The sequence below is a fragment of the Ammodytes marinus genome, assembly GCF_949987685.1.
Source record: "Ammodytes marinus genome assembly, chromosome: 12".
NCBI lineage: Eukaryota > Metazoa > Chordata > Actinopteri > Uranoscopiformes > Ammodytidae > Ammodytes > Ammodytes marinus.
The window spans coordinates 6,936,066-6,997,013 of NC_137216.1; the positions used below are offsets into that span (position 1 = coordinate 6,936,066).

Sequence of the window (60,948 nt, forward strand, 5' to 3'; positions counted from 1 at the left end):
AGCTTTGTTATCGACAATTCTCTCATTATTAATAGCTTCCTGCCATTGTGCTGCTCCATCATTTGTCAATCAAGCCCGCTGTCTGTGTGCACTGCAGCTGTCTCTCTCTTTTTTTTTTTTTGCTAAAGTTAAACCCATTGGCCATGTATTGTGTCAGATTTTGAATGTGCCAAATAAAGCCCCATGCAGTCCGAACGGGATTACTATGCATGGTCCAGCATCCTGAGTGCAAGCTGTACTGCTTTCCCTCTCTCTCTGTCTCGTCCACAATACCCCCAAATGAATTTTAGTGCGTGTCCCCGGCAGTCAAACACGCGCTCCTAGTCTCTCTGGAATAAAGCTGCCTCAATCTTCTTCAATGTTATGTTTTGTTTTACATCTTGACACAGATGATAAATGAAGTGCGAGGACATTTACCTCCCACTACTTACTGTTTGTCATCAGTTTCAGTTACGGAGACAGTGGCACATTTTGTCTTTTATGTTGGACCATGTGTCCTTATAAAATTGACCACTCCAAAATCTTTTTTCTCTATGCAGGTGTGTGTGCAACATCGACTGTTCCCACATCAGCTTCAACCTGGTGTGTGCGTCAGACGGCCGCTCCTATGACAACCCCTGCCAGGTGAAGGAGGCCTCCTGCCAGAAGCAGGAACGCATCGAGGTCAAGTACCTGGGCCACTGCCAAGGTCAGACTCTCTCTCTCACACACACACACACACACACACACACACACACACACACACACACACACACACACACACACACACACAGAGGCACACACACACACACATACATTTACACTAAATACGCGACAACACCTCCGCGCACAGCGGCAGCCGTCAACCTGTCTGGCAGGCGCTTACTTTTTTCTTGAAGTGTGACCACGGAGACGTGTGTGTGTGTGTGTGTGTGTGTGTGTGTGTGTGTGTGAGGCAGCTTGCCCGAGCTAAATGTAGACAGCAGGATTTTTTTTTATATATATATCTCCCTCCAGCTGCAGCTCCAGCCATGCACCATTTCATAATTACAGAAACATTGACTCAATCATATTTTGGAACAGTGTGCAAAATTAATCCTCGTAACCCCACACAGCCTCGGTTGCTATGTATAGTGATCATTTAACACAGTGGTTTTCCATTGTAGCATATCTTATTTGTGTTGCAGTATTTGTTTGTAAGGGGGTTCCGGGGATAAAGTTATACCCTTAAATCCCCGTGGTTAAATCTCATAATTGAGTCATGTTTTGCTAATCCATGTGGGAGAAGACAACGGCACATGAGAATTATTCATTTTTTTGAATGGCATGTTTACGCCATTGTTATTTGAGGCATGATCCACAAACATCTCAATTTGGGCTCATTTTGCCTCAAGTACAAAAACATGTGGCTGTATAGCTGACATCAGGTGACATGACAGCCAGGGGGTTTATCCACTGTTGCACAGTGGGGGGCGGGGGGGTGTGTGGTTGTGTTCAAAAATCTCAATTGTTAGCGGCTTTAGCAGTCCATTTGAGAGCATTTGATCGCCTCTCTGCATCCACTCCCGGGGACAAACGGGGACAATTGATCGAGACATGAGAGCGGCGATGAAGAAGGCTTTGAGAAAAGTAATGGAGGGGTTAAAGCAATCAGGGGGCTAACCAGCTCTGGAACACAAAGAAAACTAATCTGTATTCCCCCATGTTAGGCCAGTTTGGGTCGGAGCAACCCCCCCCCACCCCCCTGATCGATTTGCTTTCCGTGCGTCCCTCTCTGTTTCAATCAAGGGAAAGTGGAGAGCCAAACAATTGTCATAAAAAGTGTGATATCTATATTGTTGGTTTATATTACATCCCTCCAAGTGTCACTTGTCATACTATTGAGGTTTATTCAATTTAATTACTGGAAGTCTATGCTCTTCACTTGAGGAACTAGCCTACTTTTAAAAGAGGTGTCGCTTTAGAAAGACCTCAAGTGGTCATGGATGTGTGGAACTAGGAAACAGTCAGTGCGTTTACATGCAGACTCATAATCGGATAACTAAACGAATAAGACCTCAACAGGACTTTTAAACTGCATGTAAACACCTTTATCCGATCTACTTCGGACACAAATCGGCACAATAACGGACAAGATAAGTTGGATAAGAACACCTAGATAATTCGTTCATTGTCGGCTTTCTCTCTGCATGTATACAGGGATCGGACATCACATATCGGACTTCTCGTTCTGTGCTTGTGTGCCTGCGCGTGATAGGCTACACCATGGGTTATTGACGGAAGAGAACCGGACGTGGCTCTAAAACCACTTGTTGAAAGCATGGTTGAAAGGGCTACAGCGCCACCTAGCATAGTGGAGACAGCCATGCATCGGACATTTATCCGATTTCTGAAAGGCCATGTATACTCAGACAAGTGACACGGTCCGTTCCAGTGTCTTGTTCGATATATGTGATAATCCAATCTAGTTGTGCCATGTAACCGCACTGACTGAAGAAAGAAAGAAAGAAAGAAAGAAAGAAAGAAAGAAAGAAAGAAAGAAAGAAAGAAAGAAAGAAAGAAAGAAAGAAAGAAAGAAAGAAAGAAAGAAAGAAAGAAAGAAAGAAAGAAAGAGAAGACCATTGTGTAGCTGTTGGCTTTAGTGTGATATTTGATCATTTCAAGACTCGAGCTTTAGACCTCAGTGAAACACTGCTGCTTTGTGTTGTTTAGTAATGATGTATTTTGCATTTTAAAGGTGCAATGCGTAAAGGGAATTGCCATGTTTGCTGAACACAGTTGGTAGAAATGGAATACAACATTCATAAGTTTGAATGACGGTATAGTCACTTGAAAATAAAAGTGTATTTTATAATCTCAGAAAGAGCGTTTTACATACAGTGTATATACATAGCCGCCATGTTTCTACAGTAGCACAGAACGGACAAACTATATAGTGGGTTTCTGCCGGAAGTGCTATGGAATAAATAACTGAATACATCTTCACTTCATCACTTGATATCGTGGAAAGACTTGAGGCAGTGGTGGATAATGCAACCTTGAGTAACTAACTTCTTGTTCTTGAAGGCCACCGTAGCTTCTGTAAATTCTCCCAATGGGAGGGGTTAGCAAGGGAGCTCGAGCAATCTAGAACTTTCACAACCAGTTGATGCCCAAAAACACATTATTACACCCTGTACCTTTAGGAAAATAAATAAGAAATAGTCCATTTAAAGTCCCGGGTCCATTCCTTGCCACCATTCTTGCATCATAAACTCCGGAGCAAATGCTTTCACAGATTCAGTTAGAGGGAATAATTTCACCGACTACTGAAACGCAACTGATTGCCATAAAATGATAATGGTCGGAAGGAGATTTGGTCTGGCCTTTGTTAAAAGAGGAAATTCAATTTTGGCATCGTAAAGGTGAGGGGGGGGGGGGGATGCATTATTCCATGTGATCTCTCCTGCCCCCTGTCTTTCTCTCTGTTCAGAGTAAAGGCATTAGGGAGAGACGCCCTCTGACTTTTCACACAGAATAGTTCACATTCATACGCATTAACTAGACAGGTGCACACACCGATTGAAGCCCACTTTGTCGAGACGATCATTCCCATTCAACCCAACTCTTGTGTGAAGGAACGTGTGAGCCATAATGGAGGAGGTGAGAGCTACAGCACTGCATAAGAGATCACTCTACAATGTGCTTTTGGCCTTTTTTTTCCAGGCGACATCGTCAACAACAAAGATGACGGACACTTTGCACGCACCGACCTCACAGGTGAGTGCATGTGTGACGCATGGCAGACTGCCAAATAACATAAGACCCGCCCCTTTCTGTACAATTCATTTTTAGGTCTGTATTGTTCCTTTCCCATTGATTTTTTGTGTTACTTTTTTGAAAATGCATGACGTGCTCTCTTGTTGAAATGTGTGTGTGTGTGCGTGCGTGTGTGTGTGTGTGTGTGTGTGTGTGCGTGCGTGCGTGCGTGCGTGCGTGCGTGTGTGTGTGCGTTAACACAGTAGAGGAGAAAGTGGATCCGAGGGACGGTCTGGTGCGCGGCCTGTACATCCCCTGTCCAGATCACTACAAGAACTACTGCGTCCACGGCGACTGTCAGTTCCCAAGTGACCAGCCCTCCTGCAGGTACACACACACACACACACACACACAAACACATTCACACAACTACGTATATGGGTACGGGTCGTTTATGAGGACTTTTCCCGTCAATGGACATCAATGGTTTATCTGGACATTATACACACACTCAAACAGAAATGTAATAAAACCCATAGTCACACACACACACTCTCTCACACACACACACACACACACACACACACACACACACACACACAAACAGTGCTACTATATGTGTGAGGACGATTGGACCGGCAGAGATAGATCAGAGAGAAAATGATACTGTGTGTGACTTCCAAAGTATTTTCTGTGAATGGTTGGTTAAGAGGTGATAGGAGATAAGGGAAGAGTGAGGAGAATGACAAAGGTCCCTAATCAACCAAGGGCATTTCAATCATAGTATATGTTTGACTCATTGACCCCACAGACCACCAGGACCCTCATGTGTGATAGTATTGAACAGTTAATGACACAATATTTAAAGAAATGTTGATATTAAAACTTAAACTATCCAAACACTCTTTTTCTAAATATGTTAAAAGCATAATGTATTGAGGCTGGGACTATTGATGGGACTTGATTATTTATTCATAATGAGTTAAATGGATATTTCGTAGCTATTCATGTAAAAGGCTATATTTGTAAAAGCTGATTGTGCACTACATTGTTACATAAGTAGCAATCAATACATTTATATTTATCTTAGCTATTATTAGCTACAGTGTTTTTTTACAGTTTTAACTCGGACTGTATAACGGCTACAAACCAATCCTACATTTAGTAATAGCTCTCCTCTTTCTAACACAAACGTGATGCCACTCTCCCCCTCTCCCTCCCTATAATCTGTGCACCCCCCCCCCCAAAAAAAGAGGGAGCGTGTAATGTAAGATGGCTAATCGGTTGTGAAATTTAGCAATTTGCCCGTTTAGCTTCTAATCAGACGTGTTTATCTTGTATAAATACAAGCCTGCGAGCGTGCCAAGGAGAAAAGATGGTGTTTGAGATGCATGCTGCATGTTGACCAGTCTGATATGACGCAGTGCTATCTCCTTTCACAAGTTTTTTTCTGTTGATTCCACCAGCGTCTGTTTGCCCACTCACTAGGGGGGTCTACAGTGTGTGTGTGTGTGTGTGTGTGTGTGTGTGTGTGTGTGTGTGTGTGTGTGTGTGTGTGTGTGTGTGTGTGTGTGTGTGTGTGTGTGTGTGTGTGTGTGTGTGTGTGTGTGTGTGTGTGTGTGTGTGTGTGTGTATGTGTGTGTCTGCCTACTCACTATATAAGACCTGACCTTAAATGCACCACCATTCTGCTGTCAGCCTCAATGATGACTGACTGACTCCTCCAGTGTGTCACCAGCCAGTAGTCACAAGATATGAAGTATTTTTGGTGTTGTTTACAGCAGCCAGAAAACTATTCTAAAACACTGTCATTTGCATGTGATTGGCATCAGTGCTGCTAACAATCTGAAGATGAAGTGCAGTCGTCAACGTCCGTCCTTAGTAAGAGGACAAACACCTTCAAGCTGCCCCTCACTGATACTGTATATTACAGTTTTTTTCGATCGCTAACCCACAGTGGGCACAACAACTGTAGCTCAATGTGCAAAATTCGAACTACAGTCTGCACTACCAACAGTCACTGGAGCTGAACAGTTCACTTCACCTGCAAAATAGGCTCAGTGCAGCAAACACTATGAACAATCCTCGTTGAGATAACACACACTGTCACTCAGAACACACTGAGTGACAATTACAAACTTTTACTGTAACCTTTACAGTTTTGAATAATTTGAGTTACTTCGCAAACGAGATAGAGTTCGGTCCACATGAACTGCTGCTGTGCATAGTGTTGTTAGAGTTTTGCACATGTCACTCCAGTTGTGCCCACTGTGGTTTAGCGGGAAACACTGTAACACCTCAAGCCCTATCGTACTCATTTAGACCAGTCCTTACCATCCTGTTAAAGATGTGTCATGGTTTTATTTATTAAAATAAAAAAAGAAAGATACAGTAGGATGTATCCTATAAAGAAGATAGGGGTGGCAAAAATGTCCTTGTCCATGATTTGGTCATGTGAGGGCCTCGTAAGTACAAGAAGAAGCAACAAACACAGGCACACTTCACACACACTCAACAGAACAGCAGCCACACAGGTGCAAATGACAGCAATGACACGGTCACCTAAGCACACGAAAAACACACTCAAACACATATATTTAAGCCCACCCACACACACACACACACACACACACACACACACTCACACACACACACACACACACTCACACTCTAACACACACACACACACACACACACAGAGTTAAAATGACATGTACGCCACTCAGGTTCTGCCATCTTTGTGCAGCCTGATAGTGTAGCAGCCAGTGGGTCTTTGTATCTCTCTCTCTCTCCCTTTATCTCCCTCCTTTCACTCTAACCTCGCTCGCCCAATCTCGCACAGCCACAGTCTGCTGGCATACAGAGCAGGGCCTGGCACAGAGGGAGAGTGAAGGTCTCTGCTGCCCCCTGCTGATCTTTGATATGAGAGGCTGTGTTCTAATGAGAAGAGTAGCACAGGGGGTCTACAGTGTGTGTGTGTGTGTGTGTGTGTGTGTGTGTGTGTGTGTGTGTGTGTGTGTGTGTGTGTGTGTGTGTGTGTGTGTGGAAAACACAGCACAAAGCCCCAAACAGAACAAGGCTGCGGCGTTCATCTTACACACTGTCAGGTCGAGGGGTGTGTGTGTGTGTGTGTGTGTGTGTGTGTGTGTGTGTGTGTGTGTGTGTGTGTGTGTGTGTGTGTGTGTGTGTGTGTTGGTACCATAAAAAGCATATGCAGGTGTTGGTGGTAACAACCTCCCCAGAGACAGGAGGAGAAGAGCAAGAGAGATATTTGAAGGGGGAACGTTTTTAGCTCCTGTCATAGGATAAAGATCATCTCTATTAGTCTCTCTCTCTCTCCCTCTCCGTTCGTGTGTGTGTGTGTGTGTGTGTGTGTGTGTGTGTGTGTGCACGCATGTGTGTGTGAGTGAGTGAGTGAGTGAGTGAGTGAGTGGAGTGAGTGAGTGAGTGAGTGAGTGAGTGAGTGAGTGAGTGAGTGAGTGAGTGAGTGAGTGAGTGAGTGAGTGAGTGAGTGAGTGAGTGTGTGTGTGTGTGTGTGTGTGTGTGTGTGTGTGTGTGTGTGTGTGTGTGTGTGTGTGTGTGTGTGTGTGTGTGTGTGGAGTTGACATAGCTTAGTTGAGTAGGCAAACTGCTTCCCTGTGATGTCTATCAGATCCCTGTACTTGGTTGCTGTAAGCTCATCTGATGAATTCAACTTTCAAGATGACAACCCCTGATTATCTGCTCTGTGTATTTCAAATGACTGACATTATTTCCTGCCAAACCTTCCCATCCTGGCAGCGCTGTTCTAAAGGCTCATTTATTCTATTCCTATCTAGAGTAGGACGTGAGGCAGCCATTTTTGGAAATGTAACACTGAGAGTGGGCACTGTCACAGCATTTCGCTCCATTCTGCATATTTCAACAGCGCTCTTGTTACAGTTTTGTGGAAGGCATAGACAAAAAGAGTTCTACCTGTGTTTGAAAAGGGCATGGACAGAAAATACATTTCCTGTCGTTTCATATGGAGAATCGGTTGGATACGGAGTGACAAGCGTAAACATGCATCGCTGTGAAATCTATTTGTATTGCTCCTTGATTTCGGAGACTCCCGCTGTGCACTGCCTGTGACAGACAAGCTTTGATTGTAGGAGAGCAGAGGGGGTTTTGCAGCGGGAAAAAAAAATAAGCTAAAACAGCTAATAATTTTTTTTCTAGTCCCCATGTTGGCATCTCCATAGCTTCTGTAGCCCAGGTGTTACATTTTTGAGGAGGGTGCTACAACCTTAACGCCACGGCAACAGCAAAGTCCAAGTTTAAGTGTGTGAACAGAGGCGAAAATGATGCTTCCCTAGTGTGAGAACACACACTCTCTCTACCCCTCCTTCTCCCTTTGCCCATGCACCACACAGGCCTTATCAGTCATGTCCATCTAAACGCTCACGGCAAATTCAAAAAAGCACAGCCGCTACACTGTCACACAGACGCATTGTTCCAACCCTGATGTCTTTAGCGCACAGGTGCTGACATTTCAATTAGAAAAATACCATAACAATGAACCTGTCTTTCAAAGTGCAAAGAAAGGACGTTTTATCTCTGTCTCTTTGTCCTCACTTCTGTGTGTGTGTCTGTGTTTCTGTGTGTGTCTGTGTGTGTGTCTGTGTGTGTGTGTGTGTGTGTGTGTGTGTGTGTATGTGTGTGTGTGTGTGTGTGTGTGTGTGTTTCTTTTTCTTTGTGTGTGTATGTGTGTGTGTGTGTGTGTGTGTGTGTGTGTGTGTGTGTGTGTGTGTGTTTCTTTTTCTTTGTGTGTGTATGTGTGTGTGTGTGTGTGTGTGTGTGTGTGTGTGTGTGTGTGTGTTTCTTTTTCTTTGTGTGTGTGTGTGTGTGTGTGTGTGTGTGTGTGTGTGTGTGTGCATTGGCAGCTGTCACTCTGGTTTCAGAGGCCCCCAGTGTGACATCAAAGAGTACAATGTGCTGTACGTGGTGCCGGGCTCTGGCAAACTGCACTATGTCCTCATCGCCTCCATCATCGGAGCGCTGCAGGTGCTCATCATCTGTGTGGTGGTGCTCTGCATTACCAGGTGAGTCATGCCCCCCGGCACACACACACACACACACACACACACACACACACACACACACATATACACACACACAAGTCTACACACACACACACACAAACGTTCACCCAGCGCTTACTAATGAGCCTGGGAGCAGTATTTTCCATGTTGGGCTCATCTCAGAGTCACAAGGGGGTCTGTGGAGCTCCTGAGCCCGGAGGAAAAAAGCTGAAAGGTCACCTTCACGGCACACACACACACACACACACACACACACACACACACACACACACACATCTGAAAACATACAGCGTGTGTGCGTACAAGCAAAGACACACCGAGATATCTGCGTAGGCAAGCGTACACACACACACATACACACACACACAGGCGTTTTTGTATTCCAAGCAGCCCACACACTCTCTCACACACACACACACACACACACACACACACACACACATTATACCCTGCAGCTTGTCTGCCTCCAGCTGACCTCAGCAATTTATGACATTTAATAAAAGATTTTAAAAGACTTTTCAGCCGCGAGACCAAACTACTCCTCTGAGCAAAGGCGTTAGGGTAGGACGGGGAGGCAAAGTGAGGGGGGGAGCGCTTGTAAAGTGGCGAGGGGCAAGAGGTTTCAGAATATAAAGAAGGGACGACTCAGGCCGGAGGGGCAGGCGGTGGAAACGGGTCGAGATCTTTAAATATCTGGGCGCTGACATGGACTACCAACTGGCTATGCAGTCCACTAGAGTGCATGTTTCCCCTGAGAATGGTGAGAGGCATAGCACAGTTTGACAGTACTGGTAGCCTGGCCAGACCAGCAGCATCTTATGAGCTTCACATCAGTTTTTCTCTCTCCATCATATCAGTCTGGACTTTCTCCAATATCCGTATGGGAGGAGCTCGGCCCCGTCCGTTAGTGGAAGGCAGCCCCTGATTGGTTCATGTAGTCGTTGACGTCAACATGGATCCACGAATAAGCTCTTGAGGTATGGCTGGTCTCACAGAGCTAGATTGACGACTACATAAACCAATCAGAAGCTGCCTTCCACTATAAGGGACAAACGTTAGGTCAGAAGTCCCTTTGACTCCCCGTGGGGATTGGAGAAAGGCCAGACTGATCAAATGTGAAGCTTGCTCTAGATCAGACTGGTCTCACCGGGTTTAGCGCTAACAGCCTCACATTTTAACATTACCATAACTAACCCTTACATGTATTCCCTTGTGCCCCTCCCTCACCTTCTTCCCCGTGCAGGAAATGCCCACGGACGAACAGGATCAACCGGCAGAAGCAGAACAATGTGCACTTCAGTACAGAGAACACCATGCGCGCCTCCACTCGACTGATCTGAGGCCAGCCAGACACACACACACACACACACACACACACACACACACAGGACTGCCGGAGTCCACTACTCCCCCTAACTTTTACGGGGCGCAGTGGCGTTAGATGTTCCCCACTTGTAGGCCAAAAAAACTCTCTGGAAAAAAACTAGGAACTGCTTCCTCTCACTCCTTGCCCCCCCCCCCCCCCGCCCCCCCTCTCTTCCAGTGTGAACTTTTAAAGAAATGCCCGGAGGACGAGACTGTGGCACGGCAAAGACAGAGCTATGGCTGTACCAATCAATTCTGCCCAGGGTTTTTTTCTTCTGAACAAAAAACTGGAACTATGAGGTGTCGATGGGGGGGCATGGAGGACACAGAATGTGAGTGTGTATGAGTGTGTGAATGTCTCTTAGATGTGTGAGCTTTTTTGGTAGAGGCGGGCTGTAGCCGGTGTCTGTCTCGTTTGTAGATGAAAAGAGGCGGGGGTCCAAAGCGAAGTCGGGGATAGTGCAAAGCAGGGTACCTGGGCTTTACATGAGGTGTGTGTTGTGTGGGAGGGGAGGGAAGGGGAGGGGGGTAAGGGAGGGGGGTTTTCGGGGCTACACGTGATGCCTTGCACTTTGTGTTATAGGAGACCTTTGACAGAGGGCACAATGTTATGATAGAGCTCTCTGTTTCGGTGGTGGCGACGAATCAGCGTCCGCTTCTGTATCTTTGGGTTCTATTTCCGATAGTTATTACTACATTGTCTTGATGGGGTCATTTTTCTGTAAATGTAAATAAATAATTTATATCACGAAATGTAAACTCTTGGCGTCCGTCTGCTTTTTTTTTTGTAACCACCAAAGCAATGACTTGGTGTTATTGTGGTTGTGATAAATGTGTTGCTTTTTTAACGTGAGGAGAGTTCAATGAAAGATGCCGTTTGTGAATTATGAGTTAAATGTGCTTTCTTTTTCATTGATGGAATGTAACTATGTTCATTTTAATCAAGGACTTTCATTGAAGGCAATTATGGAGTAAGTATTCATTAGTTTACCATGTCTTTTTAATACTTTTACTCCTCCATTTCAGTGAGAAATATTTCCCTTTTGACTCCATGATGTCGTTTTTACTTGAAGAATGAGCCAACTTTCTTTCCACACAAAACATTTGAGTTCAAGTACAGGCCTATGTTATTAATAAAAGGGACTTCACTTTGACCTAAATGCATTACAACAATTCCATTCATAAGTTGATGATGCATTAGCAACACAAATATAAGAACATAATATGCAATCTTACTGTATTAGCTTTTGCTTTCATTAAGTAGCCTGCTTTTTATTTTATGATTGGCCAATATGCATCAAATAATTAGCCTGGCTCCGCCCGCCCGCCTACTTCCGGCCAAATTGTATTTTCCCTTCAGTAGTCAGCGGTAGTCAGTCTGGGTGTACAGCCCATTTCCCAGTTTTGCCGGAGATTCGACAGCAACAGAGCGAGTGGCTGAGAACGATGACGTCGAAGTCGCGCTCCAGTTTCAGTTGCCAGAAGCCGTCTCATGACACACGTGACGACCAAACGTTATGCGATTGGTTGGCTAATCCAGAGTGGCACTGGGCAGATCCAATAGTTTTAAACTTTAACAGACACCTGCCTCCATGAGTGAACGTTTGCCAATTACAGCACTGCCAGACCTTCTGTACAAATGAAATGAAGTACGATGGTCTGGTAGCACCAGGCTATCAAATAATAGGCCTACTTGCCAACATTTAGTAAAATAACAGTTTTGGTGCAAGCATTTCCATGAAGTTTAACCAGGCACTGCCACTTTGCCTTAGGTAAAGATGTGCATAGCTTCTGTTTGGTGTGTAGCTCCTGGCCACACTGCACCCAAAAGGATTCAGCAACTAAACTGTAAACTACTTTGAAGTTGCCTGAACATCTGTTTCCATTCCATGTCCATTGTAGTGTGCATTCATGTTTTATCATGGCCTTCCCCTTGACATAATTTTTTCATCTCTTCACTGTTACAAAGACTGAAAGCAACAGCGATACCAGTTCAAATCAAGTGCGCACACGAAGAGAAATGTCAATGATAATGTCAACCGGCAACAGGCGTCCGCCGCCACCGGATGGCGCTGTGTTCCCCATAACGCGGAAGACACCCAAACAACGGCGAGAAGTAGGAGCTGGGCATGGAGCTGGGTCGGTAAAGTGATAGGCCGTGTCTGAACTGCCATACTAACGTCCTACTCATACTCATTTTGACTTCAATTTGAGTATGTGACGGTTGGGTATGCGAGTTTGGGTATGTGAGAAATTCCCGGATGAGTACTAACTTCCGGGAAGATTTTGGGTATGAATCGATCGTATACTTTTCCTACTCAACCGCCCCACAATGCACTGGGTCAATTCTACCCGCCCAGGAAAATGAAATATTTTCGAGCAAGTTGCTAGGCAACAACATTGTTTGGGGTTCCGCGATCTGACAACTGTACGTGCAGTCAGAATACACTCTTACAATAGATAAGAGATGAAGATAAATACCTAACAACATTAGAGTCACTAAGTGAAATGAGTGTTGTGAGTCTGATAGTGGAGAGAGATCAGAACAGATCGCTGTTCCACACACCGCGGCTCGTCCAGCTCAACTCACAGACAGCTGAGTGCTGATGAGCCGGACAGAGCGTCGGAGGGATCCTCCGCCTCAAAACATCATTATTATAAAACAAGAGGTCTAAAACACAGATGATGAACACAGGACTGTAAAAATCTAGTTCAATATCTAACCTGTAGAGGGCGGTTATAAGCTTAACAGTGTCTAAACTGCCTGAATCTTATAAGAAGAAGAAGAAATTCTTCATTGCTTGAGTATACTTCAACTGAGAACGTTTTAGACGCAGCTCGCATACACAATCGATCTTTGAGTAGAGAGTATGCAGTATATAGATGGTGAGTATGTAGGATGTAGGACGCTAGTATGGCAGTTCAGACACGGCCTTAGGAATTGGTCGGATGTGTTAGGACTTGTTAGGAGGCGCCATTTGATGACGTCACAGTTTGTTTATATATATGTCTGTTGACGTCACACCACCGTAGTATGAAGTTGTCGTGGCCGAGTGGTTAAGGCGATGGACTAGAAATCCATTGGGGTCTCCCCGCGCAGGTTCGAATCCTGCCGACAACGAATTCCCTTTTCGAGTTGCAGTTAAATATTTAACCTATTGCAACACAGTAAGTATGCAGGCTACGGTATGTACCCACAAGAAGACAAGGGAACGCCCTCCAGCTATGAATGTTAACAACATGGTTGCTGTATGATCAGCACAACGTTTCCTCTCCCCAGAAGTATGCAATTCACAGAAACCTCATGTGGCCCTGGAGTTTTAAAGCATTGTCACAAGTGTGTAATCAGCTGTCTCATAAATAAGGTGGGTCTATGGTGGAAAAATTATATAGTTATCCTGGTCATTCCAATAGATTAAACCCTGTTTTTCCTAACAAAGGGATGAGTGCAATATTCAAAACTTAGATTCCAGAGCAAAAGCCTGGGAATACAATGGTTTAAAGTAGTTATTTACTCAATAAACTATTCTACCACACTTTTAAAGGCCTACTTTAGTCTTCAATCCTGTCTGACTGCAGATTCACAACCTTAAGACGTTACTGTCACATTTAGGGTTAAGAGTTAGAGTTATTGGGGGACGAGATCAGCAAATAAAGCTGGTCAAATAACTACAGGATGTCCCCCGCTCGGAACATAATAAAAAAATGTAAATGAAATATAATCACAATCGCGTTTGCAGTTTTTAACGTGATCATGCATGATATTTAGCTTACGTGATAAGGGCATATATTTACTTAACAACCAGTCCATTTTACCTATTAAAAAATACCATTTATTTGATTGAAATCACTTTTAATCCCCCCGGTAGCAGGGTTGAAAATAAAAATTAATCTCAAAAGGAATCTAGTTGTAGTCCTGCAATATGAGACCCCCTGTCTTTTCAAAATCTCATTCTGTGACTGAACACTCTGAGAAATAATTACTAGTTGTCTTCAGGTGTGAGTTGATTGTCTTTAGATGTGAGCGGGTTTCAGTCTTTTCAAAGTCTTTTAAAAGTCCTCTAGTGTGAGCCCAGCATAAGTCACAATGTTAGTAGAAACACCACAAGGCTATAGGCCCTACTGAAAAGGAAAAATATCTTAGTCCATTAAAGCAGCTACGAGTAACATTTAAATATGTTTTAAACAGCCCCATGTTTCCTCTGATAGTCATAAATTACCTTTAACAGCAAACGAGACCATCAGTGCAAAGAAAGACGTTTTTACATAGTTTTTATTAGGGGAGACCAGGTACAGTTGTAACACGGGACGGTTGTAACACCTTGAATTCCTCCAATCAGAAACAAGCTAGAGTGATGACACTCACTGTGCTCGTGCTCCGTCAGTTTCCCTCCTTTCATTCAAAAGGAGAGCCACATCAGATACTTCAAGAAGACGTTATCAACAAAAGTCTGTTTTTGAGGTAAAAAAATCAACTTTTCTTTCAGATGTACTTTTTTGGATTCTGTCCTCATATCAAATGTCTATGAATCCAAACAAGTATTATTAGAATCACTGTTTTGTAAGCTAAAAGTAAAAATGGCTAACAAGTGTCAAACTAGCAATCAAGCTAGCTCACATGAGATGAAAACATGGTTGGTGATACTGGGACAGTTGTAACACCCTGTGACAATTAACACACACAATTAAATAACTTCATCATATACCTGTTTGAGGTAGTGAGTCTTGGCCTTGATCTCATGTTTGAGGTTGTGTGTTATAATCATTAAATCAATCTCATGTTTGAGGATGTATGATCTATACACATTAAATACATTTCTTACATTGTAATTTGATGGCTTCTTTTTTGTCATGCAGTATGAAAAAAGGTAATGATTACTTAAAAACAAGAAATTAATAGTCACAATAATATGACTGATCAATAATATCTTTCATTTTGAGTATATGATTGATTAATTCTGAATATTTTAGACATGTTTCAACTGTCCCTGACATGCGTTACAACTGTCCCTGTATACTGGGACAGTTGTAACAGTAGAGAGTCTGTATTATAATACATTTTGCAACCTTTACACATTTCATAAAACCACTTAAATACATTGTTTCAGTAGCTAACAGATTGAAGTTTATAATATAACATATTGGTTACTGGTTAGTTTAAATAGTTTTGGATTTATCGCAAAAATTGCAAAAAGTGTTACAACTGTACCTTGTCTGCTTTTGGTCTGGTCGCACACCCAGCCCGATTTTCGGTTTACGTGTGCAGGCTCTATGGTCACATATTCGTATTGGTCACAGATTTCATTGTGGCGCAGCTATTTGCAGTTATTTGTCGTCATAATGACTGATAACGGGGCTGAACCATCAAAAAAAGAGAATGCAATGAAGAAAAGCTAAAAGGGAGAGTGATATATGGGCGGGAGGAGGACGTTGCCAAGCAACGTATACACAATATCACGGGAGCGAACTAGACTGCAGTGTTTACTCCTAAATGAATGAGCGGTTGGTACTAAAACAAAGTTTACTTTGCTTCACCATCATCAGATTACCATTATTCATCTGAAATAGTCATTATTTACAACAACATAAACACATTACCTCAACGTGATCCATACTAACTCCCGTCTCTCGTTCATTCGCTTTCTGTGAGGACACAGAGTCTTTCAGCTGCGTGAGAGAGAGTAGTTAGGTGACACTGCTGCATCAACTCATTGCAATCAGGTGTGTGTGGCACTGACTGGCATTAGTTGATGCTGTGTCACTAACCACTCTCACGGAGCCAAAAAGAGTCCGTGCCCCCACACTTTCAACACACGGACATGCACTATATTGCGCGGTGCCCTAACCATTTGACACTCGCACGCCTGGCACGAGCTAGAAAACAGCTTTACGACAGCAGGCGTTGTAAAGATACTACCACTTTCGTCCAAAGGAGACTCCAACGGACAAAGTTACTCGTAGTGGCTTTAATGAAGCTCTGAGATGGAACTGTGCTCAGTCAGGGTCACCCACGGGTCATTCAGGCAGACTTCCTTATGTTCCTGGATCAGTTCTGAATGGGCCCTGCAGGCACACAGTACCAAGGCATGTGCTTGTTTTGTCTGAAGGCCAGATCCCCTCGTCTTTTATTAACTTCATAATGTCAACTCCAACTTTTGCCAAGTTCAACACGGAAAATCCGGGGCAATGAAGCATCCTCGACTGTCAGTAATTATACAGAAATGCAAGTGTTTATATGCAAAGCTTTGGCGAGACGCATTTATAATAAAGCTTTTTTTTTTCTTCCCACTTCTCACAGCCTTGTACTTGACCTCCGTAAACTAATTACGACGAGTGGAGAATGTGCAGTCCCACAGGCCAGGCCATTCTCCTTCACCTCCTTTCTCATCTCCCTTCATACGATTCAAAAATGAAAAGTATGGAGCCGGGAAGGTATTGAGAAACGAAAACTAGTGTGTGCTCTGGAATTAATAAATGAACAGATTATTTAGTGAACTGACCTTGAGAAGTTAACTAAACCCCCCTAGTTTGGGCTCAACTGCCTCCTCCCTGAAATGCAAAAAAGTGCATCAACTTGGGCGGTGCTGGGAGGCGGGCTAAAACAGTAAAGGCACACCCAGACAGCCCAGTATTCTAATCTCTGCCACACCCTGCCTGCCAGTGTTGACATTTTTATTAGAGATTTTGGGCTTGTTTATAAAGCGCAGTCAATTGTTTGCGCTTGCTGCCCATGCATTTTATACAGTTTATATTGTATATTATTGTGTTTATATATTAGCAATGTTTTGAATGGTGAAAATCATAATAACTGATCTGATCCGTTTTTGAAGATGTTGGGCATCATGTTAAGTATAATGAGCTGGTATTGATTTATTGCACAAAATGTGTAGCCTATACATTGGGGTTAAAGGGTAGAACTCTCTTTCATTAGGTCCACGGTATAACTCATAATTGGTTCATGTTTTAAAGGTGGAGTCCACAACCTGTTTACTGTATGTGAGCTGACAATAAATCCAGTGTTGATACACATCCTAGGCTTTAAACTGGTAAACTGAGGGTTTATAAACACAGGGCTGCCAACTTTTGAGTTCAGTTTTAGGGTGAGATTATCTAATTACCCACACACAAAAAAGGTAATCTATCACACAGGTGTACTGACTCAGTTAACATTAATTGGAAGTGCAATAGGCCTATTAAACATTCACAACAGGGAAGATTCAATTCCTACTGGCACAAAACCATAAGGCTGTGGTTTTAAAAATGAAGACTGCAGTAGCTAAACCTTGGGTTTACTTGCCAACCTATGGAGTGTGAGGGCTACAGAGACATTGTTTCCTGCTTTCTAGTGACTTTAAAATAATGGAAATATCAAAAAATAGTATTTTATATATTGTATATTACTTTTCTAATATTAAGTCTATTAGTATGGTCTATAAGCCTACGTTTATATATTTTACCTCTGTAGGCCTACTGGGGGGATATTCACTGATTTTGACAACAAGTGTTGATTTACTGACTCCCCCTTTAATAGGTAAAATAACAGAATTTTAAAGCAAAGTGAAAGAGGGTGAAGTAAGCATGTATCTGACTGATCTAGTGCATGGATTAGTTTATTTTTTTCCTCCATGACCTCTCACAGACCTCCGTACCAGGCTGTCCTTCCCCTGGGCACACCCCATATCTGTATACGCTTTATGTGTGTCTGCACAGTATACCCCAAACAGACAGTTTAATCCTGTTCGTTTCCCCGCCTTTTCCTGCTGGCTTACATGGCTCAAATCCAGTGGGCCCGGGGCCAGGGAGGAGTAGGAGGGGACATCTCTGTGAAAGTCTGACTATCTGCTTTCATCTGAGCTCCAGGAATGTGGAGAATGCTGTCTTCAATGGACAGCAGAATCGACCCGCAGTGGATTGCTACTTAAATACAAAAAACAAAACAAAAAGTTTGTTACATTTTCAGGGAAGTGAGTTAAAACAGTCGTTACATAGTTAGCTAGGGTGTAAACTGCCGATACACAAAGGGAATTGCAATTTGTTTCCAGAAATAAAAAAAAACATGTGCCATGTGTGGGTGTAACACTTGCAGCTATTACTTTGATTCAACTTTAAAGAGAGTCTGTGCCAGTGACAGCTTGTGTGAGATGGTTGGTGGAGGAGGAATATACTGCCCCAGATATTGGAAGCAACTTGGAATTGAATGTTGGTCTCCTTACATTTTAATTTAAGACTCGGTAGTGTAGCCAACAGAAGGACTAAATAGTGTTCATTTTCGGTGGCACTGCTGCCTCAAGGCCAAGGTCAAGGTCTACACACTGACATTTACTATAAGAGAGGTTTATGTTTTCAGCTTAATTCCACAACAAATATTACACTAGAATCTGTGTCACATATATACATATAGAACGTAAATGAATGTTCCATGCTCACCTGCACTTTACCTAGTCAAGTAGTATTTATTGAGGTCATTTTGCAGTATTTCTTTCACAGCTAACACACTGAAATAAACTATATTTAGTCAGCTTTCTCCTGACAAATGGCATTAAAGATACAATATGTTAAGATTTTGCATTTAAACTTCACAGAATGACATAACCAATGTTATATGGTGCATATATATTTGAGTTATGTACTAAAACACGTCTATACATTTTCAAATTCTGAAGAAATTATTTATTTTTTAATAAATTGACGCTCCGAGTTTATCGGTCACCTGTCCATCATGGATGGGAATTCTCCCCTGCTTCTTCCCTGTAACCACCGGAAAAGTCCGGGTGAAATATTAGGTGGACGGGACAATACCATAGATAGTTTATAAAATGGATGTAGCATCAGGGCTGATCTCAGCTATTCCAACTCTTGCTTCTTTCCTCATCAGTTATGCGTAACATCCTGGCATTTTTAGAATAAATCCTTCACTTTCCTTCTTCTTGTTATCTCTTTTCTGTAGTGTGCACATTGACAATGATAAAATAATAGCCTTCTGTAGGTTATTATATGGTATATGTGCAATTGTATCTGGGCATCATAATAAATGGGTTGTCTTGGGACAGGAGGCAGATGCCCAATTGTAGTCCCCCTTGGTCCTAGTGATCAGACTAACCTCCTATTTAGTGCCTAAAAGATAAACAGGTGGTGCCTTTTGTAGGATATAGGACTACTATGTGTTGTAAGCTTTTGCCCTGGACCATTATTTAGTGTACAAGTAAAATACAGAGGAGTAGTGTGGCTATACGTATTGATGTAGCCTGCAATCAATCTCTTATGACCTTTGGTTTATTTGTGGGACGGACAAATACACCCAAACTCTCCTTCTGTTTTAAGCACACGATAACCTTCGCTTCGCACACACAAATGATTCCCCCCAACCCAACACCTTACTGAGCCCAGCAGATAACCACTTAGCTTTGGAATCTGACACTTATCTTAGACATGCATAACTCCCCCACCATTTTTGACGGCATGTTTGGACGGGCATGAGGCCTTCAAAACGTAAATAATCTCCATACCATTGAATAATAAAATGTCCTCTGCCAGCGGTGTTGGGGGAAGTGCAATGACACAATAGCGAAAATGAAACCATTTTGCTTGGAAGGCACATAGCTATCTTTCAAGAATTATACTCTTTGGCAAACAGCGGGTTGGATGACTGGCCAGAAGAGCCCTCACATTGATCTTGCAATCAACAAATTGCACCTCAACCTCAATTGGCCCATTGCTTTGGAAATTGATGGTGTTGGACCCGGTAAAACATACACTTACACAAAGAAGAACACACACACACAACCACAGAAATGCAAGGCATGCCTCACATTCCAAGGTGTATGTGTGTAAAGCTCAACACCTCGAAAATTGGACCATTAGCTTTAGAATTGATAGCATCACAGACACCACACACACACACACACACACACACACACACACACACACACACACACACACACACACACACACACACACACACACACACACACACACACATGCACTCTCCTAGTAACTTACAAGGCCACCTTTAAGTGAGCGTGTGTCCAACACACGCTGGTCTGTGAAAAAGGGTCATTTAAAGATCCATCGCCATCTGTTTTGGTCCCAGCATGCCATTTTCTCCTCCGCGGGGGCCTTTGATTTAGTGACAAAAGGGTACCATTCCTTCCCACTGTGCGGCCAGACATCCACTCTGAGCCGGTTCCACAAATACAACAAACACTGCCGGGCATCCATCGTATCATCACAGGTATGACCACCTGTGCTGTGACTGTGGATGGTAATCACTGCCATTAGGGGTCCCATTTAAACACTGATCAGGGAAACTGTTTGCGTGTGTCTCTGGCCGATATCACTGAACGTGGAGTAAACAAAACTGACCATGAAGTGTGGACAGGTGGATGAGTACTACCTTTGATTTCAGGGGTCTAAAAAAAAGACTCTCCTGTACCTTTAAAGAACAAAGCTATACAAGCGTGCTACTAGATTACTATTCTTGATCAACAGTGTATCAAAAAATAAGAAGTGCAAAATGATACGTGCCTCAGATCTCCCTCCAAGATGCAGAAAATTCCACTGTTATTTTCCCCTGCAAAAAGATACCTTAAGCTAATCTAAGTCTTCAGCTTCTTTAAATTCAGAGCCATTAGAAGCAAATCAATCAATAGCAACATGTCCTGAACCATCTCATGTTAACAAGACACTCCGTACGCTAGGCTTGCTACTTCACAATCCCTCTTCCAGAAACTGTATTTAATCAGGAACGGGTCTGATTCAATTGGAAGTTGCCAAACATAAAACAGTCTTATAACTTAAACATATTTTTATAGAATTTTTTTTTTTTACGTTTATTTCTTCCATTCAGTTTTTATAACATTTTATTGTACCTTTGATCTGCATGTTGGTTCAACTTAACTTCCATACCTGTATTATTGTCTTTATTTTACAACCTCAATAGACCACTAACAGTTGTTTTAAAAAGTCCTACACAAATTAAGTTAAATATTAGTGCTGTAATATTAGTGCTGTATCTATTAGGACCCGACCGATATTGATTTTGGAATGCCGATGCCGATTATTTTCAGAGAAAAATTACGATTAAATCGGCCGATTAAAAAATGATAAAAATCCTCAAAATATATAATGAAAAAGATATTCTTTTTTTAACCCTTAAATATGTATATACCTTTTACTGTTGAGCATATGTACAGGAACTTTTTCTTTATTACAATATGCATTGTCTAAAATAAATAAAGTGTAACAAATATGTCTAAATTCAGACATTATGCATTTTATCTTACTGCACCCAACCCTCTGGAACTCCCTCACCCCAAACATCAGCATCTCCGACTCAATAAACTCATTCAAAAGTCAACTCAAAACTCACCTCTTTCAGGAAGCATAATGACACCTGACTCCAATTCAAACCTTATTTAAATTGTTTCTGTATTCTTTTCTTTTTCTACGTATATGATTCTCTATGATGTAAAGTGTCTTTACCTCCAAAAAAGCACCATATAAATTCTATCAATTATTATTATTATTAACTGTCAAGTGATGACCAATGCCTCTGCTATTGGTTGCAGGGGGAACTGTCAAGTGTAAATTAATCAAATGTATTACAACACACCTACTGCTGCTGTAAATAGGCTATAACATTAATGCTATTCATGTAGGCTACCTCCAGGGCAGCAATACATTTCACACATGATTGCTTAAAAAAAAAAAAAAAAAAAAGAACGGCAAAAATCGACAAAAAACTGTGCCGATAATTCCGAAATATGCGATAATCGGCCAATATAATCGGCCGGCCGATAAATCGGTGAGGCCCTAGTATCTATTCTATTGACCAGGTATGCTTTGCAGCAAAAATGCACAAATTAAACACCACACACACACAGCCAGTCCTTTGGGTTGATATTAGATGTATTTGATGTGTTTTGATTAGTTTCTGTAAATACAGATGTGTTCAATTGTGCTGGTTTCTTTAAAGGGGCTATACAAGGAACTTTTAAATATTTCTGAAACAGTACTTTTCCTCTGATTATCATAAATTACATGTAACAGCAAACGAGAACATCAGTGCAAAGAATTCTATTTTTATATAGTTTTTCTCCATGCCTTTGTCATGGGTACGTTCACCCAGGAACAACAGCTGGTGTAGTTATAACACTACCACTACCACCCACAAGGGGCGCAAAAATTAAGACAAACTGAAAGGTCCTCGGAGAACCTTTAATGTTGCAAATGAATCTTGCCAAACTCTTCTGTGTAGAAATCCCTTGACCTACTAGATCTTAATACGGTGATTTGGTTATAGTTATTAATTTAATTATTCATTGGACTTCTTAATTAATAGTTAGTACATTAATTAGACTGATTAAGATGATAGGATGTCAATTTCCCAGTTAATCTGGGTGGTGCCCCGCTTTAGAAGTTCATTTTAATACATTTATTTTAATTTGTTTATTGCCGGAAGTAGAGGATAAAGCCTCTGCTTCCTCTTACTGCATTAGATGCAACCAGCAGGCTTTCTGAAGTAGGAAAAAGACTACAACATCACCCTCCACTGCATGACAACGCATTTCACATTCAAAGAAACTTGTTAATCAACCATTCCTTGGAATCCACCTGGTGGTTTGCCAAGAGCCAACGGTTACAGCAGCACTACCACACCTCCTGCTTATGTTGTATCAACTCCAGGAAGGTGTCCTCAAATATAAAGCTTGTTCATTCACTGATGCGACGTGCAGCAGCTTGTTTATGGAAACCATTGAATGCGCTAATTGCTGCTTGAGCTGCGGCAGCGTCAACACTTTCTCTTTTCTAGAGAACTCTCACGGATAAAGACTTCAAACCTGAGCTTTGACAATCACTAAGAAGATTAAATAAGATAACTGAGAGGAGTGAATCATAATCAACACTAGTGGAATACAGTGTGAATACATGAATTATGGATTATGATTGGACATTTGTGGTAGAAAGTCTCATTTGCTCTTGCTCTGGTATGCAGAGATACAACACACAGTCAGAATTAGAACTGTGCATTTGCCATTCTTGGCCGCCAGAGGGCAAATGAATCCAGTTCTTCAGAATGACATGTAAAGATGTCAGCAGCTCTTTTTTCAACTCTTTCTCTGGCAGCTCGTGTGCCTGACACCACAACTTGTGCCACATTCTGTTGAACAGTATGTAACTGGAGGAAGGTAAAGAACATAACAAAAGGACACTTACATTAACAGTAAGTGTTGTTCTAAAATAGGCAAGGGAATCAAAGGCAACATTCCTTGAAATAACACTGGGAATGTGTGAAATGTACCAGACCATCGGTGACACTGGGGTAGGGGGGGTGTGGAGGCTTCAGGAAAGCAGGAGATAAGTTACGCGGAGAGGAGGAAAAAGGGGAAAAAGAGGAGAGGAAAGCAGAGGGAAGGAAAGGAGGGGGACAGCTGGGAGAATGACAGGATGGGAGCGTCATTCCATCCGCTGTATCGCCAAGGTGAAAGTGGGAAAAGTCAAGAGTTCAAGAGCTAGGGATGGGAGGTCAAGCTTTCATGTTGACAACAGTGTGTGTCTCTGAGGGGAAAGATGGGACGGAGAGAAGAGTTGGAAACACTGGGGTTTTCAGTCAGAGGAGGAAGGAAATGTGCTTGGGCCAGGCAATAGGGCTACATACTGTATATACATACATATTACCGATCGCCTACATTCAACAGTAATCATGTCTGTAAAGGTGGCTGTTAGTCTTTAAGGAATAGTTTGACATTTTGGGAAATACACTGATTGATATTACTCATATATGTCCTTAAAGGTGCAGTCAGTGATTCTGGAGAATGCTTGTTGTCAGAAGCCCTTTCTCTCAAAACCGGTGAATTTCTCCTCACAATCTGCTATCTGTCTGTACAGTGTGTGCACTGAACACAAATCTGGTATCAATGCAAAGCCTAGGCTCTGTCACCTGGTATGTAAACGACGGGTATGCAAACAAGGGGGGGCCGCCATAGCTAGCAACATGCCCGTTTACAGAGCCCAGGCTGTGTTTTAACATTGTCATTTTTTTGACGCACACACAGCACACGGCAAAAAGTGATTTTGACTACAAGCGTTTTCCAGAATCACTGACTCCACCTTTAAAGTGCGAAGTATCCCAGGACTGTGACCTGTGACATATAAGGTGTGTCTTCTCTGTGTGTGCACAGTGTAGCCGCATGAAGCCTAACCTCAGTGTATGGGTGTGAGTACTTTGTAGTTATTGATTTCATATGAGCAAGTGGCTGACCAAGCCTTTACCATATCAGGCAGAATCCAATAAAACGTAGCAGGAGGGTTTGAATGCTTGTCAGTCTGGAGTGATACACAGATACATTCTTGCCATAGTTATCACACAGGGTGTTTTCTCAAGACACCCCGGCCACATGGTGTTGCAACACACAGCACATGTTTATTTGATGCGGGCTATTGAAAGAGTGATTGAGTTACTGTGAATGAAATATTTACAGTGACAGTGACAACGAGAAAGATTGAGAGGGAGGCCTTGGCACAGTGCCAGGGGGAAGGGGGGGGGGGGGGGGGGATGGATGAGCTCATTGTTGAAACAGGGATTTCCACATGTCCATGTCAGTGTGCCCCCATGCCATGAAACACTGCTCCAAAACAAGAGGGGAGAGGAAAGGGGCGCGTGAGGGCACACACACACACACACACACACACACACACACACATATAGAAGCAGAGCGAGAGCTACAGTGAAAAACATAGGCTACATACCAGACATTAGCAAAAAAGGAAAATATGGCTCGTGATTTATCACTAGGAGAAAATCAAGCCAAGTTCCTGAAACAAACAAACAGTAGCCTACTGATTTGGATTGCGGTTTTATTTCATTGTTTTGTCGGGCACATACACACACACACACACACACACACACACACACACATCCGTGACCCAACATTACAATGTAGTGCAGTAGACAATTTGGTGGGCAACAATACAGGAAACGCCCCAGCGATAGGGCAGTAAACAAAAGTAGCCTTCACACATATTTTACAAATGCAGCCAGCCGTGCACAACGTGGAATGGTTGGCAGTGTCACATGAAAAAACACACATCAAGCAAGCATACAAGGAAGGACACACACACACACACACGTACAACTATAGCCTACTTGTGAAGTCACTCTTTGACATAATGCATTCCCTTAACCCTTACCATCAAAACTAAATGCCCAACCCTTAAAACTAAAACTAAGGCTTACCTGTGCCTAATTCTAACCTGAACCCAGCAGAAGTGAGAACTGGCCAATGTCCTCACTTTCCAAAAATGTCCTCACTCTTAAGGTCTAAACTCAAATTGGTTCTCACAAAAATAGTTGTACAAGTACACACACACACACACACACACACACACACACAAACACACACACACACACACACACACACACACACACACACACACACACACACACACACACAGCTCTACCTCTATTCTGTGGATAGGGCTAGGCCTGCACGGTGTCCATAGCAACCGCGCCCCTCCTTTTGGCTTGCAGGGGAGGTGTTTTGAAAGTTCACAGCGTGTTTGTGCGTGTGTCTGTGCATGCGTGCGCGCGCGTGTGTGTGTGTGTGGAAACAGACAGACAGAAAGGGGCGTGCATGCCGAATCAAGCCCAAGAAGTTAAACACCGTGGCATTTAGTCAGTTCTCAGCTGGAGCGAGTGACAGGAGGCAGCGACAGAGAGCTGGTAGTAGAGCTGCTACTAAACTTTTTCGTGTGTCATTGAAGTGGGACATTTTAACCACCTGTGAACCATGAATGAGGACGCGTCCCAGAAGGCCGTGGCAGGCAGCAGCAGCGTGTCGGCCAGCACCCACACACTCCCGCAGCAGCCCACAGAGAACACGGAGATGGTCTTGCCGAGTTTAACCCCTTCGTCCGCACCTGCCTCCCCGACCCAGACCTCCACGCTCACCCGGCTTGGCTTGAAGAGTGTCACCAGCCCGACCTCCCCGGCCGCTCCGGGCAGCCCCGCGGCCGGGGGCCAGGTGAGCGCCATCACCGTGGTGGCGCTGCTAGACAAGCTGGTCAACATGATCGAGTCTGTGCAGGACAACCAGCAGCGCATGGAGCAGCGGCAGGCCGACCTGGAGGGTGCAGTGCGGGTGGTGCAGGGCGACGTGACCCGCCTCTCCAAGACCCACCTGAACACCTCCAACAGCGTCAACAAGCTGCTGGAGCGCTCGCATAAAGTCAGCGTCCACCTGAAGGACGTGCGGGAGCGCATGGACAAGCAGGCGGTCCAGGTGAAGAAGCTGGAGGCCAACCACGGCCACCTGCTCAAGAGGAACCACTTCAAAGTGCTCATCTTCCAGGTAAGAGTAGGCCTAGTCTATGAGACACTCAACATAAAACAGAATGCAAAAATAAACATGGCATAATAGTGCATTTTAAATTGGTTCAACTGATTTAAAGGTGGCGTCAGCGATTCTGGATAATGCTTGTTGTCAAAATCAGTGAACAAATACCCACTATCTGCTTCCTGAAGTCTAGCCCTACTGTGTGCGCACTGAAAAAAAACACACAGCCTAGGCTCTAAATGAGCATGTTGCTATCTACGGATGGTCGCTTTGTTTACATAGGCCTACCAGTTTACAGAGCCTAGGCTGTGTAATACAACCAGATTTGTTTTTCAGCACACGCACATAATGGGCTTGTAGTGGATGGTGAAAAGATATACACTGATTCTGACAGAAACTCTATTTGACAAGAATAGCTGATTCTACCTTTAAGTGCTACTCCACCTATTGAAGTAGTTGTAGGCCTATAGCCTACGGTCATGTTACTCTGAAGGGGACAGTTTGAAAAAATAACCCCAGTGATGTCATAGTGATGTCATCAGGGTTATCTGGGCTTGACATAATATTTGTAGCCAATAGAATCCTGGCTTTCAAAAAAAACAAGTTGGCATAGGAGGCAACTCGATAGCGTTTAATAAAAGACGCTATCGAGTTGCATTGTGGGAAAGGTAGGATCCATTGTTGTCGTAACTTGACCCATACAAGAGTAATAAAACAGGATAGCACTGCTGCTTCTTCGGTGTTGATTCTTTTTTTTTTGTCAACATTCCCCCAACTTCACAAAATGAAATACTAGATGGTTGACTGTTGAGGCTATTCAATTATTTTTTTTATTGTATAATATATTTGCATCATGGACTGCCTGCGTGTGTTTGTACAAAGTCATATTTGCATTTGTATTTGACTACAGTGGTGGGTGTGTTTCTCGCGTTCCTGGTTGGCACGGCAGAGTGGTGCCGTAGGTGAAAAGCACTTTGTTAGGTTTTTCAACACTTAAAAACTCGCTGAACAGGACTCAGGTAACGTGTGGAGCTCAATGAGCCTACCACATGGTGAGCTGAGCTTCTACTGACTCTGCAAATATACACTAGTTCAACCATACCTTTACTAGATCATTACATAGATCACGCTGTATGAAAATGCAGTGAGAAGTTAAGATCTTAACAATGTGCACAAAAGGTGTGTGTGTGTGTGTGTGTGTGTGTGTGTGTGTGTGTGTGTGTGTGTGTGTGTGTGTGTGTGTGTGTGTGTGTGTGTGTGTGTGTGTGTGTGTGTGTGTGTGTGTGTGTGTGTGTGTGTGTGTGTGTGTGTGTGTGTGTGTGTGTGTGTGTGTGTGTGTGTGTGTGTGTGTGAAGAAGGGTGTGTCTGGGAATGGAGCTACAGAGGATAATAGAGGAGGGCTCAGACGCTGCCTTTGACGAGATCTGTTTACGCCCCACAGTCATAATTCAGACAGTCAGATTGAGGCTTTTGGATGGATTTACCTGTGAGGCAAAAAAAAAAACTCTATACTGGCATCTGCTAAGTGACAAGCGTCCTAATCATGTCCTGGGGAGGTGACACGTGGACATGCGTGTCCTTATGTGACCCGTCGTCTCTCACTTATCTCAACACATGAAAATAGTTGAAAGTGCTTCTGTGTGCTAACGACAGAACTAGACCGCACACATGGATCCTTGGTTGTGCTTGCTGACAAAAGCTTTAGAGTTTATTTATCATGCCTTTGCTATAGCAGGACGAAAGCAGTCCATCATCCCAGTGAAGTGTCGATTGCTTTCACTCAACCGTAGAATTAAATCCATAATCTAGGCCTGGCGTCCGGGTACGCTTTGTGCATTAAAACATGCATGGCGGTTTTTCATGCTTACGTGTGTGTGTGTGTTTGTGGGTGGGTGTGTGCGTCTGAGCTTGTGTGTACAAGTGTGTGCCCAGAGGGGGCGGAGGAGGGGAAGGGAGGGGAGGGGGGGGGTGGCATTGTTGACACAGGCATAGCCACTGAGAGCTCTTAACCGTCGCTGTTATCTGGTTTCCCTGGTACTGAGGCTCTGTTGTTCACATGCAACAGGTGCCAAGACCTCAGACCGGTACAAGGTGGCTCTGTGCGCCATGTGGGCGAGGCATGGCCGATCGATTTGATTGAACCTCCAAACAATTTAATTTTTTCTATATTGGCTGAAGAAGGGAGCGTCTGTTTGCTTAAGAGATAGTGAGAGTGGAGCCGGCCGTTTCCTCTTCAATGCATTCGTCCGATATGGATTTTCCATGTTGCAAATATCCACTTTGATTTTCTCCCCTGTGTGCATCATTTGAACGTCTATAGCCAGTGTTTTGACATTATCTTTGTTATGTTCATAGTGCAAGTAGCAGTGCATGACATTTTCATATGAATGAATGTCGGTCACATTCGAGCCATCTTCACCAGACGAGTTGACACAGTTGATAAAGCAAATCGGCTCAACAAAACACTCTGTACTCAGTATGGCCCAACTTACGCCTACAAAATCTTTCCGTTGTTGATTCTACTGCCAAGAAAAATACCTGAACGTACAACAGAAGGAATACAATACATACGTGATCACTAAAGGCCTATACCTCATGGAGATTCCTCATGGGGGCAACAGACGTTACGCACTATATCTTAAAGTGCAACAGTCAGATTTGGATTATTTTATGGTTTGTTTTGCGGGCTGATAGTAAAGTAAACTATCCCTGATGTATCATATGGGTTGTGTCGCTCATAGGATCTAAAAAGAAGGAAGTGCTCTGTTCTGGCTCCTTCTGATTTGAGTTTTTTTCCCTTTTTGATTTTAAATACAACTTAGGTGTGCAGTGCTGTATTTGTAGATAGGCGTGTTAGACCCAGGCCAGGCCAGGGCGTGTGTGCACAGCATGTGTGTGCGTGCAACCTGCCCATTGGCTGTTAATGCTGATGTGTTGGGTCAGGTGTATGCAGTTACCGAGCTGCTAAATGAGACTTGGCGTGCCTGAGGCGAGCGGGAAATTAAAGAAGTAAAGTGCAGGCAGCCCTTGTTCCTTGTCCTCCCGGAGCTTGTGTTGACTCTTTTTCAACCACTTCCAGCCTCACCTCACCTCTGTGGTTTATTCTCAACCTGTTACCGTGCATGATACCTTTTCAGTCAGCGATTCTGGAGAAAACTTTTTGTCTAAATCACTTTTTTTTCAAAATGAGTTCATTTCTCCTCACGATCCACTACCTGTCTGCAATGGTGTTTATACACAGCCTAGGCTTTGTAAACTGGTATGTAAACAAAGGGGGCCCACCGTAGCTAGCAACCTGCCCGTTTACAGAGCCTAGGCTGTGTATTAACACTGACATTTGTTGTCAGCACACAGACATACTAATAGTACAGACAGCGGATCGTGTACTACAGGTAGGAGATCGTGAGGAGATATTCACTGATTTTGACTGCGTTCTCCAGAATAGCTGACTTCACCTTTTAAATATCGAACCATTTTTATTGCTTATCAGGCCTTTAGTGTGTGTGTGAGTGTGTGTTTGGTCAAGCCACCTGCTGCTATTCCCTGAAAGCACATGCAGCACCTCATGCTACTCTTTGATAACGCACATTTGCCGCACACACGAGTGAGCCAAATTTCCTTTTTTCCAGTCCTGTAGCTATTGGCCGAGGGGCCCTCCTCCTCCACCACCCCCTCTCTCCCCCCTCTCCCTCCCCCCACCCCCTCTCCAGCTCCACTAAAATTGATCCAGAACACTCATCACCCTGTACGTGCCATCTGAGGTGGAAAACACACCGACAGGCTTTCTGGGTAAACGGCCCCGCTAGTGTTGCACGGAGTGTGGGGTCCAGACCAGGCTTCTGGGCTCTGACCACACCGTCGGTCAGAGATGACAGCGCAGTGTGCCGCTCCGTTGCTTTGCTGTGCATAACAAGGACTAATGAGGACTCAATTACTGCTGCTCGGGCCTTGTTTGTTTGTTTCTGTGCACCAGTGCTTTTTCCTGTCTCCACCAGGCCCTCCTCTCTGTCGGCATTTTCTCTCTCTCTCGCACACACACACACACACACACACACACACACACACACACACACACACACACACACACACACACACACACACACACACACACACACACACACACATACCGCAACAATTCCCAGGCATCTGAGATTCCAGAATGTACAGTTTCGGTAATTACTGTTTGGGGAAATGTATAACACGCTCTGGGCTGAGCTACAGAAATGGTCTTTTTCTCTATTTTAATTAATTTCATAAACTCGTCACCTGAGTGTTTAAATATCCGCAATCCCCCTCTGGGAGCTGAAGACTATACAGTGTCTGATTTGCATCACGGTGGCATGCCTCAGAAATTTGGGAATTTAATTTCCTTGCGACAGAAGTCATTTATTCCTAGAGTAGGTCTTAATCTCTCCATCTGTGTTTATTTCACAGTGGAATTTTCATCACAACAACAAAAACAAGGCCAGTCACAATGGCAAATTGAATTTTTGGAGCGCTGTGAGCATTTGATCTGTTCTCCCGCTTTGCAAACACAAGGACCTGATTCTGGGTTTCTGCTTCACATGAAATCGGTGAGAAGGGAGCTATAGCTGCATGCGTGGCTCTCGGGGTGGGGTGGGAAGAGGATGTTTGGCCAATGTCAGTGTGTGTGTTTTTTTTTTTTTTTTTTGGGATGCCTAATCTCGGAGTGACATTCAAAGAACGTTCATATCACACGGGCGAGGAAAAGAGAAACGTACTCCTCAGCCAAAGTAAACACAATGACTGAGGCAAGCTTTATTGTGATAGATGTGTCTTGAAAGCTCAATTCTTTGGTTTCTAAGTAATACTCCCTCAGTGATACATTAAAATGTTTGGTAACACTTTAATTTGATAGTCCACTGTTGACACTCAACAAGCCATAAGTAGATATGCAGTTGCATGTCAACAGTGAATGAGTTGATATTCAACAGAACTATCTCAACAGATAAGTAACATGTATTTTCAACTAACTGCCAGTTAACTATTAGTTGCACTATAAGTAGATGTTTAGAGAGTTCTGTTATCAACTAAACATCTACTAATAGTGCAACTTATAGTTAACTTAGTTAGTTGAATACATGTTACTTATCTGTTGAGACAGTTCTGTTGAATATCAACTCATTCACTGTTGACATGCAACTGCATATTTACTGATAGCTTGTTGAGTGTCAACAGTGGACTATCAAAATAAAGTGTTACCAAATGTATTTGTATTTAAACTTTCCAGATTGTGAAAAATGGTTTACTCTGTCAACACATTCTGACTCACCATTGATGGCAGATATAATGCTTAGAAAAAGGATTCAAGGTTTTTGAATGACTGGCTTCACTTCCATTATTGTCATTGTATTTGCTTTGCCACAAATCATCAGAGTGCTTTTGTATTGTCCTTGACACTTGTGCTTTCAGCAGTTGGACGTTTTTCCACATTATAATTCCAACTCTTAAGATGGAGGGCAAACTGGTAATTCTGTTCCACCAAGGCAGCAAGGTTAAATGATGCAAATCCCAACATGCTGGAGTTCAGCAAGGTTTAACAATAGTCTAATTAATAAGTCATGTTCGGCTGTGTTAGAGCCATTCGGGTCCATTCTTGTGTACCAGGGAGAAAAAAAAAACGTAAGGCTAGACCCAAAAGAGGCAACAGCGAGATCCAGCTTAGTGGTTCCAAATTTAACTTGGACAAAGAACTTAACTAGCCTCGTCCCAAACAATATAGGCCTAGGGGTAATTATACAACTGAGTGTCATTATCTAGTGCACGTATTGTGTGTGCTCAGTGAAGTCCTCCATTATAAAATCATCTCCACAGGTTGGAGCAGGCCGTAGTGCTGTAGGCCACAGCTTGAAATGTGTGTGTCCGACCAGGTGATATATTGCACCAGCTCATAGCCCAGAGCTAACTAGCCGTGACAACGCTACATGTTACCGAGCTTTATCCCATTTATATGCTTGCAGTATCAGGCTGCTTACTGTGACTTGTGCAGCTGCTGCCACTGTAGACGGAGACAAATAAACAGAAACCTAGAAACGTTAAATAAACAAAAAAAAATGAATCACAGCCTTGGCTTGGACACATTGCATTAAGACACTAAATGACTATACGGACTGCATAACAGTAATATTGTTTTTTGTCTCTTGTCTTGACCATATCTGACTGCCTTTTTAAAATACAACTTCTAATTTTCTAAATCCACCTTCATGAAATACTGAAAATGTGACATGTTGGGTGGATTTGTGTGAAGGCACCTTTAGACAGACAAACTACCTGACTGTATCATGCCATTTTAGACAGGTAGTTAGCAGCTATATAACTTGTAAAATGACGGATACCTGTCTGGTAGTTAATGATAAAACATCCCTGGGATAACATGAGTTTGTAATAGACTCATCATGGCAGACACACGTCATAGTAGGAAGTAGCCTACTGATAGGATTGATACAAATGTACTGAAAGTACATTAGGCCATTTAGCCTGGTATTTTGCATGGTGGCTCACTGAAAAGGCTCATTGTGACACTTGAAATGAAACACACGTGTCGTCGTCTGGCTATGACATGTCAACATGTCTCAATGTACAGATGTTGTAAGAGCACATTTTACATATTCAGAAATGTCACAATTTGAGATTTGAAGCATCTCTACAAGCTGTTGGATATAAGACTTAAATGAGAGAAACTTGTCTCACTGATAATAATCTTAAAGTGGACAATGATGTTTGTTTACAGCATGACTCTCCCTTTGTCATCATTCTCATTTCCCTCCGGGGTTCATTCCTCAGATAATCCTCCTGGGTTTTCAGACGACGCAGAGAAAAAGGCATGAGAACAGTGAAAGAGAGATAAATATAGTGAGAAGAAACCACAAGCAGAAGGGAAAGGACAACCTGGCAATTGTGCTCTGTTTGTTTTAACCAATGATAGCAACGTAAGAGTGGGCTTTTTAAAACGATAATCTTAGGTTTGCATGGTTGAAAAAAAGACATGCTTGTGGATTGGAAGTGCTTGCTGTACTCTCTGATGTCACATTCAGGTTTGACGAGTTTTCAGTCTGTGAAACGGTTTCATTCTGCAGTTGTCAACTTGCCTTTGCAAGTTCGCAATTGTAGATCTCGAAAAATCTCGATTTAACAGCTTTAGCAGAAATGGTAGGAGTGTTCAAAGCCTGACCGAATTTTGTACAAAGTGATAAGGACAATGAAACAATGCTTGGTGTACAAGGCTATATAACAGGTGGAAGCTCTTGAGACAGTTCCCGGCTTGTTAAGCACATTGTTTAGCATACATTTCATTACGCCACAGATATTAATAAGGTACTGACGTTAATCTCTTTTGAACACTTGCACTCACCTGCCCCTTTTTTACTCCCACTTTCCTTTTTATCTTTTGAGCCTTCGTTTTGTCTTTCACACACCATGACCTGTTGGGTGCAAGTGATGTTGAAAATCAAAGGATAGTCATGCAAATGGTTAAAGAAACAGTGCTGGGAGTTTTGGTCCAGTTATGCAATCAGACAAAAAGGAAACCAGCTATATCCCCCTTTAACTCCACCTATTACATCCCTTATTCGTATCTGTCATGAGACTTCAGGACTCCATACATACTGTACATATCTGCTCCTTCTTGACTTAAGACCCAGTGTCCATCCAATCAAATCGCCAAGGCCAAAACATCCATGGCAGGAAATGGGGAAACAATAGCAATGGTTGGTTCTCAGTGTTCCTATTTTCTCTGCTCTTGAATAAAACATGAAAATACAACAAAGATATCATGATGACTTCCCGGCCTTTTCTGCGGACACCCATAACCTTTGACCTCCGTACGGGGGTAAACATTGTGACAATTGGTGGTGGCCTTATCACAAAATGTCTTGTGGTATCTCCCATCTGTGCACAGCCCTTATCAAACAATGCTCCTGATAGGCACAGTTTGGGATTGTGCTGGAGCAATGTGTAAAGGGGTGTGGGAGGTGTGTGGGGGGGCTGGTAGATTTGAAGAAAAGAGCTAGAGAAGATTAACAGACACGTGGAGTAAAAAAAAAACTGGAGCAACAAGAACTGTAAATATACAGGAATGTTTTTGTGGTGACACTTCCTGAAGACATTTTACCTCATGTGTCATACAGTACGGGGGGGGGGGGGGGGGGATGGTGTGAGACGGGAAAGGTAATTGGTCAATTGGATGTGATCTGGTTGCCGTAGAGGAGGTTGCAGCAACTGACAAAGAGTGCAATGGTCCAGTGAACCTTTGGTGTTGCCAGGCCAGGCCATGTAGGAAATGAATTATGTACATCACAGAATATGTCATCCAAAGTGTGCAAACCGCTATCTCCTAAATTATGGGTCGGGTCATCACTTATCTCATCATGAATAATAACCGTGGTGTCCCTGGGTCACTATGATCTGCTTTGGACCAGCTCGTCAGCATGACATCGTGCCTCAATTGCTTATTGTGTTGTGTGTGTGTGATTACGCAAGCTTCGGAAGCCAGTAAACATGCCCTGTTTTTCTTTTGGTGAGGCAGATATGGGAGGGGTGTGGATGGGAAAGAATGCCCGAACTTGTTATGCAAAGCTTCATGGGCTAGTATGCCATGGGCGGCAGGATTCAACATTGGAGTGAAATTGCTAACAGGACACTTGTAATACCTACCTACAATTTGAGCATGATTGCTATGGTGCTACGGTGTTGGGCCATGTTTCTAAATGTGTGTATGTACATTCATTAGGGCTAGGCAGTGTATCCACTCCAATACACTACAGTATAACAGACTGAATTTTTAAACATGTTACTCAGTCCCATGACATATAGCAGAATTCCATTTCCTTTCCTCCTTCCTTCCTCTGTCCACAGATGTCTCTCTTTGTGCCTGTTGGGTTGGGTTGGGTTGGGGGTGGTGTGATGTTACACAAGCTGGGTGGTGGGAGTGAACTGTGAAACAACCCACTGAGCTGTAGTGGGAAGGATGTAATCAAAGCATATGCAGATGAAGGCAAATTTGCCTCCATCTGAAATCACTGGAGTTTCGGTTTGACACTGTCATGACACTGTTCACTGATGGGATGAAGCTGTGTTAAAGGGTGCAGGGATGAAAGTATAGGGGACAGTGTTTGTTTGGAGATACTTAATGAAGGTAGGTTGTATTACCGATCAAGAGAACCAGCAGATTGTGGGAATAAAGGGAGGATGAAAATAAATGAATATATGTAATAGAGGGTTTATTCAGAACCAGAGAGTTGGCGTCTGAACTGTTTGAAATGAACACAAGAAAAAATGAAAAGCTTCTGTACCGGAACACTCTTAAAGTATTAGTATGTCTGCAATTCTATTTCTCCCTCCATTTTAAACAAAGCCCCACTGTCTTTCTCATTATGTCAAACAATACTGTGACTGCAGGGGTTTGACAACAGAACATGAGCACACATGCATTTCTATGAGTGTGCTGGTGGTGATGGTTCAACCTCTTATCGGTGCAGTCCCCCGGAGGCACCTGACTCACTGTGACAACACACCTGCTCTAACCTCACATGTTAGGATTAAGAAACCCTCCCGTCATTGTCTGTAGAGACACAGGAAAACACACCTGTTGAAGTTGCTAACACACAATTTAGAAATAATCATTTGAGTTTTAGTTTTACATGCATGAAGAGTGGAATATAGCCATTGTCATCAACATACACAAGATTAGGAGACTACAGTTATGCCATATGACCCGGGATGGTTTGATCTTAAGCACCGGTGTGCATTGAGCTAAATTCCAACATCAGGATTCCAACATGGTCATATTGACAGTGTCCGCATGCTGTTTAACCGGCATAATGTTTAGCAAGTTTCGCGTTTTAGTTTGCTAATAAGCACTCATGTCACAAGTATGTAGTTTTGCATTTTTAATGTGTACCTTCTGGTGGGCCTGTAGAAGTCAGGGGATCACACCTAAACAAAGGTGAGAGAACAAAAGAAAAGAAACAGTATAGGGTGTTGTACATATGTTATCAACAGAGGCACACACTCATGTAGTAACGTGAGCCCGTCAGAGCCCTTTCAACCCATGGCGACTCCGTCCTGCCCCGCCCTGATCTCTCTCTCTCTCTCTCTGTTTGAATAGAGCATGAGGCTCCAGAAAAACTGACTTAACATGAGCTCTCTGCCTAAGTAACACCTGGCACGCCTGGGCAATTAGATGGCAATTCTACCATGCAACTGTTAAATGGGATATTATACTCTATAACGTAAGCGTACGAAATATATTTTGAAGTGTGTGCGCCCTTTAACCTACAGTAAACTTGCTGTCACACTGAATTAACTTAGTTTGCTCTAAATTCATTCAAATTTTGTTTCATCTTGCTCTTTTAAATACTTTCTTTAAACAATGGCCAATGTCCTACATGACCGCATACAAAGACACTCGAAAACACACACACACACACACACACACACACACACACACACACACACACACACACATTCTCAGCAGCTAATGGGTAGCTACTTGCCTAAAGGGGGACATTAATTAAAAGGGTTCCCAAGAGGAAAGTGTCAGAATGTGAGGTCCACACACGCACAACCACACACTACTGACCTGGGTCAAACGGTGTTTAGGAAGAAGTTGTTTGTTGGAGCTTGCTTTTTCAGGATAGTTTGGGGTTAAAAGGGGGACACACTCATTTCAAACTATTAACTATTTGGGCAGCAAAACACTTAAAGAGCATTTTCACCAGAAGAAAACAACAAATACAACTGTAGATAAAGAGCCAGATAACGTCAAGGCTGTGGGAAAAAAAGACTTAATGTGATGCTGTCCAGTTTGGAGAATAAACTTGAGGTCATGTACACTGGAGACTCTTACTATTGTTAGCTAGTGTGTGTGTGTGATCAGTAATAAACACTCTTAAATTCAAATGGACAAGTGAAGCATTGATTACATTTATCGCGTATCGATCAGTAAGCACTTTTAAACTGTGTTACTGCAGAAAGTCTGGTAAAGTATCAGGAAAGCTCTGTTGTTGGAGAGTGTTTGAGTTTCAGTGGTTGATACACAGTTACACACACATAGCCCCACACACACACACACACACACATCATGATATCAAACATGTTTGAGCCGAATCAGAAAGTCTATGGCATGCCCAGACTGGAGCTGAGGTGTCTAGATTGAATCTGCAGAAACCCTTCCACCACCAAACAATCAGGGAACATTTGTGTTTATTATCAGGGAATGCTCCATTGATGGTCAGGAGAGGCCATATTGAGTTTGAGTTGTGACCGGTCAGTTTGGGGTGGTTGCTAAACCATTGAGCTATCTCACACTCTTTGCTGATTACAACCGTTTATATACCCTATATCTGGCTTGAAATGTACACAGCAAATGGAGATAAGCATTAAGTCTGGAGTGATATCATCTGTCTATAAGCAGACTGGCTGGTGTTATTCCTTGAGATTTAACGTGCAGAGTTCAAGAGCTGTTACCCACATAGTTCCTGACTTTTCTGATTTGATTCTGCATGAACATGTTCAGACATTGTGTGGGTGTGGCGCTGCATCAGACCAACAGCACATTGGAACATCCAGTCGCTACTCATTCAGATATGACAGGAGAAAGAACAAAACCGAAAGGGAGTAATAACAGTTGACCCAAACCAGAGGTGTTACCATTTGTATTCTCTGATTTCAAGTTACCTTCGGTGCATCACAACTCCCAGCTCTTTTGAGATGATGACAAACCGCTATTGGTTTTTTGGTGCTAAAAAACAACAAAGAAAAGCAATTCCTTGATGTCTTGCAGGTTATTCGCCGACCACAAAGAACATTGAGTAATTATTGATCATTTAGGACTGATCAGAAGAAAACAAGCGTATGTAATGTATCAACCCTGGACAATCCATCCTACTGTATAGTGCTAGATATTCTAAACTTCTGAAATATTTGTGTTATTTTCAACTCCTTCAGCCTGAGAATGTGGGCCTGTTCTTAAGCCCAATGTTGTGGCCATTTCAGAAAAGGCTGACAGATTTCTTAGAAACAATTGGGAGATACCACACATGCTTGGCACACACCTGAACTGTGAATCACGCCTGCATGTCTGAGATCAAGGCAAAGGATATAAGGTTTCTGCATGGTGGTAAAAACAGGAGGAAGTCTGCATAGCTTTATGACTCAAGAGCTGTCCATACACTGTGACATTGTTTAGTTTTCCAAACGGAGTTATGTGAGTGGTTGTGGATCAGACATAATACTGAGGCCATGTTTAAATACGACAACAGTCTCGGTGAAAACGGAAACGTTTTTCCTTTTTATGTTTTCAAAAACTTCTGTGTTCAGACTTTATTGTTTTGAAAACATTCATCATGCACGAGGTTTCGGAAAAATGTGTCAAAATCGCTGTAATACGCATGCCACCCAGTAGTTGGCGCTGAAACTTGTAGCCTAGTGGATAGCTCTTCCAGTGCAATTTGGCGCATGTAAACAATCCGTGAACCGTAACCGAAAATTAATGCCATTAACATTCATGAAGCTTTTGGTGTGAGCGCAGTGTTGAAAGTATTGCAAATTAGAAGCTCTCCGTCCTCTTTTTTCACCACGTAGATCTCGTGAAAACAGAAGACATTCTGCCAATGACTGGAGCGGTGCGGGAATGTGAACATGGACCTATTACAAGAGGTTGTGTCTTGTGTTTTGGCGAAAATGTGAGCACAGCACTGTTTATTGTGTGGTGTTTTTCCTCGTCATTAAATTAATCAGTTGGTTACACTGTGTCCCACTGCTACGATGTCACGTAGCTGCCGCAGCCAGCGCTGTTCGCTCACTGTCTCTATCAGTTGCACCGAGCCGTCTCTGTGCGTTTACACTCACAACAACACGGGGGAATAAATAAAGAAGCGGCTTGTTTGACCATGCAAAAACGAGAGACCGCTGGTTTGACCACAGTTGTTCCATGGCCCGATAGTTTGACACACATTCTGGCGGCGGCTATCGCAGTCCAGCCTAAACCTCGCCCTACCAGTAAGGGTAGGGTCGGCGGTGGAAACACCACCGAGAATCTTAAAAGTGAGTTGTCCCGCTCTGAGCCACTCCGACCCGACCCGCTCTACTCGGTGGAAATGAGGCATTAGTCGCTAAAAAAGCCGGCAGAGCACACATTTTTCAACAGCCAAAGTGGCAGGTGGTCTCAATAACTTACTACTCGCTTCGACTAAATTTATAGGCTATTTGAGCCCTGCACGAAACTCTCCGCTGATCACAGTAATGGTGCAGCGGAGACACCTTGCATGTTGTCTACTAACTCCTAAATAGCGTGTGGCTATTTTGGACAGCTAATGTAACAGGCCTACGCATGTGCAGAGTGGAGCCGCGATGTCATCGTTATCACAGGGAACGACATTGCTATTCACATGGTGACGCTGGAGTTGCGTTTAGGAAAGATTCCACTCTGAAACCTGGTTTCAAAAGTTTACGTCTTCAAGACTGCAAACACTTATCATGTAACCGTAAAACTGCTTTTGCGTTTGTGTTGTTACCATTACTGTGTAAAGTGCCCCTGAGTGCTGACTTTACACAATTAGGGACATTCCGAAATTGACGCAAAGGTTCAAATGGTTATTTTGGGAACAAACTAATTTTGTGACATTCTTGGGATTGGTTAAATCTTGGGTAATTGTACTGTAGTATTTGACACTAAATTGATGGTATTGGTTGCTATTGATTGGACATTTTAATCACTGCGGGAGTAGTTCACAGGGTCTTATGCTGTTAAAATACAACATTATATCCTAATTGACACATATACTTTATCATCTGATCACATTGTCTGATTTAACAGAAACACCTGTGTGTCAAGATTAGCTTGAGTGGGCTTAAATTGACAGTGACAGATTACAGGTACAATACGACTGTCCTTTTCAGCAAAAACACACTACTGGCTGAGTGAAAAATGGAAACTAGACAAGAAGCTTCTGGAGCATCTGGTTGGCCCAGTCCTTAAGTATGTGTTTATGACAACCCAGGAAAGATGCATTGCACACTCCTTCAACAACCTATGGCATTCTATGACTTTAAGCACTCTTATATTGTCTTAAGAGCTGCCTTGCATTCTTTGAAATGCATGCATACTTGAACACAAACTCATGCTTACAAGCATGGTGCACAGGAACCACTATTGTTTAAAAAGTATGTAATTCCAACATGAACTGAGGCTGACTGGGGCCTACGCTTAATATCGTCTACTATCCTGGCCTTATCAGAAAATGACTTCATCGAATATGTTCGGCACTGTGGGGTTGTGGAGGCCTTCAATCAGTTTTTTTGTGGGCAAGTGAATGTATCCTTGTTCGGTGCCCATACATAGACATATCCTGTAAGTCAACACAAGTATCCAATGGTGATACTTAAAGCTGATGTCACTGGAAGGGTTTCTGTATTGGCATTTCAAATGTGCAGTGGAGTTTGTCAACCACTCAAGCTGCACCTTTACTCTCCACTCAGCCGTGGGTGTGAAAGGACCTGGGCAATGGTGGGTGGGAACTTTAGCGCCTAAATCCCCAGTGGAGAGAAAAATTGTATGTGTATGTACCCGCATGTGTGTCATTGCATGATCCTTCACAGATGGACAGGCAGCGAGGAAGAAAAGATTGAAGCTGATACTTCCAATAATGAACTTACTGCTCTCCATCTCACTCTGTTTATAGACATCTACAGTATGTGCTGCTGGAGGGTGGGTTAAAGGCAGAGAGGAATATAAAAAAAGAGAAAATTGAGAATTCACTGCAAGTGTGTGACTACTGCAGAGAAACAGATGGAATTCCTCAGATGTCCCGAGGAAAAGACTGGGGAGGCATGCATAGACTGGTTTCCTCAGTCCTCATCAGGCAGGCCAATCCAACATGTGTAATGTTTAGAGTCTATTCAACCATGATTTAAAAAATGCCAAACCTCAGCAAGAGGTACACATTAACATGTTCATAAGGGATATATGATGGAATTACACTTGATATATCTTGACTTTGATCATCAAGGTTAAGTCATTGAAACTTGTAAAGTTGCTTAAAGTCTACCTCTGACTGACCATAAACAACTTCAAATAAAATATCACAAAGGTCATTCCTAGTCAAACTAAAGCCTGGTTCAAGCAATCAGGCTTATTCATAATTATTACAAATGGCCGCAATCTTAACACACCTTTTTCTGCTTTTTTTCCCAATAGGAAGACAATGAGATCCCCGCCAGCGTGTTGGTCAAGGACTCCCTCAGGACCCCACAACCAAGCCAGTATGATGCAGAATCCACCCGGCCTGCTCCGTCTGCGACAGGCTCTATCGATGGCAGCCATGCCCCAGAAGAGGGTCTTCACAACATTAGCCTGTCCTCCAATGAAGATGATTTTATGGCAGCCCACGCAGATATGTTGGTGGAGTGTGAGGAAGACATGGGCTTGGGCACTTCCCTCCCGTATGAGAGAAGGGCTGACAAGTTCAAGCGCACCAGCCTCAAGAAGGTCGACAGCCTCAAGAAAGCCTTTTCGCGCCAGAGCATTGAGAAGAAGATGACCCAGATCGGCACCAAGATTGTGCCACCGGAGAAGCGCGAGAAACTCAGGAAGAGCCTCACACCTAACCATCCCAAGAGCCCGACAGCCAAGAGCTCCTCCTTCAAGGTGTCCCCCATGACCTTCAACGTCAAGAAAATGAGAGACGGTGAGGTGTCCACAGAAAATATGGCCTCACCTGGGGAAGAAGCCCACGTTGAGATTCCTCCTCTGGAAAGCTTGGATAGAGAAAATCCCTTGGCAGAGTTGCATACCCAGGAAAGCGTTGTGGAGGTAGAGATGCTCAGTCCCTCAACCCCAGAGAGCATGAAGGCAGAGCTGGCAATCAATGGAGAGCTACCGAGCGTCGTGTGTGAGATAAATGGCGATCATACTGCTGGGCTGGCAGTTCCAGAGAATGACGACGATGTTGGCGTGGACGAAGACGAAGAGGATGAGGAAGAAGAAAAAGAGAAAAGCAAAAGCCCCGCTGATGCAGCAGCAGATATCAAGATTCCCACAGCTGTAGAGCAAGCGTCTTAATATGTTTTGATTGTACCGAGCATCAGTTCTAGTTTCCCCATTCCTAATTGTCTTCCTAAATTCTCTTCATGTATGAACATCCAGCAGGCGCAAGTTATCCCTTCACTGTTCTTGTCATAAAAATCCTTGCAATAGTAACTTGTTTGGCTTCCCAAGGTAGTCCATCCTTGCACCAGTCATGAAACACTACCTTTGTTTATCACCAGCATAGTCAAAAAACCTTGACAGCGCCCACTTAAGCATGGTTAACAACTCGACCTCACAATGTATCAGAATCCAGTGTGAGTGCTTCCTGAATCCAATAGCAGGGATTCCCAAAGAAAGCAACATTGCAGCAATGCACCATAACTCACTCCCATCACCCGGTGCCCACCTCCTCAATAGCAGCACATCTCCAGGGCGCTGGGCCAACTATCTCCCTCATGCTGTGTTGGTCTGCCTCTGGAGTGCCTTTCCCCTCTGACAAATAGCCTCTTTGTGTTTTTTTTGTGAAAAATAGTAAATCTTTAGTAACATTGGTACTGCCCACAGCTTGTTGAGGCAGTGTGTTACCAGGTTATGTGGAATGGGGAGTTAATGGGTTTTCAGTGAGAAGGTCCTGGGGTGTTTTGTAGTGAACTAGAGATTGTTTACTGAATTCTTTGGACCTGTGCTGAAATAGCCCAGATATTTACCACCAGGTGGCTCTGTCTTGTCTCCTGTCCCTCACCTGCTCTTGTGAAGTTGTTTGTTACTTCTATCGTGAGATCCGATGTGTTATTTACGACTTTATTATTGATGACCTATCTAGAAAACCACAAGTTGCATGTGGTCCATCAAAGTATTTGACTAATTTGTGATTGCCAATTGAGTAGGTAACTCTACACCTCCAGGTGCTGAGATTTAGCATTGTTATACTGTCATTTGAATTAATCTAAATGTTATTGTGAATCACACTTATCAATGCTCCATAAGTAAAAGATGAAATAATTCTCGATTACCCATTTCAATTGTGCTCAATCGCAATGATGCAAATGAAGGACATCATTGCAAGTTAGAAGCTGCTCTAGATGGTAAGGCATTAGTAACACAAATAACCCTATAGGTTTTAAAACTGACATACTAAATATTCCTCTTACTGCCCTTTGTCTTGTCTGCCAGGTAGCTGTTTATTGTATGTACAGGTTTTTCTTTCTATGTAAGGCACACTACTCTAGGTATTAACAGCTTATGCACAATAAATTTGTAACTTTATTGCAACTGCCTTGAGTGTGTGTATTGTATGTAGTGAATGCGTCTGTGAAATATTTTTGAGTTTCTAGATGATTATTGGGTGTTTGTAAGTCATCTTTTTCTTTCAGGCATCCATACATTGCATCATGACATGCTTAAGACATAAACACTATCTTGTACATTTGCCAGGCACCATCACTAACTCAACTCCTCCTATATACAACATGCACACACATACCGCTACAGCGCCTTTACCTTGCACAAGCTGGTATGAGTAGTTTCACTCCTCCTGAGGGTATGGATTCCTATGTATTTGTAGATAAGAGTGATAGTAAAACATGCCTGAAGTTTCTTCTTTTTCTTCTTCTGATGAATTCCTTGCAGCTATAATTTTATGGCGCATATTTATTATACCAATTAGATTAAGAACTGAGAGTTGGGAGGAGGTGCCAGAAAGACACGGAAGTCATGCCTGAAAGTTTCTATGCCCTTCCTCTTGCTGCACGCTGGTGCTTCACCAGCCTTAGTTGCAGATGTCTTATGCCATGACTCCCTAAAAATAATTTAGCAAGTGATACCAGGTGCCAAGGAACCAGAAACTAGAGAGGTCACACAAGTGGATAAAGAAGGCAGAGGACAGCATTCCTAGCTTTGACGGATGACTCCTGCTCAACCCATTTTTCATGCTCTTGGCCTCCTTGTTGAGACATTGCTAAGATATGAAGAAGCTCTATGGAGCCACAGGTGTTCTTCCCCAGTGGAGGCTCCTGGGCACGAGCTTGTAGTGGAAGGGGGACTAATGTGGGTGTTAGGAAGTGGGAGAAAAAGACTTCAGTTGTTGGAAAGGATGATAAAAGTGGCCTTGGGTTTAGGCTTATGCAGAGCTCATGCAAAACATTTTAAAAGTGTGAGTGTCTGAAATGCCTTACACTATGAATGCATGCTGAGGGGTATACTGTACCTGCCAACATCTGGCATTGCAGAATTCCATTGCCCATACCCCGCTACATGATTTATACTTATTTTAGATAAGCTGGAGCAATGAGTTCTTAACCTTTTTTAGTCAAAATATGGTGCCCCATATAATATAAATATAGTTTGCCTACTATGCAAACTAGACAAAAAGTAAAACACTTTAAGTGTTAGATGCCTTAAAAAAAGCACATACCAGTTTGCTCACTGTAAGGAGAAAATAGATAATTAAATTAAGGTGATTTTAGACCTTAAACCTATTACCTGTGTTTTTAAATGTGATTTCTATTTCTTTGTATAAATCATCTTACTGAAAAGGGATTGAACACTAGACTTATTGTGTACATTCTGTGTAATGTAGAGGTCAACATGTGACTCGCTTTGAGGTATTCCTTGCTTATTCATGCGACTGTGTTACTTTGGTGTTATCCCTGTCTGCTATGTTAAAAATGCTAGATTTCTGTGAGTAAAATCCTGTTTCTATTGGTCTTGAAATCAGATTGTTTAATCTAGATTATGTGTAAGAACAGTTTTTGATAAAACAGCACCTGACATCTACAGCTTTGTCAGGTAGCAATAATGCATTTTAACAACCTACTTCTTACTTTATGGCCCGTTGATTTGGTTAACCACTTAAACCAAAGAAGTTACCTTCGCAGAAATATCGTCATAGACACTTGTTCCAAACATCTTGTAAACATGCAGGCATTTCCTTTCAAAACGTAGTATTGTATACATCAATAAAGGTTTTTTTAACATTTGCACGTTGTTTGTGGTCTTTATTTGCAGTCCCTGAGCTAAATGTCCCCCTTTTCACATACAAAAGCAGTTTCAAATGGTGTGTGTGTCACTCGTGTCATGGGATTGCAATCCCATAATTGAGCTATAGTTCCCAAGGAAACACGCAGTTCAACTTGCCGTCGCTTAGGCCATTTCAAGTGAAGGGCTCAACCCTTATTTACATAGGTTAGCACATTTTGCCGTTTTAAGAGTAGCCAATCCCTATAAAATGAAGATAAGACAGGTGTTTGGGTCAGAGCCTCACTAAAGGCTTACTTCCCCCAAAGTAGGCCACTAGATATTTTTTTTTTACCTGAACCTGCATCCAAACAGCAACTGCCAAGGTTTTGAGATTTCTGCTACCATCCCATTAATAATTGTATTTAAAAAATGTTTACAGCAACCTGACTTTGAATAGTTGTATAAATAATCCTTAACACAAAATAATGAAAAAAACCTTTGACAACATGCTATGTGGATTACTTAACAATACAAAAGGAGTAGCCTATTTTAGTTAAATTTACTCTAGCATGTAAAGAAATGTAATTTGACTATTGTATGTATTAGGCTATATTAATAAAAGAAATCCTATATTGGGTTCACTGTTATTTTACATCACACTGGGAAAAAAATGTGGATAATGGGAGTTTCATCGTGATATTTCTAAGTTAAAAAATGTAAAAGCTTGGCTCCGATGTAGCCTACAATTTCCAGCCCCTGTAGCCTTTTGTAGTGTCTTACAGCACTGCCATCTAATGGCAAAAGCAGTGGGAGGAAGAGCGGAAAGGAAGATGGTTTTACAGAATCCAAAGGCAAGTGGGAGAAATGAGTTGCGGAGGGAAGAACAGGGGCCTGTTTCAGGTAGCTGGTTTTGAGGCAACCCGGAGTTTGTTCGCTCTGAGTTGGTGGAAACTCTGGGTTTTCCGTTTCAGGTAGCAGGTTCAATGCAACCGAGAGTCAGTTACTGCGGCAACATACGCCGTGGGTCTAACCTGCTGGATAGGTGGTTAGACCTACCCATAGACGTCGATTACGGGGGTATGGGGGGTACATGTACCCCCCACTTTTCGTCAAGACTAATTTTGTCCCCCCCACTTTTTAAGCCGGACATGGAGTGCGTCCAGCCGTATTAAAACACAGCGTGTGTCTCTCTCTCTCTCTCTCTCTCTCTCTCTCTCTCTCTCTCTCTCTCTCTCTCTCTCTCTCTCTCTCTCTCTCTCTCTCTCTCTCTGTGCGCGCGCTGAACTATCGGCTCATGGTGTGAGCCTCTCGCCTCTCTTTTTCGCCTTCTCTCTGTTTAAACCTAAACAGATAAGCGTAGAAGCGGCACTAGTAGGCTTGGACCGTAAACTTTTTTTAAATAGCACAACAGCAGTGGATAGCCTACCAACGACAAAACAGTGAACATGCTCCGAAGTCTCCGCTAGTTTGCACACCAGAGAAGACTGATGCATTTCAATCAGCAGCAGAGAGACAACGGCGAGTGGCTTTAAGCAGGGTAGCCAAGTCTCACTCTTTGGCCGTGAGACACACGCAAATCAACCCGTTCACACTCTCACACGCCACACCTCAAATTTCTCACGCGGAGAAATTAATCCCCAAAATAACATTTGTTTTGCGGACTTTTATTTTCAAATTCTTATTTTGAAAAGCTAACAGACATGAGTGCCGTGACTTCCTCTTTCTGAACGCGCATTAACGTTATGTTTGATGTGCACTGTGCATTAGAAGCGGGACAGGCGAGCCCCCTAGCTGAGGGGTATACTACGAAGCGAGATTAAGGGCTGAGCGAGGTCTGTCGAGTCTAAAGCCAGAGTTTTCAGTATCACGAAAGGTGGCTCTCTTTTTACCTGGCTAGATTACCGTGGTAACAGAGGCTGCACGGCTAACCTGCTCAGAGCAGTTTTTGTTTCAGAGTTTGAGCTTAAATTCGGCTCTTAGAGCGCTGCCCTTTAAGGAAACTACACATTTTGAAATCCCGCGGACCTGACTATATTGTCTGAGCAATATATTCTCACTGAGGAAACTCGTTAAATAAGTAAATGTATTGATCAGTAAGTTAATGAACGAAACGAAGCCGTAACATAAGGCTTACAGCAGAGTGAACTGTAACATTGCGCTGGGGCTTTTTGCCACATGCATAGTTATTGATGCAGAAAATGTTAAATGGCCTAGACCTAGGCTACTGTATGCAGCGCTACTCTATGCTCTCACCTCAAATGGTTTTACCTGGCGATCTACACACTGGCTCTTAATAAAGCGTTCTATAAAATCACAGTTTGCAACATTATTTCACTGTGGGCTTCTTTCTTTTCATCAGTAGCGATTACAGTTGGGACGTGACAGGTGACAGCTGTCACAGTTCGGACATCGCTGCAGACTCGCAGTTTAAGCTTCTCACAGTAGATTCATATTTGTCCGAAAAATCCAGACTACAGGTTTTTTAATGTAGGCCTATTGGTATTTGTAAGATTCAAATAAAAGGCTAATAGTCTAAATCAAATTGTATTCATTATGATGTGGCCCAAAACTAAAGTGATTTTCCATAGGCTATTCATTTGGGGACAGTGTCAGACTTAAATTACATTCTTAAGTGTGGGACTATAGGCGTAGTGCTATAAATATAGCAAAGTAGCCTATATATATATATTAGGCTAAATGGTATAGTGTTTAAATCCGAGTTCAACGTTTCATTGTTTTATAATGTCACGTTACGCACTGCGAGAACGATCGGCAAGATAAATAAATCATTTCCATGCTGGCAGCATTCCACTCTCCTTAGCCTATTTGCAGTAAGAGTTTTTTTCGGCTCTCTGATTTCTGCTGTAATAATTCAGACTGACAAACTCTTCCTCTTGAATGAAGTTGGCGACACACTTTTGTTTTACTCAGCTGCGCACAATCAGTCCGTTTGTGTAAAGTTAGCGGCACAAGATCAGTCCATTTTGTGCGGATGCAGAGTCAAATGACGGGTCAAACGCCCCCTTTCATGGGGACGCGCACAGAGCCTGAAGCCGAAACCCTCGTTCAACATAAGAGGTTGATAACTTCCTTCGTGATACCGGTTAGCTCTGAGCGAGGGTGTGTTATGTTGAACCAGATCAAAAAAAGAGAGCCGGGCTCTGTTGAGTTTGTTTCGTAGTATACCCCTCTGCACCTTCTCTTCTGAGGTGTGTGTTGATAGCCTGTCAAGATACCGCTGATAAGAATTGTCTCCCCGCCGGCCGGTGAGCGCGCGTCCATCAAACATATTAACCCTTCCCAAGCTCCTTTTGTTTACGTCATGTTTGGTTGGGCAGCTAGTGGCTCATATGTCCGCTGCTTTTTGAAAATGCTTTTTTCATCAAATGTGTCAGACATCAGTGTTTTGTATTGTATTCATTAGTGAGCGGGTATGCCGTCTTTCAGAACCGTTCATTACCTGCACTAAAGAGAAAAAAAGATGTTTCCTCATTGTCCCCCCCACTTTTGAAAATGCACTCCAGAATGCCTGTTTGTCCCCCCCACTTGTTTAGCCAAATCGACGTCCATGGACCTACCCTGAGTTTGTTTTCACTTTACGCTGCAGCTCCGACTGAAGAAGGAGTGTCACTGTCACACGCGTCCCTGTACAGTTTGAAGCAAAATCACTCCACAGAAATCTCCATCGGGATGTTTTTATCATTTCCTGATGATTTTACGTTTGACCGATCATTTAGCCTATCTGATCAGTAGCCTTGTTCTCAGCCCTCGGTCCGTTCATAAAGGCGGCCACCTTACACATCGTGACATGCTCTACATTCAGATTAATAAACATATTTGTATTGTATGGTTTTTAACGTCTGTGCCACTGAACAGATTTATGTCAGGTGGATTCATGTAACGCTGCGGCTGCACGCGATTGTTACTGTTCACTTGTGCGATCCTAAAGTCACAGACGAGCCCTTTTATATTCATATTATAGCCTAATATGAATATAAAAATTATAAATAATGATATAATAATTTAAACTGTGATCACTTGAGGAAAATGGATCTGATAATAAATCAATCAGGCTCTTCAATGGAAACTGTCACCTTATGTGTCAGACGTTAATGTCTTTCACTCCCCATTTAAAAGAAGCGACAGTCTGTTTACTGCACAGTGGGCTATTAGGCTACAGCTTCCCAAATACAGCGAATATAAAACACTGTCAGAAATGCTGTGCCGCGCCAGCTTTATTACTTTACTGCTGATATGCGTAACTTTTTAAAATAGACTATGGCTTCTCATACGGAAGCGAAATGATTGCTCTGTTTTTTTCTGAATTGCCGAGGAGATTAGATCAGAGTTATGTGACAATATACCCGTTAATTCTTCTCCATAGGCTACCATAAACTCATTCGTTAATATTTCTAACTCCAGTGGGAGGAGCGGAGAAGTTTTTTTTTCTTTTTTTGAGAAGTGGAGAAGTGGGAGGATCACGCATTGTTTCTTCTGTTTCCATGGTGAATCATGTTATCAGCGATCCATTGACGATGGCTTTTATGCACACGCTCCACCCAGAGTGAACACGCTCAGAGTTGATTAACCCAACGCTGATCCACTGTTCTGTAACCGAAAACCCAGAGTTGCTTATCAACCCTGCGCTCTGAGTTAACCAACTCAGAGCGTATGATTAAACCCAGAGTATGTAAAACCAGCTACCTGAAACAGGCCCCAGAAGAGAGGAGTCGGTCCTATCACGACGGTTTGGGCACACTGGTCTGAACAGTAGGGGAGACTGGGTATGAAAGTAACACTTTTTTCCAGAGCACTTAAACTACCATTTCTTTTAAAGCTACAGTTCTGAATTTTTTAGGCAAAGTACCCATATTTGTCTACTACAAGTGGCAACCATTTAAATTTCCTCAACTATATCACGGAATGTGTGAGATTAAGACAAATAAAATGTTACCATTGTTACAATTTACCCCACTACCGGGGTAGATTGTAACACCTACTGGGGTAGGATGTAACAGATATACAAAATGCAAAAAAACAATGGGACTTCATTTGATAGGCCCATTTATTGATAAGCATAAACAACAGGGTAGGTTTGAAAATAGATTCACCAAAAATATTCTTAAATTATTATTAATATTAGAGAATTAGATATTAATGACGATAGTGACATGCATCGTGTGTGTGTGTGTGTGTGTTTGGAGTGAGTGAGTGAGTGTGTGTGTGTGTGTGTGTGTGAGTGAGTGAGTGAGTGTATGTGTGTGTGAGTGAGTGTGTGTCTCCTCACGCTAGTAAATTAATTGTCTCTATGTGCATTGATTCCAATGGATAACAGTGCCGGGGTAAGTTGTAACACATGTGTTACAACCTCCCCCGCCACTGTTTTCCATGTTTAGCTAGCTATATTAGCATGGTGCTTTGACGTTAGCAAGAGATAGATACACCATTCTTTACTACAGAAACCATAGTTTGACCTGATACAACCCATACAACTGTATCTACAACGGTGAAAGTACTAGAAGAAAAAGTTAAAAAAAAAAAAAGTTAGTTTTTTACCTAAAAATTGTTTTTTCTCCCGTAGCTCCGGGAAAAATGGCTCAAACGACTGGAAAATTTTCATGTGTGATCGTAGAGGAGTTCTGAGGAGACTGACACCGTCACATGGCTAATTTTTGATCCCTGATTGGTCGAACTGGCGGTGTTACAACTCTACCCGTGTTACTTTCATACCCAGTCTCCCCTACACTGTTTTTAATAGGAAAACACGAGACAGGCAGATGTGAGTGTGGGCAAGAAGAGACAGTAGAACATGTAGTAATGCAGTGTGTGAGGTATGAGGAAGACAGAAGGCAGATGAGGGAAAAATTCAGAAAAGAAAAAGTAAGTTTTGATTTAATAGATATTTTACAAAAGAAGTCCAAAAAATGTAATAAAGTTCTATTTCATTTTCTTAGGGTTACCAATTTGTTTTTGAAAATATAGCTTCTTTTTTGAAGTAGTAGCCTATTATTATTTTTTATTTTATTTTATTTTTATTTATTTTTTTTGAAGCGAGGTTGTCAATTATACCACACTCCTTACCAGTAGATGGCGGTAATGCATCTAAAAGTTGTTTGCCAACCGCCAAAAAACATTATACAAGAAGAAGAAGCACTGCCATCTACTGTCCAAACAGCAAACATGCCTGCTGCCAGTCAGCAAATAAGCCTATCTGCAGAACATGGGAATAGTTCACTTAGGCTAATGTGAGATGCTGCAGGTGAACAGGGTAGCCTACACTTTTCGAATAAAAGCTCTGGAAAGGAAGCACCTTTTCATCTCTCCTTGACCCGATGACGTTTAGGGTTAAGGTTAAGTAAAGGAGGCTCTACTCGGTGGAAACGAGGCATAACCATGGGGCATAACGAGGTTAGGATATTTGACTATTCGTAGAGGCCCAGAATCTCCATGGAGCGGTATCTCCTCAATTTCCGTGAGTGAGCCGAGCTTTTTTGACGGTGTTTGTCTCCCTCTGGCGGCCAACGCCCTGATTTTCTTCCCTCAATGCTTCAACTACATTGTCTATGCATCATCGGCGGCCCTTCATTTATTCTTTTAACTTGCCATTGAAATACATCAATAATCTTTTTAAAAACACATCATTATTTTAACCTTACACTGTTATATGTTATTAGTGGTTTTTCATATGGCATATAAGCTGGATAGTCACGGTGGCCGAGAGGTTAAGGCGTTGGACTCGAAATCCAATGGGGTTTCCCCGCACAGGTTCGAATCCTGTTCGTGACGAACCACTTTTGCTCAGCTGGAACCATCATTACATGGTACATTTTCTACAACAATAGTATATGAACCCCAATGGTATTGGGTATTTAATTCTAACAAAAGGAGGACAACTAGTCTACCTATTCAGACTCGTTTTGCGCTCCAAATACGTTTGTAATCAAACGGCCATATACTTGTTTTTTAATAATGAAAGTAGTGAATACCCGCCAATCCTATAATAACGTAATCATACAGAATACATTTGATTCATGTGAGTAGATTATGTATAAAGACCCATACTGGGTTTGGATTTTACCAGCGTTACTTTCATTGTTGACACTCCCTCATATACTCTCTCGCGTTGATTCATTTGGTACAAACCAACTATTTTCTTTGGCACATTGTCTATTTATATTTGTGACTGCATTCTATTAAATAAATTGAATGGAAGACTGAACTGGTCAGTACACTATCAGTCGATTTATAAGACGGCAGGAAAAGATAATGATACGACATATACGACGTACCCCGGTCCCCTCCCCATGCAGGATAGTGGAAGTGACCGAATGAGTTAAAACTGTCCGACAGTTTGCACTGACGTAGTATTCGGGGCATTGGTGCAACAGTAGGAAGAGAGCAGTGAACAGCAGGTTTTAAATAGCGTGTTGGGGTTTTAGCATTGTGTAGGCATCAAATATCAGGACACTTAACACAAAGCTTATCAATCAACGAAAACGTTAGTGGCCACAATTAGTTATAGACACACTTGTCTGATAACAAAGCAACTGGGACGACTGCGCCAGCAAAGCTAAAAGAAGCTCACAAAGGAAATGCGGTCGATTTGAAAATATTAACGTAAACTGGAGTTATCTAAATGGTTCAGGGACTGGGAGATAATTTAGCGCAACACTGACAATATCAGCGTCTGGTGTAATTTACAGTAAGGGCAGCGGTAAATTACACACAAACATCTGAGATTCGACTCGCGGTTCAGGATTTGTCATCATTGATACTATTTTATCTCAGTTTGACCAGCAGCCTGAGCCTAGCTAGCTTACTCAATAGCGATCTTTTACTAGCCACATTGGTAACGTTACCTTGTCATTTGACGTTATGTGAAGGATTTGGCTGTCATTATGACGATAATCTTGAGAAGAAAGATGCATAGAGGCTCGTATCCCAAAATTAAAAGGGGTAGCTAACTAGCTAATGTCAAGCTAAGTGTTTAGCAACGCAAATTTGCTAGCAAACTTAACCAACCTGCTGTGTTTGCTGTTCTGAAGAGGCCACTTTGCCGTCGCGTTTTTGCCTTTAATTCAAATATCACTGTGTTCTTGTTATTTGCTTTGTAATATAGTTTACTCTCATTGGGTTATTTGAAGTCGGGTGTAGTTAGCATTTGGCTAAGAGGCTAGTCAGTTAGCTGAGCTAAAGCTAACGTTGCTGCTACACGCACCAAAGTAACGGCGGGCAGCACGCATTGCTCCTGAGTTTAGGTGGAAGGAAGGGGGCAAACAGTGGTTGTTTTTCTTCGAGACTAGCAATGGCAAACGCCACAAACGAGGCCTTGTTTTTACTCAAGGATGTGAAGCCTGGGTCGAAGAATTTGAATATCGTGTTCATCGTATTGGAAATAGGTAAGTAGTTGGACTGTGAAGCTAAAGCGTCTCTCCCCAAGTCGCACAATCAACTCGTGTCTTTCTTAAAGGGGGCAGCAGCATCGCTACACATTATTTACAATAAAATCTGCTGTCAACTACGACTTTGATTCTTGATCTACTCATATTATTTTCATATACGTGTTGGTTTTTCAAACCTGGTTCGATATGTAAGGAAATTGCCCCCTTTATCTAATAATACATCTCATACCCGGTTTGTTCTTTTAGGACGAGTGACCAAAACGAAAGATGGACATGAGGTGCGCTCGTGCAAGGTGGCAGACAAGAGTGGGAGCATCGCTATCTCTGTTTGGGATGAGCTTGGCAGCCTTATTCAGGCAGGGGACATCATAAAGCTGACCAGAGGGTAGGACCATTCTTGGAAACGTGTGCCAACAACAGTGCTCACTCAGTTGTTTATAAATATGCAACCTTTTACTGGAAGATCATAGGCCACAGAAATTGCTTGTTATGCACCTGAGAAACTTGGTCGGAAAATATGAGAAATGTTGTTAACATAACTTGTGTTATTTTGTTTTAGATATGCATCCATATGGAAAGGGTGCCTGACTCTTTACACTGGAAGAGGAGGGGATCTACAGAAGATTGGAGAGTGAGTTACACACACACACACACACACACACACACACACACACACACACACACACACACTTTATTCTTGAGGAAAGTTCTTGTCCGTTTTGGAATTCTGGTGGTCATTTCTTCAAATCCCAAGCATTGGCATAAAAAGCCAGAATACTTTGTGCATTTTTCTATAACATGTTCCTTATTTAAATATGGTTAAACAAACATTAATACACATTATCCTGTCATGAAAAAATAAAGGTAGTTTAATAATTCAAGAGCAATGTAATTATAAGCTTTTATATATTTTACATAAACACCTTAGCATACAACCTTTAATTCCAAATAATCACGTTGTCACTAGTCAAGCTCTGGCTTTATCAGTTTAGTGAGCAGTCTCCCTTATAAAGAATAAAGTCGAAATGTGCTCCTTTCATACAAGGAATGTTCAAACTTATTTTTCTTCTTCCCAGATTCTGCATGGTGTATTCAGAAGTGCCCAACTTCAGTGAGCCAAACCCAGATTTGCTAGCCTCAGGGAACCAGCAAAACAAGTCTGTGAGTAGCCATGTGACCACTCCCAACTTGTCCCTTCGGTCACTGCTTCGGAGTCTATAATGGCAGTATTTTGTAAACCAAGTGGCTAGCCTTAACTCTGAATGATTCTCAAAAAAGAATAATTGTTTCCCCCCAAACCACAGGGTAAACCTGACCAGAATCCAAGGGGAAACTCTCCGCCCAATCAGAATTCAGGTACACCTGCCCCGCCAGGTCAGTTTTTATTCTATATGCAGATTCCTTACCTATAGGGAACTGTGGAGGTGTGACTGTTTCGGAGTGGCTTCCCTGATGACTGACATCTATTTCTCAACCCACAGGTAATGGTGCCATGCAACCTTTTGCCAACAACAACAACCCACCACCTGGAGCAACCCGTGACACTGGGTTCGGGGGCAATGGGCGACCCAACGGTCGGTCACCTGGCAACGGAGCCCCTCCAGCCATTACTGCAGGAGGACCCCCAACAACTGCAAAGTCTTCAATTACCATTAGCAACGGCAGGGATCCACGGCGTGCCAAAAGATGAAACAAGGGTTAGGGGGGATCATGTGGGAAGAATATGGACGGCTCCATTCCCCCTTTCCCTTTTTTTAAACATTTATCCCCCTTCCCCACCACAGCCTATATTGGCTTTCAAAAGAATGAATTGAATTGAAGACTACTTGCATCGTTTTTATACAGGCAAACATAGTCCGATGTGTTGATTTGTCATGCGTAGTGCAAGTAGCGCTCTCATTAAGCAGCACAGTGTGATTGTGATCTACCACTTGATGCACCTGCAGGACTTGTATGCTCGAGCCTTGGTGGTTGAGATTTGGTTTGCCGTCTCAGTCTTGCTCACCCTTGTCCCTCTAAAATCTCACAATTTGCCAGTTGTGTGCCAGTGTTACCTCCTTCGTGCACTGTCCGTACCCCTTTATCCTTATGTTCTTCAAACTACACACCCTACTTGAACACGATGCACTTTCTTATCTTAATTTATGTTGGGGCAAGTTTGCCTGTCATTAAAATCAGGAAATCTGTTTTTGCTCTTTAGTGGAAAATGCCTTAAGTTGGTGAATTTAGTTCTCAGATTGATTGCACAAGCAACATTCTGCAAAGGGTTTTCTCTATCTTAACCAAACTGCTCTCCAATGTGACTGTGTGACAGGAAAGGTGTTAGTTTTGAATTTTTAATAATGGGTAGATTGTTTATTAAACTTTTTTTTTTTCTCCATAGGACATGTTTTTCTTTATCATTGCCATCAATTGTACCTTGATAAGGTGGGACCACTTAAATACTGGCAAAACGGTTCACCAAATAAATTTTACAGGAATTCTGCTGCCACACTTTGTTTTTCTGTAGTCTATTTGACAGTTACTGTTTAGTTTATTAGGACCCCCATTAGCTACAGCAGTGCTGCAGCTATTCTTATATTCAGAATTCCAGAACATTAAAATCAAACAATAAGAGATTGTCAATACAATCTATGTCCACTTTTTTATACCAGAAGGTTTAACAACAAACATTGATTTATTGTGCTCGGACTGATATGTTTTTTTAAAATCTTGGCATTCAAACCTTTTCTAGAGATGTATAAACAGAACTTTATTTAAAACCCCTACACAAGAACAGTATAAAGGTGTCTGTGAGACTTGACATGGTCTTAACGGATACTGCCGTTATTACTGACAAAGTATGCCTCCCATTGGAGTTCATGTAATGTTTTAAACTTATCACCATCTTGAGCTTACAGAAGAAAATCTAATTTTTTATTTTATGAGATGCCCCAAAATATGCACTATATCAGTAATGGGTTGAGTTTTTATTTGTTATGGTCACGCTATTAAGCAGAAGAATCCATACAACTGAATCCTGTGTCTTCATATCCGTTGTTGCACCAAGCACCTAAACATTAGGTCCTCCGTGCTTTTAACATACACATTTCACTTTTTGCCCTTCACTTGCACTTAAAATGAGAAAAGTGAACACAGGAAACCAATCTGTTTAACTAAATAGAGATTCTTTATTGTTTGAGCATAAAATGGAAGCATTTTGACATATCAGATATAAAAATTGGCCAAATGGGAATGAAAAAAAAGTAATATTTTTTTATGTGCCACATTAGTTACCTGACATGTCAGACTGGAACAGGGCTATAGGGACACTGCTATCTAAAGCTCACTAAAGGCCAGTCCTACTGTTTATTGGCCCAATTATTCATTTGTTCACAGGGCTCCTAGCCACATGTTCAAAACATGTTCATGTAATTCCGCATATATGAAGAAAACAAAATTGCACTCCTTGTGACAGTGGAAGTTGAAACACGAGAAGTGTGGCAGGAAATGTGATGCTAGCTGCTCATGTGTCAACACAGATGTAAGTCATGAGCTGGGAACTTCCTCTCCACAGCAGGGGTCAATCACAAAGGTAGTCACATCATGTGGCTAACGCTATTTCATATGTCACTGCCCGTTGATCAAGGTTCTTAAAAAGAAAACCGAATCCAAAGTTTACAACATTTAATTATTATGTATATTTTTCCCCCATATTAACAAGGACATTATATACTGTATAAAAGATTAAGAGGGTGTGTGAACAGAGTTTCAATAGCAATGGCACTTCAGTATTTCTGATATCATGATCATTGATCCAGTGTTTATTGTTGATGCATAGAACGAATAGTTTCTCTTTCGATTTTGAATGAAGTGTGACAGCATATCTCGTGACACCGATGATTCAGATATCGTTGCCTGTGTTTGTTTAGGGGAAAGCATTGTGGTTTGGGAATAACCAAAACAGTGACTATTCAAAAATAATCACTGTGGTATCATGAGACCATTGACATAAGTAGAGAGGAATTAATGGTAGTGAATTTTAAAAAATAAGATGAAAAAACATGGACAAAGTACAGTTTGACAAAAAATTCAAGTGCACTGTTTGTGTCAATCAAAATGGGGTTCAAACTGTAAAATGTACTAGTATATCTGGTATGCTTGATGCCCAGTACAAGTATGGAGCATACTGTATGACAACTAAAATGAATAATACAAATATTAAAGATATCTTTCAAAATAAGTGTTAAAAGTGTACAGGGATATGATTTTTTTTTAACCTTAAACACAACTTGGTTTTAAGGTTCATTTTGCTTTTTGAATTGTTGAGCAAATCCATATATGTGTATATGAGGCAAACAACAAGATGGGCCGATGGTGAGATTAATGGGAGGGGTGTAGAGAGATACACAGTTTGTTCCTTGTCTCCTTGTGACATACAGTACTCAGTGCCTCCAAAAGAGAAGACAACACCACAATGACTGGTGAGTTTTTTCGTCCTTAGAAAAACAACTTTTTAAATAAAACTACTAATTGTAATTATGTAGGCTAATACATAACATTTGAACAAATGTCTTCTCTTTTATTTTAATTCCCGTTGGTTTATTTTCTTTGAAAATAGTGTTTTTTTTTTCATTGTTTCATCTTATTAGTCTGTGCTTTGCTGTAGATGAAAAAATGCACTGTGATGACCTTATATGGCATGATGGAGTCTGATCTGTTAAACAGTACATTAAAGGTTAAATAAATCTGGTGTAAATACACAACCTAGGCTCTGTAAACTGGTATGTTAAGAAAGGGTATGTAAACAGGGGGCCCACCATAGCTAGCAACATCCCTTTTTACAGAGCCTATGCTGTGAATTAACACTGGATTTTATTTCACATGCACAAAGTAGGCTATGGACAGGAACCGGATTGTGAGAAAATGCACTAATTATGACAAAAAGCCATTTTGACAACAGGCATTCTCCAGAATCCCTGACTCTACCTTTACATGTTTTAATTAGGCATATATAAAATGGGTAGCGTACAGTAGTGAGTTTTGTATGACTAAAGTTTTATTTCGATTGCTGTCCTCAGATCCAAACACATCTTCTTTCACCTTAGACTTTGGCGCCATCTACGATGAGCTCAACTTCACTTACAATGACTCGGAGTTCACCTTGGACCCCGAAACGCAGCCATGCGCCTTCTCCATGCCAGACTCGGTGCTCATTGCTATCAGTGTATTTTACATCCTCATCTTTCTGTTGGCCATCCCCGGAAACCTGGTGGTGGGACTGGTGATTGGCCTCAGCAAGCAGTCGCTGCCTCCCTCCGACCTCTACCTCCTCCACCTGGCCATCGCCGACCTCCTGCTGGCCGTCACTCTCCCGTTCTGGGCCACCTCGGTCACTAAGGGCTGGGTGTTTGGAGACGCCATGTGCAAAATCATCACCATCCTCCAGGAGCTGAGCTTCTACTCCAGCATTCTCTTCCTGACTTGCATCAGCATGGACCGTTACATGGTGATCGTGAGAGCTATGGAGGCCCGCAAGGCTAACCGACGACTGGCCAGCTGGGGAGTGTGCGCCGCTGTTTGGACTGTTGCAGCGCTTCTGTCTCTGCCAGGGCTTTTCAACTCGTCTTTCCCTTCTCAATACTCCAGTCAGAGCCAGACCCTAGTGTGTGCCGAGCAGTACGACCCCAGCAGTGCTGACGAGTGGCGACTGACCACCAGAATTCTTCGCCACTCCCTAGGGTTTGTCATCCCATTGGCGGTCATGCTACCCTGCTATGGAGTTACCATCCAGCGTCTCTTGCGAATCCGTGGAGGGTTTCAACGTCAACGGGCCATGAGAGTGATCGTGCTCGTGGTCGTTGCGTTCCTGCTCTGCTGGACACCGTACCATCTGGCAGTGATGGCGGACACGTTCTTCAGGGCGAAGATAGTGCCGTACCAGTGTCCGGCGAGGAAGGCGGTGGATCAGGCCATGTTCGGCACGCAGAGTCTGGGCCTGCTCCACAGCTGTGTCAACCCAGTGTTGTATGCGTTCGTGGGGGAGAAGTTCAGGAAGAGGTTAAAGCAGATAATGGTCAAGATGGGCGTCCACCAGAGAATGTCGGTCTCAAGAAGCAGCAGGTCTTCGATGTCATCGGAAATCACATCCACTTTTGTGTGAGAGAGATGCTACTTCAAATCTTCAAGTACCTGTTTGAATATTTATATTGGATTAAATATCCTTGCCTTGGACATTTCACAAAACTTTTCAAAACTCAGTCATCATTGCCTCGGCCATTTCCCCAAATCTATGAATACTGTTTCATGCTATGTTCTATATATATTTTTTGTCTTGTCAAGACTTGTTTTTGGTTTCACTCCCGGCTAGCCTATACCTTTGGAATGTTGCAAAAAGTTAAGCTGTAAACTTTTTTTAAACGTTTAAATCTCCTCTCTTTCCTGTCTTGTCTAATTGTGAAGAAACGGTGGAAACATGTTTGTCAAGTGTGACTTTATTTCAACACATTAGAACTACAGTATGTCTCAACAACAAGAAAAAAAAAGCTGCAGATAAACAACACCTTGAGATGCATCGGAAGGTCCCATAAAAAAAGCCAGAATTGGACCTCAAGTTAGCTCGATTCAGTTTTAGATAGTGACGTATCTTCTGTAACTTTTTTTTTTCAATTAAAGTGTTTTTCTAGGATTCAAATGTCCAAACCAACATCGCTGGAACAATTATTCCAGCTCAAGGTGTACTGCATCTACTGCAGCTGTAAAATTAATCTTTCCTGTGCAATAATGCGTAACTCCATATTAGTTTTTATAGTAATGTAAATGAATTCATATTTTTGTAAGTAAGACTATTTTTGAATTGTATGTACATTTAGTTTAACACTGTTATTCACATATCCAACCCATTTGCACTGTCTGTATAGTTGCAAGTTTCATTAAAGTTTGATATAAAAATAGTACTCTCTGTTTCTGAATTCTATAAAATCATTGAGTCACCTAGTATGTTACAAAAGCTTTTTTCATTTGATATGCTTCCCTGTAACTAATCCATTATGTTTACAGGCCGCAGTAGCTTAAAATGAGAGGTG

The 60,948-nt window shown here is 42.5% G+C and overlaps 4 protein-coding genes across 6 annotated transcripts in view; all 4 read left to right on the top strand.

Moving 5' to 3' along the window:
- Window positions 1-10,622, top strand: part of tmeff2a (transmembrane protein with EGF-like and two follistatin-like domains 2a) — a 103,856-nt gene extending 93,234 nt beyond the window's left edge. Inside the window, exons 6-10 of one of the 2 annotated variants that reach the window (XM_080038103.1) lie at window positions 540-688; window positions 3,685-3,738; window positions 3,981-4,104; window positions 8,619-8,777; window positions 10,021-10,622. In XM_080038103.1, the coding sequence (XP_079894229.1) occupies window positions 540-688; window positions 3,685-3,738; window positions 3,981-4,104; window positions 8,619-8,777; window positions 10,021-10,117 (583 nt within the window). In that variant the 3' untranslated portion in view covers window positions 10,118-10,622. The remainder of the gene's footprint in view (window positions 1-539; window positions 689-3,684; window positions 3,739-3,980; window positions 4,105-8,618; window positions 8,778-10,020) is intronic. The other variant, XM_080038104.1, reaches the window with a different exon arrangement.
- A 15,180-nt stretch (window positions 10,623-25,802) lies between these two features.
- On the top strand, window positions 25,803-45,502 carry cavin2a (caveolae associated protein 2a). Its single transcript, XM_080038615.1, has 2 exons — window positions 25,803-26,491; window positions 41,694-45,502. Exons 1-2 carry the CDS (start codon window positions 25,931-25,933, stop codon window positions 42,555-42,557), a joined length of 1,425 nt encoding a protein of 474 aa, XP_079894741.1. The 5' UTR covers window positions 25,803-25,930; the 3' UTR covers window positions 42,558-45,502.
- A 7,363-nt stretch (window positions 45,503-52,865) lies between these two features.
- On the top strand, window positions 52,866-56,431 carry nabp1a (nucleic acid binding protein 1a). Of its 2 annotated transcripts, none has more exons than XM_080037864.1 (6): window positions 52,866-53,881; window positions 54,131-54,269; window positions 54,444-54,515; window positions 54,961-55,045; window positions 55,189-55,258; window positions 55,366-56,431. In XM_080037864.1, exons 1-6 carry the CDS (start codon window positions 53,788-53,790, stop codon window positions 55,572-55,574), a joined length of 669 nt encoding a protein of 222 aa, XP_079893990.1. In that variant the 5' UTR covers window positions 52,866-53,787; the 3' UTR covers window positions 55,575-56,431. The 2 variants fall into 2 exon arrangements, with proteins under 2 accessions (XP_079893990.1, XP_079893991.1); XM_080037865.1 differs by having other exon boundaries at window positions 55,189-55,240.
- Window positions 56,432-58,340: 1,909 nt separating this feature from the next.
- LOC307258467 (C-X-C chemokine receptor type 2-like) lies at window positions 58,341-60,026 on the top strand (the record flags this gene model as incomplete). Its single annotated transcript, XM_080037995.1, has 2 exons — window positions 58,341-58,347; window positions 58,945-60,026. The coding sequence occupies 2 exons, from the start codon at window positions 58,341-58,343 to the stop codon at window positions 60,024-60,026; spliced, it is 1,089 nt and encodes a 362-aa protein (XP_079894121.1).
- Window positions 60,027-60,948: the final 922 nt, after the last annotated feature.

Excerpts from the sequence above, each read along its gene's own strand:
- cavin2a (XM_080038615.1), top strand. The coding sequence starts at position 25,931 with ATGAATGAGGACGCGTCCCAGAAGGCCGTGGCAGGCAGCAGCAGCGTG. Across the intron at positions 26,492-41,693 it reads TCAAAGTGCTCATCTTCCAG|GAAGACAATGAGATCCCCGC; the intron begins GTAAGAGTAGGC and ends TTTTCCCAATAG.
- nabp1a (XM_080037864.1), top strand. The coding sequence starts at position 53,788 with ATGGCAAACGCCACAAACGAGGCCTTGTTTTTACTCAAGGATGTGAAG. Across the intron at positions 54,516-54,960 it reads GATCTACAGAAGATTGGAGA|ATTCTGCATGGTGTATTCAG; the intron begins GTGAGTTACACA and ends TCTTCTTCCCAG. Across the intron at positions 55,259-55,365 it reads AGGTACACCTGCCCCGCCAG|GTAATGGTGCCATGCAACCT; the intron begins GTCAGTTTTTAT and ends CTCAACCCACAG.